Consider the following 72089-nt stretch of genomic DNA (forward strand, 5'->3'; position numbering starts at 1 on the left):
ACATTCTATTTGCTTCATTGTGACTTTTACGAGTCATACGATTATCTTTTCTATTTTTGACATAAGATAATTGACTATATATTATAACTTATAAGTCACAAGTTGGTAAATGAACAATACTATTTTACAAGATAGTAAATGAATTTGGTACTTAACTCCAAATTTACATCATCGTCTTACAAAATTGTAAATATATTTGGTACTGTACTCTAAATTTTCGATACCATTTAACAAGATAGTCAATAAATTTGGTACTAAACTTCAAATTTACAATACCATTTTACAAGATTGTAAATAAACTTGGTACAAAGCTTTAAATACCCATGCCATTGTACAAGATAGTAAATAAATTTGGTAATCAACTCCAAATTTCCAATATCATCACCCTTTTGGCTCAATCGTTCTTTAATTACAATGATCGACAATCCACCTCTCTTGCTCTTCCATCGTCTTTTTAAATTGACATACCTCTTACTTAACCATCTATACAAATCCATATGATTCTCAAACACTTCATTGGTCGGAAAATAGGAAATAGCACCAAATTTGTATATTACAAAATAACTAAAATACGAGAATAAATATCTTATAAGATCATAATTATAGGATTAACATCATTGTTTATTTGCTTATAGATAAGTAGCTTAGATGTTTAGAACATCATATTTCATTCGTTATGAATTTTTAATACCATTTCCAATAGTAAATTAAATAAATCACAAGTTATTTGGTACTCGACGGTAAATTTTCAGTACCATTTCCAATACCATTTTACAAGATAGTAAATAAATTTGGTACTGACTCTAAATTTTCAATACCATTTTACAAGATAGTAAATTAACTAAATCAAGTTATTTGGTAAAAATTAATAATATCAATAATACTCCATAAAAGTTAAGAATATTAATGTAAAAGTTAAGAAAAATCTTATAATCAGTTTACATAACTTTTACTATATGAAAGCTCACTTTTAATGTAAAAAACTAACTTTTACATTTTTAGTTTAGTAAAATTTTGGAAAAATCTTATATCAGTTTACCTAACTTTTATTACATGAATGCTAACTTTTAATGCAAAAAAAACTAACTTTTATTTTTTTTTTTAACTCAAAAAGGCTAACTTTAACTTTTGAAGTTCCATAATAAGACCAATAGCCTATGTAGGATTTGAACCTACATCTCCGCGCAAGTTGCACGGTGCTCGGCCAGTTGAGCTAATAGGCTTACAAAAATAAAAACACACAATGTAGAATATACATAGCAATCAAAAGATTATGCAATTCAGATTGGGATGCGAGTATCAGCACCCTAAACTTCAATAGCAGCTACTAAAAAAACCATTTGAAGTGCCACTATCACTTGATTTGTTTAACTGTTGCTTCTCAAGTAGATCTCTAGGTAATTTCTGTGAAATGCTAAAGGAGCTACTCTTTCCACCGGCCACAAGCTGAGTCCACGGAGATTTTTGCAGCCAAGAACTGCCTTTAGTTTCTTTATCTGAACTTGCACTTGGTCCGGCTGGCTGAGCTCCCTGAAGCTCCTCTCTAATGTCCTTCGACTGGGATGATTGGTCCACCACGTTTTCAGGCATAGAGTTGCTGAGCCTTTCAAGTTCTTTGTTAACAGACAATGTTTCAAGTCCCTCTCTAATCTCCTTTGACTGGGATGATTGGACATCCAAGATTTCAGGCACAAAGTTGTTGACCATTTCAAGTTCTTCTTTGACAGACAATGTTCTTCACACCTGAAGGAACCTGAAACATTGCAGTAACAAAACATAACATTTAGGGTCCTCACTAGTTGGACACAAAATTATAAAAAAAGAATCATACAAGATAAGCAAAACAAGTAACACAAATCATTAAATAAAATGCATCATCTGTTTAAAACTTTCATTCATTTGAAAGAGTATTTTTCAAAAGAAAAAAAAAATATGAAGACCATAGCAATCTGAAAGTCTGTTATTAAAACATGCTACTCCATATCACATAGCAAGTCTGGATAGAAACGGTAACTGTACACCGGGAAAAGACTTGCTCCTAAGAGTTACTATTTGCGAAAAGTACAAAACAGAATGTCTAATTGCGGGAACATCATTTCCTTGCGCATAAATATTTCAGGATCACTATGATCGCTACATTGGATACCTAAGGGCAGTATAGGTCTATTGTGTTAATGTCAACAATTATCTGTACAATAATACCCAATTACCATTACAAAGAAGCTAAACAAAATCTCAACGTCTCATATGTATTAATGTTGTTCAGTTTCTAAAGTCCTCTTTATATGTTCAGAAATTTCTTCTGCTGTTTTTGTTCCACAAGCTTAATGTTTGTTTAGAGTTTAGACTACAATAAACGAGCTACCTAAAATGTCTTTCTTACCTCTTGTTTTGTTGGTTGTATTTCTTGTATATTCACATCAGTATGCTCAGGTGCAATGCAGTTGACATGTATACAGAAAGGTTTTGATGCTCTGAATAGGGTTGCAGCATAAAAAACAATTTTGATTTTTGATAGCCCTTACTCCTTAGGACTCGACCAACCTATATGGAAGATACTCCAATTAATGGTAAATTATGTCATGTAACTACAACAAATGCATCCTTACTACCAGAAAAAAATATCAACCGGTGGCAAGTTACTAAATCTAGTTTTTCTTTGAGGGGGGACGTTAATAAATCTAGGTAATAGATGAATATATTAATGAACATCTTTTACCTTTTCCACAAGCTTAATGTTTGTTTAGAGTTTAGACTACAATAAACCTCAAACAGTCCAGTAACAAATTAATAGGTCTTACTGGAGTCATCATCTGTACTGAAACAGATGATTGCTGGGGAGAACTCAACAAAGATTATCACAAAACATGAAATCGAAAAGCTAATTAAAGAGAGAAAGAGGGAAACCTTGCTGGAGCGCTTGAGATGAGCAGCATAAGCTTTGACGAAAATGAGGAGACAAAGAGTAAGCAAAGTGCTCATAAAACTATGTTTTCTCCGCCTAATCAACCTTCAACCAACCTTCAATGTCACATGATATCAATGTTAACAAGAAATGTTAAAAATCCCCAATTTCTTTAACCTCTTTCTCTCTCCTCTCAAACCCAATTACGGAAATTCAACCTCCAAATTCGATCGATTCTAGCAAATTGATGATCAAATTCTACTCAAATTTCACTTCACTTAGCTATACTTAAATTAAAATTGCCATATTAACATCATTCCATCATAAACCATGAAATCGAAAATCTGAAGAGAGAAAGAGGGAAACCTTGTCGGTAAATTCTGTCAATTTTTTCTTACCCTCCATTGTTGGTGTTGAATTAAAGAAGTTTCTTCTGGTTCTGAGAGAGAAAACGATGGAGGAGAGAGAAAACGATGGAGGGTTTTGATTTTTGTTGAAATTTTTGGGTTATGGCCTATGGGGCTCAAATTCACTGATTTAGTTATGGCGCTCAAATTTTGGGAGATTTATTTGATGGCGCAAAATGAAAATTTCATTCTCTCTCTAGCTTTCAGTTTGGCGCTCAGAGAATAAGGCTTTCCCTTTTTTTTTTGGTCTACTTTTACCCCAATTTTGAGAATATTATTATTAAATTCTGGTATAGTCTTAAAGACTCTAGTAGATATAGTCCAAGACTTTCTCGTCATGTGAATAATAAAAATTATTTGTTGGTTGATTAGGTAAAGCTTACAGAGTTACGATTCTATAGAACAAATCGTGTTCAAGTAAAGTCGTTGATTATATAAAGTTTAAACGAAAATGTAAGATTTATTTGGTGGGTTTGAAGAAAAGAGAGGATGGTTTTGTATGTTTGAATGATTATCAAGGTAAAGGGAGGAGTACTTTATGCAGGATTATAGAGGGTAAGCTTGAAATTAGACGTAATTAGTATCTTAATTTAGCAAGTGAGTTCTGACTCTTTGGGTGGTGGAAAGACTTACAGTTAATTGTATAACTTTCATTGTTTACACATCACATGTGGATTGGTGGATTTCTCATAGTTGGTGCTGCGCTGTTTATGTCTTACTTGTTCTTACTGGTTTATAGCCCGGTTGGGAAATGGTGTGGGAATTAAGAAAATGAAATCTTGTAATGATTGATTGTAAGAGTAATGATTGAATGTAAGAGAAAGTAATAAAGTAGTAAATGAAAGTAATAAAGAAATGAAGGAGAGAGAAGATATTTTTAATAAAGTAATAAAAAAACATAAAAGTGGGGTTGGGTGGGTGAATAGGAAAATGTGAATGAATTAAATAAGGGATTGTAGGGAATTTTAGGGTAAAAAGTCATGTCCAAAAATAGAAATGGGAAGAACATATAGGAACGCCCGAAATAGAAACGGGAAGAACAAAAAGGAATGGAGGGAGTACATAGTATAAGGTTTAAAAATGTAGCTTGTAGCCCTCACGTCAGTCATATGGGGTAAGCATTTTTATTAACAGGTTCATCTTCAACCTAGACATTTTTTATTAGCATAGCTACTCCGCCAAGGGAAAACAAGAAGAATGAAGATTTTTTTTTTTAGAAAAGGGTCTACGTTAGGTAATGGAGACATCCCACATCCAAAAATGAGATAAGTGCGAAGAAAAAGGTATTTATTAAGTTGACAAATCGAGTTATCCCACATTGCTAACATAACTTCCGGTAGAAATTAGGGAAACTTATAAAAGCAATCAATTAAGTTCTGCTATGTTACATGGGTGTTAGATAAGGTTAGGAAATCCTCGTGCTCTAAAACTTTTGTGCCTAAATTTAATATCCTCAAAGAATATTAAGTGTTTTATTTTATTTGTCATGTTGTGAGCGTGAAAATAATTAAAACTTTATTCTAACATTACAGTTGAAAACTTGTGAAAATAATCAGTTGTGAGCACGGAAATAATGCTACATGTGTTTTTAAAATATTTCAGAACATCATATTTTAATCCAAAGTTCTACATAAAACATATTTAAGAAGCTCCTAAATTACCTTTAACACTGTTTTGACATTTCACCCTAAAAAATGGACGTGGAAGGTTCTTATTTAAAATATCTTGTACAGTAATTTACAATGCTCCCAAAAAACATAAATTAAATATTTACAAAAACAAATGTCATGATATAATTTTTTTTTTAAAGTTGTTTTTAGCAAGATAGTTTGTTATTGATATATTTTCGATAATAAACTTTATTATTAAATGGGTACACCAAATTAGTTTCAAAGTGTTTGTCCGTTTTTTGAATTAGTTCCAAATGAGGTTTTAGCCAATAAATCCTAACAAACTATGGTTATAATTTTATAATCACTATAAAAATTAGTCCAGAATTTCTTTCAATGTGGGATATGAAATACTTTTTACATCCAATTATTATTTTCCGATGTGAGACATGAACACTTTTTATATCCACTTTATTATATTACTCCCAATTTATTTTCGATGTGGGACGTGAAGCACTTTTTATATCCACTTTATGATGATATTACTCCCAATTTTTTCGATGTGAGACGTGAAGCACTTTTTTATGTACTTTATGATATCACTCCCAATTTTCTTTCGATATGGGACATAAGGCGCTATTTATAACTATTATATGACGAGGAAGTAAAACCACGTTATGTTTATATATTGTCACATACATAACATGTATCAAAAATAGTATGGAAAATGCAAGCCCAACCATTAGCCGGCTGAACAGGGCCTCATGAATTTCATGATAAAAGGGGCTCCAAAATTATGGTGAAATTATGAAAGAAAGCCCACAAAAAAAAGAAAAAAAGAACTTAGACACGTGAAGGACGGAAGGAGTTAACTTTATCTCTCTTCTTTGTTAACCAATTTCCCATGCAACCAATCTATTGTAAAAAAAATGTCTTTCGTTCATAGCTACTGTTACATGCCCATCTTCACAACAAGAACGAAGCCCTTGCTAGGCTCGTTTTCTCACTTAAAACGAACTAGATAACCGAACAACTAATGTGGATATGAAGAGTAACTGCTAAGTATGCGAAAATCATTATTTTGTATCTTTTCCACTTTCCCAATATTCATATTGTATACCATTAACATTTGTATCTTTCCCACCGTCCCATTAAAAATTAATTTAAAAGCTCTAGAATATTTTCCATTCTTTATGAATTATCACGAATAATCTTAGGGTTTGCTAGGGTAGCACCTTAAGTTGTTCAAACGACTCGTCTTAAACTTAGGCATGTCCATTTTAGCTTTAGACACCCCAAATTGTTGTGTAGGGAACCACTAATAAGGATGATATTTTTGCACTTTCAAAGTTAATATAGATAAAATTCTTGAGTAATAATAAGGGTTGTCACATTGCTTGTTCACCAACTTCCCGATAATTTTAAGAAAATGATCTCAACATCCATATTTTTACAACCTCCATCTACACTTAGTTGTCAAATTGCTGGTTCACCAACTTCCATTGTCAATGCAACAACGGAGGACCGATACTTAAAAGCAACCTTAGGAGCAAGACAAACCGCAAGCGGAATTAATACGAAAATTTGAGTTTGATTTCCATTATTTTTGTTTGAAAGCCGTAGATTTATCAGTACCTATGTGTTTGAGTTTGTGTGTTAGTATGTTTTTGGATTTTTTGAATCAGTGTTAATTAATTTTTCTTATTAATAAAATATTTTCTTTAAGTTCTCATTCCAGCCAAAAAGGTTATGGTCAATTGATCATTATTGTATACAAGTTATTTCGCAATTGGTTAATTAATTCAAAGACCTAGTTGAAGGTTTTGAACCACCTAAATGAACCTCCAACCAAAACATTGAACTTTAAAGTCGCAAAATCATCCTTACGTGTGATATTTTTTATTTTCATACTTCGTTGTACAAGAAACGTTGAATGATGCATGGGATAAGTGTTTTATCCAACGTTCTACTCGTCGTAACCATGAATTGTTGCATATAGAATCCAATCGATCCGTCTTACATTTAGGCATGTTCATTGGAACTTTAGGTGCCACAATCTGTTGCGTAGGGAACCAAGAATAAGGACAAAGTGATTCTAAAATTATCTTCATTATTTTTGGAATATAATATTTTGCCTACGAAATTGATTTTGATGTTGTTAGAATAATTAGGAATGTAATCCGTACTTCGTATAAGATCATATATAATCTTATTTCCTTATTCAATAATGGGACTGCCTGTTGTTATTTTAGAAATCACCAAATACTTAACGTAACATAGAGTTGTATTCTAAATAGAATGAGAGGTTAAAACGTACATGACAAAAATTCAAACTTTGATTATGCTTAATTAGGTTTGGGCATATGTCAAACATAATTCGGACTACCTAACAAAGTAAATGCATGTCATAAATAATTAGGTCATGATTAAATTTAGGCGTATTACGAATAATTTAGTTCTGCCTAATTTAGTTTATGATTGCATTCATGTTACAGATATCTACCTAACGAAGTATATGCATGTCATAAAAATGGAATAGTTTGGATTAATACAAAATATGCTCGTCAATCTAACTGTTGTGCTCCTCCGCATTGACTGGGCTTGGTCTCACATATTTTTTTACCCCTTACTTACATATTACCCCCTGACTTACATACTACCGGGCTTGGAGTATTTTTTTCAAAGCGAAAATCAATTCATTAGTATGTATGTTTTAACTCAAATAACAAGCACACACCTATATCTCTATTATATAAGCCAACTCCTGAGGTCGTTTTTGTAAATTAACTTTTCGTGTCCCCATTCAAAAATACCAATATACCCTTTTTTAGTCGTTTATCGTGCTGACTGCTACCCTAACCCTTTCCCCTCCCCCTCCCGTTTCTCTCTCCTCCCTCCAGTTTTCTCCTTCCTTTCTCTTCATCTTCTTCGATCTTCTTCCTCTAATCCTCTCCCACCAAATTTGAGCCGCTGAATTCCTAGCAAATTCTAATTGTCTCAAACCAGATTCTATCAATTCTTCTACAAAGCTACAACTCGATTGTTCCACTTTGGAATCGAAATTAATCTCAACAATTGGTTCAACAGGCTTTGGGGCTGTTATTTGATCATCCAGGGGAAATTTTAAGGATTTGGTGAGTGAGTGATTGTCAATTCGTTTTTTAATGTTTAATTTCGCAGATTTTGTTATTTGAATTTCTTTCAAATTCAAGATTTTGTTATTTTGGGAAATCCCCAATTCGATTCGTTAATTTTTGGGAACCCTTTAATTTTGTAATCTCAAATCTCTGTTTTTTAATCTCAAATCTCTTTTTTTTAATCTCTATCTTGCGTTATTGAATGTGTTTGATTGAAACCCTTTATTTTTGTTTGATTGAATTTTTTGATTGAAACCCTTAAATCTGTTTGATTGAAATTGTGTAGTTTGTTGATTTGGATTATTATTCTGAAAGCATAGATTTTTGAAAGAATTTCGATGTGAAGCAACTTTTGGAGAAGGATTTGAGACTAATTTCGGTCTTCTGACGTCGATGAATTCGTCAAAGGTAATTTATCTCTCCAGAAACCCCAATTTCGAAACCCTAATTTTATGTTCCGGTAAATTGATTATGGTGTTTAATTTTCAATTCGATGTTTCTGGTGATGAAGTAAGATCATGAAATTTGAATAACCAAAACAATTAGTTCTCTTAATTTTGTTAAATTGATTATATATATGAGTGCTTGAAACCCGCATTAGGATAAGGCGTATCATCATATTCACATAATCATCATGAGAAACCAGATTTAAAAAGACAAATACATGTGATTAATCCTATCACTAAAGCCAAATACAAGATTAATGAAGTATATTTAAATGGGTAGATGGACCCTGTGGTTGAGTATTTAGATAGAGTAGCAAGTGGCATGCATTCTATTATTAGCAGTTTAATTAGCACCTTCTAATAATAGTACTTTATAGTCGTTCTTTAGCGCACTAAACATTCAAAACTAACCCACTTCCGGAAAATTAAGATCAACTTGGTGTTAGTGGTCGAAACTAATTTTGTATTATTCCATCATTTGTCAGAAGCTTAGCTGCCTACATTTCTGATCTACTACTATTTCATTCGTGTTAAGTGTTAAACTATGGACTGCCCTTTTCATATTTGGATATATCAGTATGTATAAATAAAAAAAAAATAGTTAAACATGTTAATGGGTAAATATTTATTTTGATATTCCTAAATTTGACTAAAATTAACTTATATAAACTTAATTGAACTTATCTATGCTGAAAAAACTTATTTGTCTGTGTAAGATGTCTGAAATAACCTATTTTTGTTGATATTCCTGACACAAGTCAAAATATGTTAGATAAATTGAAATTGGATTTGGAGTCGAGTAATTTACTAATTTGATGGATCAGGTACTTTGGAAGAGGAATTCTGGTGTTTGTTAACATGATGAGATGATTAAATTAAGTTGTAATTAACCTAAGATCACTAATTTTGGTTTGCAGGTAAATTTTAGTTGAAAGGTGCATTGTGAAAATTCAGATAGTTTTTGGTGTGAGAAATGGCGAAAAGTAAACACATGTAATCTTGGTGGTGGGATAGCCACATTAGCCCGAAGAATTCGAAATGGCTCCAAGAAAATCTAATAGGTATAATATGCTTTTCTGACTTTGTTATGATGTTGGTTGTTTAGCTTTTCGGTTTGCAAGATAACACCATAATATATTCATTAACATAATATTACTTTTGAATTGGAGTTGGAAGTGTTGAGACTAAGAAAAAAATTTCAGTTTATTTTGATGACTAAAGATTGATAGTTGGGATAATTATTGTAGCCTTTTTTAGGTTGTTCTTCATGGTGTTGTGGGGGTGGGATATGGTTGATGAGTTTGTGTATGAAGGACGACATCGTGTGATATACCTCCTGGATCCTAGGTATTACTTGCCTGAATTCTGCCTCTAATTTTGTTGCTACTTTTTGTTTTGGTTGATATCTTTTGATCAGTTTAGTTAAAATATATTTGTTTAGCTAAGAACGATCAGCTGAGGGCTTTTTATATTTAGAGGTTGCATATATAATTTGTTCCCTAATCTAGGAAATGCGCTTCTCAAGTTTGTATCTCTATTATATAAGCCATGAGCTGAGGTTATTGAACACATATTTAATGTTTATTGGAGTTTGATACCTTAGCTTAGTTGTCATATAGAAATTAGCCTTGACTATTCTACAAAGCTTCTGGTACCGAGAAATCACAGCCTATTGGGGCTATACTACAAAGCTTGAAATTTGATACCTTAGCTTAGTTGTAATATAGAAATTCTTGGAAGTTTTATACCTTAAAGAACAAGTTTGTGTCAAAAGGATGAAGCATCTTTCTGCTATATCCAGTCATCAGCCCTTGCCCCTCAGTGGCTAATAATTGGTCCTCAATTGATTAGAAGCGCTTTCTACTGCCCTTGAGAGAAAACCCCAAAAATAAACCTGTTGGAGTGTAAAGAACGTGAAACTTGCTTAAACACGCCAATGGACATGGAAAGGTACTTTAAGTTTCTATTTGACTTGCTGATAACAGTTATTCTTTGGTTGTGAATGGTTTCCTACCTACGGGAAAGGATTTTGTTCAAAAAGGATACATGAATGACCCATCTCTTACACTTTCGCTGTTTGATAATTGCTCTAGCTTATTTTGTAATATGAACTAGACTTTTGTGCATAAACGATCATGCTACCTTGCCCAAACTTAATTACTGTTAGGATAATTGAATAATTTATTTTAGGGCTTAAAAGGAGCTGCTTGAGGAGCATTAACATCTATTCAGGCTGATATTTTTGTCCACATGAAAGGGTTTCTTTTTTATATTGTCATAAATGGTTGATTCTCTTATTGTAGGTGAATGTTCACATACTAAAGATGTTACCTCCTGATCAAGAAAACAATATTTTGTTGCATCAAGTTCATTGTCTGGCCATGATCTTTGACCTCTACTTAAATGAGGCTTCTCAACCCTCGCAAGGGAGAAAGTGTAAACTTTCTGATATGGCTCGGTCAGCGGTGGTCTCAAGGCCAGATCTTTTAGGGGAAAGGATCGGTGAAACATGATACCTTGGAAGGATATGGAATTAACTCCGGGCTATCGATTTTTATAGATACGTGAACGCTGGCGTTATGTTTTTTTTCCAAAGGCTATCTTTCAGTAGCAACACTGTTGTTTTTACTTAACTGTAGTAGCGTGTAATTATTATAGTTGAGGTGAATCATGTTCCTGTACGTTGATCTCATCTGTGTGATTGTTACCTATCAATGTTTGATTTGTGATACTTTTTGCCTCCTATACGTGGAGTTTAGATGCATAACTTATGTTTATACTAGCTTTTGGTTGCTGTTGTAGCTGCTGCTATCTCTACAGGCTGCTGCTATGGCTCATGTTACTTATGCAAGTTGCTTCTATTGCTCTTGCAGTGTGGTTTGCAGGCACCTTCTTTATGTTTCTGGTGTGTAGGCTCGCTCTGTGTGCTTGTTGTTTGCTTTGAGTTTCTGCTGTTGTTACTTCGGTTTAGGCTGGTTTGGTTGTGCAGCTGGATGCTAATCTGCTGCTTTATTTTTTGTTTTGATTATTTTCTAACTTTTGATAATAAAGTTAGCTATTTTACCAAAAAAAAATAGGGATGTATACTATTTCTTTAGATGAACTTTGTGTACAAATTTTGTGTTTTTGGTGATTAGTTGCAATGAAATAATTTAAAGTTATGATATTATCTCGCACGCATCGCGTGCATAGAAGACTAGTAAACTTATAAACAAAGGAAGATCATGACTTAACGTATACGAAGTAGTATGAAAACAACTTCATGTTATATAAAAATATAAAAGGCCATTGTTAAATAATTATGCTTAATCGAATGCAAATAATTGAATAAAGTAGATCCCCTATTGTATTTAATATGTTGTGTATAGTTTTAAATAAGTCTATTATATTAGTGAACTAGATATAAGCTCGTGTAATGCACGAGTTAATTTATGTTGGGTTGTATTATTTGATTTTTCACTTTATATATAACCATTTCTTTTGTAATCAAAACTATCAATGTTCCATTCGTCTTTTATTGGAGCCGGTGCATAATGTCTATTAGTCTGTATAGGGATCAACTTTGACATTGGATATGAAGTTTTGCTAATGTATATCTGATTTCTAATTTTATCTTTTCAATAAATGATAAAAAATATTTATCAAATTATATATTTAAATACTCAATTTAATCTTATATTTTCAAAAACTCGCTTTTCCTTATCTTAAATATATTTACTTTATTTTATAATTGCTAAATTATAATATTAATTATAATTAGTGACTGGACAATTATATTTATATAATATATATATATATATATATATATATATATATATATATATATATATATATATATATATATATATATATATATATATATATATATATATATATATATATATATATATATATATATATATATATATATATATATCTCGTGGACGGTAATTGGGAGATATTGGAGATCATAAAATGTAGACAATAAATCTTCTTAACACAATGGGCTTAATATAAGCGCAAATTCTCATTTAAAAGTAGTGTACAAAAATATAGTACATTGAAGTAAAAGAAGTCAAAATGTTTAACAAATTATCCCACTATAATGTAAACGTTATCTATTTTTGAATGATTTATATTTTCTTTATAATAAAAATTATGCCTTCAAAATCACTAATAATGTATAGAGATAACTATATAACCTTTTAAAATCATTATAGCTAGGGTGGTTAATGAGCCAAACCTACTCGTGAGTTATTCGACGTTCGACTCGTCAAAGCTCGGTCAAATTCATCTCGAGTCGGTTGGATTCGAGCTCGGATCTGGCTCGAGATCTTAACGAACCAAGCCCGGGTTATCCTTGACCCAATTCGAAAGCTTGTGAACAAGCTGGAATTTTCATCTAAAGTACTAAAAAATATTTTGTGACTTTGATTCCTACATTGGTAGAAAAATATATGTGGGAAAGTTATTGGGTATATAAAGTAACACTATTATTTGCTTCATTTAGACCTTTATTTAGACCTTTATGCAAAATATATCTTCGATTTCTACTACCTTGACTCAAGTTACCGTAACTTTTCTCTAACTCCAGCATTTGGTTTCATCATGAATTCGTGATTGTATTTAAATTTGTTTCATTTATATCATTCTTATGTGCGTGTGTTTTTTTTTTTTATTATTTATTGATAGAAATGTGAGATTTAAGTTTGGGTCAAGGTTTTGCAACAAATGATTTTTTATTATTTAAATTAATTTTAACATATATTTTAATCGTTTCTTTATTTACAACAGAAAAAGGAAGTAAATTAAAGATCAAATTGAACATAAACATCTAAAACAACCGCATCTTATCTTTACCTCTAAGAGAGGATAAATTTCAGCGGGCCTTGATTTTTGGGATATATTGATTCGTATTTCCTAGATAATATTTTGGGATCTAATTTTATTTACCACTTCACTTTTATGTTCATCCTTACCTTAACTAATCACAAAGTTGTTCTGACCTTAGAATGTATCCTTATCTTAAGAAGAAGAAAATTGCTATAACTGTTTTCTTAGGAAAAATATTATATATCAAAAAATTATGAAGAATTGAAGATGGCATTTTAAAAATAACTTGTGGTACCTAAAGTTCCAATGAAAATGCCCAAATGTATTGATGAAATATGCAAAATTTTGTGGTGCCTAAAGTTCCAATGGACATGTCCAAATGTAAGATGAATCGTTTGAACAACTTGAAATGTTACCCTAGTAAACCCTATGATTATCTTCTAGAATAGCCACTTGAATAAGGATTATATCGAATAGTGCACGTCTCATTCTCTTTAGAAAATACTACTAATTTACATCAATTATTTGGTGACACCTGAATTAATAATAGGTAGTCCTATTATTGAATGACTAGTCTTCTATGCACGCGATGCGTGCGAGATAATATCATAACTTTAAATTATTTCATTGCAACTAATCACCAAAAACACAAAATTTGTACACAAAGTTCATCTAAAGAAATAGTATACATCCCTATTTTTTTTTGGTAAAATAGCTAACTTTATTATCAAAAGTTAGAAAATAATCAAAACAAAAAATAAAGCAGCAGATTAGCATCCAGCTGCACAACCAAACCAGCCTAAACCGAAGTAACAACAGCAGAAACTCAAAGCAAACAACAAGCACACAGAGCGAGCCTACACACCAGAAACATAAAGAAGGTGCCTGCAAACCACACTGCAAGAGCAATAGAAGCAACTTGCATAAGTAACATGAGCCATAGCAGCAGCCTGTAGAGATAGCAGCAGCTACAACAGCAACCAAAAGCTAGTATAAACATAAGTTATGCATCTAAACTCCACGTATAGGAGGCAAAAAGTATCACAAATCAAACATTGATAGGTAACAATCACACAGATGAGATCAACGTACAGGAACATGATTCACCTCAACTATAATAATTACACGCTACTACAGTTAAGTAAAAACAACAGTGTTGCTACTGAAAGATAGCCTTTGGAAAAAAAACATAACGCCAGCGTTCACGTATCTACTAAGCTAAGGTATCAAACTCCAATAAACATTAAATATGTGTTCAATAACCTCAGCTCATGGCTTATATAATAGAGATACAAACTTGAGAAGCGCATTTCCTAGATTAGGGAACAAATTATATATGCAACCTCTAAATATAAAAAGCCCTCAGCTGATCGTTCTTAGCTAAACAAATATATTTTAACTAAACTGATCAAAAGATATCAACCAAAACAAAAAGTAGCAACAAAATTAGAGGCAGAATTCAGGCAAGTAATACCTAGGATCCAGGAGGTATATCACACGATGTCGTCCTTCATACACAAACTCATCAACCATATCCCACCCCCACAACACCATGAAGAACAACCTAAAAAAGGCTACAATAATTATCCCAACTATCAATCCTTAGTCATCAAAATAAACTGAAATTTTTTTCTTACTCTCAACACTTCCAACTCCAATTCAAAAGTAATATTATGTTAATGAATATATTATGGTGTTATCTTGCAAACCGAAAAGCTAAACAACCAACATCATAACAAAGTCAGAAAAGCATATTATACCTATTAGATTTTCTTGGAGCCATTTCGAATTCTTCGGGCTAATGTGGCTATCCCACCACCAAGATTACATGTGTTTACTTTTCTCCATTTCTCACACCAAAAACTATCTGAATTTTCACAATGCACCTTTCAACTAAAATTTACCTGCAAACCAAAATTAGTGATCTTAGGTTAATTACAACTTAATTTAATCATCTCATCATGTTAACAAACACCAGAATTCCTCTTCCAAAGTACCTGATCCATCAAATTAGTAAATTACTCGACTCCAAATCCAATTTCAATTTATCTAACATATTTTGACTTGTGTCAGGACTATCAACAAAAATAGGTTATTTCAGACATCTTACACAGACAAATAAGTTTTTTCAGCATAGATAAGTTCAATTAAGTTTATATAAGTTAATTTTAGTCAAATTTAGGAATATCAAAATAAATATTTACCCATTAACATGTTTAACTATTTTTTTATTTATTTATACATACTGATATATCCAAATATGAAAAGGGCAGTCCATAGTTTAACACTTAACACGAATGAAATAGTAGTAGATCAGAAATGTAGGCAGCTAAGCTTCTGACAAATGATGGAATAATACAAAATTAGTTTCGACCACTAACACCAAGTTGATCTTAATTTTCCGGAAGTGGGTTAGTTTTGAATGTTTAGTGCGCTAAAGAACGACTATAAAGTACTATTATTAGAAGGTGCTAATTAAACTGCTAATAATAGAATGCATGCCACTTGCTACTCTATCTAAATACTCAACCACAGGGTCCATCTACCCATTTAAATATACTTCATTAATCTTGTATTTGGCTTTAGTGATAGGATTAATCACATGTATTTGTCTTTTTAAATCTGGTTTCTCATGATGATTATGTGAATATGATGATACGCCTTATCCTAATGCGGGTTTCAAGCACTCATATATATAATCAATTTAACAAAATTAAGAGAACTAATTGTTTTGGTTATTCAAATTTCATGATCTTACTTCATCACCAGAAACATCGAATTGAAAATTAAACACCATAATCAATTTACCGGAACATAAAATTAGGGTTTCGAAATTGGGGTTTCTGGAGAGATAAATTACCTTTGACGAATTCATCGACGTCAGAAGACCGAAATTAGTCTCAAATCCTTCTCCAAAAGTTGCTTCACATCGAAATTCTTTCAAAAATCTATGCTTTCAGAATAATAATCCAAATCAACAAACTACACAATTTCAATCAAACAGATTTAAGGGTTTCAATCAAAAAATTCAATCAAACAAAATTAAAGGGTTTCAATCAAACACATTCAATAACGCAAGATAGAGATTAAAAAAAAGAGATTTGAGATTAAAAAACAGAGATTTGAGATTACAAAATTAAAGGGTTCCCAAAAATTAACGAATCGAATTGGGGATTTCCCAAAATAACAAAATCTTGAATTTGAAAGAAATTCAAATAACAAAATCTGCGAAATTAAACATTAAAAAACGAATTGACAATCACTCACTCACCAAATCCTTAAAATTTCCCCTGGATGATCAAATAACAGCCCCAAAGCCTGTTGAACCAATTGTTGAGATTAATTTCGATTCCAAAGTGGAACAATCGAGTTGTAGCTTTGTAGAAGAATTGATAGAATCTGGTTTGAGACAATTAGAATTTGCTAGGAATTCAGCGGCTCAAATTTGGTGGGAGAGGATTAGAGGAAGAAGATCGAAGAAGATGAAGAGAAAGGAAGGAGAAAACTGGAGGGAGGAGAGAGAAACGGGAGGGGGAGGGGAAAGGGTTAGGGTAGCAGTCAGCACGATAAACGACTAAAAAAGGGTATATTGGTATTTTTGAATGGGGACACGAAAAGTTAATTTACAAAAACGACCTCAGGAGTTGGCTTATATAATAGAGATATAGGTGTGTGCTTGTTATTTGAGTTAAAACATACATACTAATGAATTGATTTTCGCTTTGAAAAAAATACTCCAAGCCCGGTAGTATGTAAGTCAGGGGGTAATATGTAAGTAAGGGGTAAAAAAATATGTGAGACCAAGCCCAGTCAATGCGGAGGAGCACAACAGTTAGATTGACGAGCATATTTTGTATTAATCCAAACTATTCCATTTTTATGACATGCATATACTTCGTTAGGTAGATATCTGTAACATGAATGCAATCATAAACTAAATTAGGCAGAACTAAATTATTCGTAATACGCCTAAATTTAATCATGACCTAATTATTTATGACATGCATTTACTTTGTTAGGTAGTCCGAATTATGTTTGACATATGCCCAAACCTAATTAAGCATAATCAAAGTTTGAATTTTTGTCATGTACGTTTTAACCTCTCATTCTATTTAGAATACAACTCTATGTTACGTTAAGTATTTGGTGATTTCTAAAATAACAACAGGCAGTCCCATTATTGAATAAGGAAATAAGATTATATATGATCTTATACGAAGTACGGATTACATTCCTAATTATTCTAACAACATCAAAATCAATTTCGTAGGCAAAATATTATATTCCAAAAATAATGAAGATAATTTTAGAATCACTTTGTCCTTATTCTTGGTTCCCTACGCAACAGATTGTGGCACCTAAAGTTCCAATGAACATGCCTAAATGTAAGACGGATCGATTGGATTCTATATGCAACAATTCATGGTTACGACGAGTAGAACGTTGGATAAAACACTTATCCCATGCATCATTCAACGTTTCTTGTACAACGAAGTATGAAAATAAAAAATATCACACGTAAGGATGATTTTGCGACTTTAAAGTTCAATGTTTTGGTTGGAGGTTCATTTAGGTGGTTCAAAACCTTCAACTAGGTCTTTGAATTAATTAACCAATTGCGAAATAACTTGTATACAATAATGATCAATTGACCATAACCTTTTTGGCTGGAATGAGAACTTAAAGAAAATATTTTATTAATAAGAAAAATTAATTAACACTGATTCAAAAAATCCAAAAACATACTAACACACAAACTCAAACACATAGGTACTGATAAATCTACGGCTTTCAAACAAAAATAATGGAAATCAAACTCAAATTTTCGTATTAATTCCGCTTGCGGTTTGTCTTGCTCCTAAGGTTGCTTTTAAGTATCGGTCCTCCGTTGTTGCATTGACAATGGAAGTTGGTGAACCAGCAATTTGACAACTAAGTGTAGATGGAGGTTGTAAAAATATGGATGTTGAGATCATTTTCTTAAAATTATCGGGAAGTTGGTGAACAAGCAATGTGACAACCCTTATTATTACTCAAGAATTTTATCTATATTAACTTTGAAAGTGCAAAAATATCATCCTTATTAGTGGTTCCCTACACAACAATTTGGGGTGTCTAAAGCTAAAATGGACATGCCTAAGTTTAAGACGAGTCGTTTGAACAACTTAAGGTGCTACCCTAGCAAACCCTAAGATTATTCGTGATAATTCATAAAGAATGGAAAATATTCTAGAGCTTTTAAATTAATTTTTAATGGGACGGTGGGAAAGATACAAATGTTAATGGTATACAATATGAATATTGGGAAAGTGGAAAAGATACAAAATAATGATTTTCGCATACTTAGCAGTTACTCTTCATATCCACATTAGTTGTTCGGTTATCTAGTTCGTTTTAAGTGAGAAAACGAGCCTAGCAAGGGCTTCGTTCTTGTTGTGAAGATGGTCAAGTTGATCTTAGTTTCGACCACTAACACCAAGTTGATCTTAATTTTCCGGAAGTGGGTTAGTTTTGAATGTTTAGTGCGCTAAAGAACGACTATAAAGTACTATTATTAGAAGGTGCTAATTAAACTGCTAATAATAGAATGCATGCCACTTGCTACTCTATCTAAATACTCAACCACAGGGTCCATCTACCCATTTAAATATACTTCATTAATCTTGTATTTGGCTTTAGTGATAGGATTAATCACATGTATTTGTCTTTTTAAATCTGGTTTCTCATGATGATTATGTGAATATGATGATACGCCTTATCCTAATGCGGGTTTCAAGCACTCATATATATAATCAATTTAACAAAATTAAGAGAACTAATTGTTTTGGTTATTCAAATTTCATGATCTTACTTCATCACCAGAAACATCGAATTGAAAATTAAACACCATAATCAATTTACCGGAACATAAAATTAGGGTTTCGAAATTGGGGTTTCTGGAGAGATAAATTACCTTTGACGAATTCATCGACGTCAGAAGACCGAAATTAGTCTCAAATCCTTCTCCAAAAGTTGCTTCACATCGAAATTCTTTCAAAAATCTATGCTTTCAGAATAATAATCCAAATCAACAAACTACACAATTTCAATCAAACAGATTTAAGGGTTTCAATCAAAAAATTCAATCAAACAAAATTAAAGGGTTTCAATCAAACACATTCAATAACGCAAGATAGAGATTAAAAAAAAGAGATTTGAGATTAAAAAACAGAGATTTGAGATTACAAAATTAAAGGGTTCCCAAAAATTAACGAATCGAATTGGGGATTTCCCAAAATAACAAAATCTTGAATTTGAAAGAAATTCAAATAACAAAATCTGCGAAATTAAACATTAAAAAACGAATTGACAATCACTCACTCACCAAATCCTTAAAATTTCCCCTGGATGATCAAATAACAGCCCCAAAGCCTGTTGAACCAATTGTTGAGATTAATTTCGATTCCAAAGTGGAACAATCGAGTTGTAGCTTTGTAGAAGAATTGATAGAATCTGGTTTGAGACAATTAGAATTTGCTAGGAATTCAGCGGCTCAAATTTGGTGGGAGAGGATTAGAGGAAGAAGATCGAAGAAGATGAAGAGAAAGGAAGGAGAAAACTGGAGGGAGGAGAGAGAAACGGGAGGGGGAGGGGAAAGGGTTAGGGTAGCAGTCAGCACGATAAACGACTAAAAAAGGGTATATTGGTATTTTTGAATGGGGACACGAAAAGTTAATTTATAAAAACGACCTCAGGAGTTGGCTTATATAATAGAGATATACCCTTTATACAACTTAAAGCTGAACTTAATTAGTTAATGAATTTTCTGATTTATATGGCGTCAAACTAAAATGTACTGAAACTCTTCTTGACGTACGTGATCTTTGTTAATTGATATTTCAATTTTTGCGATGTGAGAAAGTATGCGAAATTAATTGGACTATAGTGTAAATTTTTTGGTGTGCCAATAGCTATGCCTAATTTAATCTAAAATAACCTTGAAAAGTTTGATAAAAGAAGACTGGCAGGAAAGATTGGGAGTGATAGTGGTTTTCTCCGGCTTTGACGATCAAAGTTCTAGTCGGCTGATGGTTTGTTAGCGTGACTTAATGCATATTGTCATGATATCAAATCTAGTTTTTTTTGTTTGTTTAACACGTTTTTAAATATTCTACAAGTAATTGTGATCTTTTCAAAATTTTCATTTTATTTTAAAATAGATTTGTTATCTTTAAACATAAAATTCTGCTTATCTTTAAATTTATCCCTATCTTAAAACAAATAAGAGTAATAACCATTTTCTTAGACAAAATATTCATCTCTACCCTTTAAAAATTGGGAGATTAGTTACTGTTCCTTATGAACATGCAGTAACTCCCCATATATTAATTATTTATTTTGCTTTTTTTTTTAACTAATTATCCTAATTTCTCTTTAACTAATTTGTCAACTACCTTTATCAAGGGCAATAGTCTTATTGAGACTTAATCTAAACACTTCACTGCATGTTCACATACCATACCCTAACACAATCAGAATTCCCATATATTATTTGGTATCAAACATATATAAAATGGGTTATGATTAACTAAATAAGAGTTTCCTTTATTCATAGGAAGAAGAAACTCATTTAAATAAATTTATAAACAAAGGAAGTTTCATGACATAACATATACGGGAATAAGCAAGTTCATGCAATATAAAAACACAAAAGACCGTTGTTAAATAATTGTGCTTAATCGAATGCAAATAATTGAATAGCCCCTAGTGTATTTAATATTTGTGTACGGTTTTATTTATGTCTAGTACATTGAATTACTCGTGTCCGAAACTATAAAATCTAGCTTGGTTCACGGCAATTGGTGTTAGTCGTATTTATCATAAGTGAATGTATCTCATTATAATTAGTATTTGTAATAAAACAACCTATCTGTAGCCATCTATTAGAAATCAAGCATCTCTATTATATAAAGGAACAGCTGAGGGTATTTTGGTAACTCAACTTTTCGTGTCCCCAAGCAAAAAGATGAAAATACCCCTCATTGGTTGTTTATCGGGGCTTGCTGAGCCTTCGTTTCTAGGGCGATGTTTCGTTTATCCCATCTCTCTCCTCTCACCTGCCTCTCTCTCCCTCTCACTTTTCTCTCTCCTCTCACCTTCGTTTCTAGGTTAGACTTCCTAGGTTACACTTCCTCGCCGTCGTCCCTCTTTAATGGCGACTCTGAGGTCAATCGGAGGGAAATGCAGAGCTCTATTGGCGGCAGCAAATTCCTTCACCACCGCATCAACGACCGCTACTGGTGCTGCAAAAAGATCGAAGCCTCCTTTCTGCAAAAATAATATAGGTATTTTGGTCTCTCCCACCCTCAGCGACTTGGAACTACATCAAGCTTCACAATCTTCAGGTATTTTGATTAGATCTTTGGTTAAACTTATTTTTAGGGTTTTAGGTCCTTTGCACTTGACGCATTTTGGTTAATTCTTCCTCTGATATGCACTTCAACATCACCAGGGAAGAAATGTACGACATTTTCGGGAATTAGGGATCAATTCTCCAAATTCGTGAAAAATACTCAGAAGATCACCACCTGAAGAATAAGATCGAGCTCCTTAGCACACCGATGATGTCCTCAAGGTACCTTTCTCTCTCCTAGGGTTTTTATTTTTGTTTGGATTTTGTTGTTGTTATTTTATGGAATTATTTGTTTATCACTCCTAGAGTTTTTAATTTTGAATTTGATTTGAGGTTAATTTGTTTGATTTCAATGTAGATATGGTGGAAATTTCAATTTTTCCCCAAAAGTCGGAATTTTGAGGTTTCAAGTTCTTTTGGATTTTTCTTTTGAAAATTATGAACTTGGGTGTTCTAAAATTTTGGGGATTTGGATTTTCAGGGTTCAATTTAAGTTCTTTTATTTGGAATTGAAGGGTACTTAATTAATTTGTAATTTGCGCTTTGTGCATAATGAATGAAGGGTTACTGGGATAGGTGATTTTTTGCCATGATTTCTATGCTCCTACTCTGTTTTCTGGCGCATCAGTGTGGGTTTGTTGATTTTTGTGTGTGTTCCCTTATTTTAGTCGAATTCCGATGGACTGAAACTCTTTTTTTTTTTTTGTAATTTTATTTTTTTGTCGATATAAGTGAACCTGCTTCTTCCTTACACGGGATAATTAAGTTGAGATTTCAATTGATAATTTGTTTTAAGTAAATTGGTAAATATTAGTGCATTGTGTTTTTGTAGTTACGACTTTTGACGATCGTTTTTCTATTTGTTTAAAATCTTTGATGTAATTTGCAACGCCAAGATTTGATGCTAAATGAGATCATGTACCTAAAACTATTAGCTTTTGTTGCTTTTTTCTGGATAAATTCAAAATTTAAGAGTAACTGTTCTCATCAATTTTGCGGTTGAGGTTTCCGGATTGCGACGAGAAACCATTTTGACGAGTGAGTTGTTATTTTTGGTATAGAGACATAGAGATCACCTACTTAGGTTTGTTGTTAACATGGGTTTTGCTCTTCTGTTTTGATTAATTTTGGGAGTGTATGATTTTGCTTAATGCTTCACATATTTCTCTCCGACTCCATAACTATATTGTTGACATAAGTATAATTGTGCTTATGATGCGGTGACTTGGGTGACAGATCCATTAATTTATTTATTTTTGTAAAAGAAATTGGTTCACAAAAGTTTTCGCTTGACTAAAGCTTTCGCTTTGGCGGTCTGAGTTCTGTTGGTGATCCTCTTCGCTATTTCATTTGGTAAAGAAAACACAATCCCTTCCCTACCAGAAGTGCATTGCTTATTCTTCTTCCCACTATTTACATAACTACAGATGTGACACTACAATTAATAATTTAGCATTTATTAAAAGTATCTAATACATCATTGTGAGTCTTACCAGGTTTAACACTTTCAAAAGAATCTGGAACTGAAGCAAAGCCAGATCGGTATAGCAGCCTCAATGACTGCAAATTAGAGGATTGTCCATGTGTGAACGGAATCTGCCAGTGTCATTAAATGAGGGTGGCAGAAGAAGCTTATTCAAAGATACCAGCTCAACTAAATGACAATGCCAGACTTCAATGTTATGGAGACTGTAAATGCAAACAAACTGAAGTTCAAGTATGATGCAGCATAAATCGCACATCAGTGGTGAGTTTCATTTGATTTAATTTTATTAATTTGTTTTTACTAATTTAATTTTACCTATTTGTGAATTTTTATTTTTATGGGATTTGACAGTTGGCTGGTTGATTTTGGTTGAAATAGTACTTGCTTTGATGAAATTCAAAAGTACTCCAATATAAGGCTAGATATTGGTATTGATTTTGGTTGAAATAGTACTCCAATATATGACTGTAAAAATTACTCAATATTGTTTGCAACAGTTATTATCTGGATCGATTGATTTCTGGGAATATTTGTTGTTTTGATGCTTTATATGATTCTATGTTCATTTTCCGTGAGTCAAATTCCGGGTTTTGTTGATTTTTGCTGGAAGAAAACAGTTATCATCGGTCCCATTTGTTTTGTGTTTGATCTGTGCATATTAACTAGAGATTGAGATAGATGTATCAATGTTTGTTTGAGTGTATGACTCCATTCTGATCGACTATTTTATGAGAATTATTGAATTTCTGAACTCTGTATGAATATAGAGCTAGAGTCATGATTTGCAGTGAAACCCTTCAAACACATATTTTATCTTCAATTAACCTTCTCCATTTGCAGCTGGCGTGACATTGTTGGAAAAATGCATGGACAACCTAGAAACCCTTCAAAGCCCGAAGATGAAGCCGCTTCTGCTGCCAAAACCGCTCAATAACGCACTCTTCAATCCCAATTTATCAACTATCATCACAATCTAAAGTATTTATATTTCTATGTGTGTTTGTCTCCCTCTCTCTCTTACACACAATTATGATATCTAATGTATATATCTTTTTTGAATATGGGTTTCAGTTACGCCAAAGAAGCTGTAGAAATCAGCGCAAAGCTTCTTGAGATTAATCCAGAATTCTCCACTGCCTGGAACTATTGGAAACTTGCTGTTGAGCATTTTCTGATCCTGTCTCTATTTTGAATGAGGAACTCCGCGTTGTAAGTGCTCCGTTTTACTTTTATAGATTAATTTGCATAGGTTTGATTTACTTTTCTGTATTTTTTTTATTGCAATTTTTTAATTATATTTCTGATTATTTTTTGACAGAAAGAAGAAAATATCGAGTGGACTGAGACGATGTCTCAGAGCTTTAAGTTGATGGACAACGAGGTAGGAGAGAGATCAAAGAACAACGCCGGCCCTACGACGTCAATGAGCTGTCGTGAGTATCAAACACCTCAGTGCGACGCCGTGGGATCTACCACCGTTGTCTCTGCTGTAACCCCGGAGAAAATCGTCGTATCTAATTGCGGCGATTCACGCAATGTCCTTTGCCGTAAAGGCGTCGCAATTCCTCTATCTTCCGATCATAAGGTATATTTACCGCTTAATTATTATTTTATTGTTTAATTATTGATAATTAAGTTGAAGGAAAACTAATTTTTGTCTGAATTGATTTATAATTTTGAGGGATGATTTTGGGGGTTTTCCGTCGCTGTCGTCCATCAATTTATTAGATTTTTCTATGATCTGTAAATAAAATCAATCTTTATTTGATTTTTGATCTGCAAATTTTCCGGGTTTGCTTAAATTTTATCTGAAGAACAAAGCGTGGGTTTTCCATCCCTGTTCATTTGGAAATCAATCTTGCGTTTTTTGTGTGATTCTATCAGCAAATTATAGAAATTGAGAATAGGTATTTTGATTTTTGTTCTGAAGTCTAATTATATACTTTCTGCCACAGTAATACCGCAATTTACTCTTCTTTCTGTCTGTCGTTGGGTACATAATTTGAACTTTTTGGTGGTTGAATTTGATTGGTGATTGAATTTTTTGGTGATTGAATATTGATTGGTGGTTTCCTCAGAATTTTCAACGATCTTTGTTTGAATTTGGTTGATTTTTTTACAGGTCAAAGTTGAAGGATGATTCTGTTATATTTTTTTGAGAGAATATCATGTGAGGAATCGGAAAAAGTTGAGGCGATTAGCTTCGACAAGAGCAGTGATACGACACCCTGTCAACTCATCGCTCGATGCTTATGGTTTTTGTTGTTGCTCAATACCGTGAGACAGCAGCAGAACACTGCAGCAATAGAGTGAATCAAATTCATAGGATTCAGTCAAGAGAAACCAAGGACAGGTTAGGAAAGTAGCAGTTGCTGTGTTCTGCTGCAGTGTTCTGCTGATGTCTTAGCATAAAGGCATATCCAATGCAGCTCCTGCTGATATTCCATTTTGTTCTTACCTATACTTACATCTCATTCTGAGATTGAAGTGGTCATGGATATCAAAGAACCCATGATTCATGATTATATTGTCAATCTTTGGTTCTCTATATCACCTACTGCATTCTTTCAGGTTTAGATCTCTTGCCGTTGTTAAGTCTTACAATATGGGTGATTTGTTTGACACTAATTATGAACTAATTTGCAGGTTAAATTTGAGCTGCAAAGAAGACATATTCTTTTGCAGGAGACTGGCTGGTCTAAATCTAGATACTTTACTTTTTGATATATGTTGTTGGACTGGCACAATATTACCATAATGTTGTTGGAATTCTTTTATATGTTGTTGGACTTCTTTTATTTTTTGGACTTCTTTTATATGTTGTTGGACTTCTTTTATTTTTTTGTTCCAATATCATAATGTTAGAATGAAAGAAATTGCTTGATAGCCAATGCTATTAGAATATGTATTTAGTTGTATTTAGTTGAGATTATGAGATACCATGGAAGCTATGAGCGAGAACAAGAAGTTGAGTCATCTAAATGCTATATTGGTGATTGATTGACTACATGGCTCATTTTAAGCCCGCCATATAGTTTTGTAGCTTCTTTAATTCCTATCAGTTTATGTTGATCTACTGATTTTGTATGATGCGAACTGCTTTTTAGCTATTTTGAATTTTTTCAGGATCTGATTGGGTTTATGAAATTGAACAATGAGAAGCAGATGAGTAACATAACATAAATGTTGCTTGGATGGAATTTGATCAATGTAATCTCTATTTAGATAGTGACTTAAGTAGATTTTGATGAGTTTGTCAATACGCAATTTTTAGTTTTTATACAATCTCGCACGCATCGCGTGCATATAAGACTAGTCTATTAGAAATCAAGCATTGTCTATAATATAACGGGCTCTATCCCTCCTTCTCAGGTGTCATCCATATTAATTAAAAACGTGCATGGTCTACAGTGATTGCATTCAAAATCAAAACAGTCAATCGGAAACTCAAAGTTTGAGAATGATGTGTTGTGTGACTCAAAGTCCCACACCTAGTTACTTAAACCTAAAAGCACTAATAAATTAAAATACTTAAAGCATGAAACACTAACGTAATAATACATTTAGTTGTTAAAGAATATTTAAACCTACATACACTAACGTAATAATAACTTTAGCTGCAATATATAAAATATTTAAAGTGGAAAACAATATAGTAGCTCCATATCTAAAGTGAAAAACACTATTGCAATACTCCGTAATAGTTTTAGTTGTAATAAAAACCTATAACGACTGTGATGGTAAATTACATAGTAAGCAAAAGAAAATATATCATGTTCCTATTTTATATCTACAACTATTCATATCTCCAGAGTTTTTCAATTCTTTATCGATTTGGACAACACAACACCACGATTATTTAAGAATCCTTAAACTCTTTTGGATGAGACATCCGGAGATCATATAAGTGCATAGTGAATAATCATAACACAATGGGTGTACGCATTCATCATAAAAATATCTATAACATTTAGTACTTTGATGTTCTTTTACGCTGTTTAATGCATATTAGTAAACATATGATACTTAAATAATATAATATGTAATCCAACAATGTTTTACCTAAAATATTTTTGGTTTATACACTAGTTAAATTTAAAGTCGAATTTAGTACTATGTAGGAATAGTGTAGCAGTAAAATTGTTGCTAGTATTTATATGGAAAGGATAAAAACAACCATACAGAAGTATATGAATTATAATTAAATCATACAACAATACAAGAGTATAGTCGTGATAAGATGGTAATACCCAACCGTTATATGGTACTAAACATAACAAGGTTCAGTTAAATTCAGATAAGTTCATATAATATAAGTTTAGGAAAAAATAATTTTTTTATACATTTTTACGCATAAAGTAGTTTCTTTCAGACAAAATAAGTTTTTTTTTCCGGATAAAATTAGTTCAGATAAGTTCAAACAAAACACTAGAATAGAACGGAGCCTAAATCACCTTAACACAACGGGTCTAATATAATATTCCTATTTAGCTGTGATGTACAATATTTATTGTACATCGAACTAAAAGTTAAGTCAAACTATTTAAAGTTCCTATAATGTAAATGTTATCTATATTTTATTAATAATTATATCTTCATAATAAAAAAAAAGTATCTCAAAAATCACCAATAATGTATAAAGTTAACTATAAAATGTTTATCCAAAAAAAATTAGAATATAAAAGTCAATCAGAACATGTTAAAGGTTATCAAAATTGGGTAAAAGTAAACCCGATTTACAAAAGTTATTATGCACCTAATGTGTGCAAGAACTTTTATAATATAACATTCCTAAAAGTCCCACATCGACGATGTAAAATAAGATGAAAACAAAAGAAACATATAAAAAAACACAAACTACATTAATATATTATTTCCATATATATATAGGTCTTAGTGAGGTTTGCCTCTGATAGGCCCTCGGCCCCACAGAGCTTTGCCTTTTATTGGGCCTTGTTGACCATTTGTCTCTTGTTGGCCTCATCGAGCTTGTGTAATATTTTTAAGTGAAATTGTTGGATGTTAGGCCCTGTGCTTGGAAGTTGTCCACAATCCAAGCCCAAAACAATAAGCAAAACAGACAAATCCAAGCTTAAAATAATGCCCAAGAATTGTATTAGATTGAGATGTTGATTTTATTACTTGCCTCCCATATCTATCCTTTATTTCTCTTTGATGTGGGAGTGAGAGCAATCAAAAACAAGACTTGCGCATAGAACCAAATAACCAATACAACAATGAGAACTTCAATAGCATGTTACTGCATCAAAAGCAAAGACAACAATTAAGCGACAAAAAAATGGGGCATGAATGTGGTAATTGGGGTTTGGTTTTGTAGAGGTCAAGAGGACAGAGAAAGTGACGAGTTTGGGTAATTGGGGTTTGGTCTTGTACAGTTTTAGATTTTGTGTGGTCGTTGTTGTGTTGGGTGGCGTGATTTCCGATTAGGCTAGAAAAAGGGACGGTGGACGGTGGTGATTGGCCATCATCGAAGAGATCCATAAATATAGAAATGAAACTGGAAGGAAATATTTCATCTCAACTTTGGATTCTTAATTCTTAAGACGGATGTTTGAGATGTGTTTTTATTCTTGGAAATCAATAGATTTTTGGTATTCTAACTTATTAATCAGAAATAGAAAAGAAAAACCAACTTGAGCATTTAACGCTTAGAAATGGAAATGATTTTGGAAACGATCCTGGCAATCTCTTTGCAAACCACGAAGAAAGAGAAAACAAAGAGGAAGAAGTGATTTACTTGGTTTGACTTTGATCACAGGTGCAAAATAGTGATTTACTTGGTTTGGCTATTTTTTTGGCATATTTCCAAGGCAAGGAAGTTTATTTTCAAAAATAAACGTAGTCCCACATCAATGGCGTTCCACAAAATGAAAGCAATTAGAAATTATATAAGCAAGAAATGTCCATGATAATAGCTTTGTATTCAAAAGGACTATTGTTAAACTCTATATATGGGCCTTAGAATATTATTTGGGTTTAAAATATTGATTTAATATTTGTAACATAGGGTGAATATTTATTAGAGCTTAGCATAATTTTGAACCTTTGAACCTAGCCTTTAAGCTCGAGCTAAGGAGAGCCTAGTTTTGGGCCTGAGCTCAAATGTTCAGATTTGTTTAGCTTTGTGTTCTAGCCGAGCAAGTGACAACAAGTACGAGGTTATCAAGCCCTAATTCGACTTAATTATAACATTGTGAACAACTCAATAAGCCTTTTATAATTTTAGTAAGAACATAATCTTGGCGTGCCCAAACTTCATATGGGAACACAAATCCAATATTTTGGAGTTTCAAACTACTCCGTTTGGGTATTTTAGAAACGAATAGTTTAATTTCATAATTTTATATTATTATTTCAATATGAGATCACACATACAATATTAATGAGGAATAATTTTCATTTAAAAAAAGAAAAATATTTTTATTATACGTTAAATCGCATGTATAATACCAGTTAAAAATCAATATTTGCGCCTATGATGTATTAACTATTAAGCATTGCTAAGACGTACTCCCTCAATATGTGCCTAAATACATTTTGGGAACCCTTTCATACCATTTGTAATCATTAAAAAATGAAAAAAAACCATTTATATATAGTCATTAAAAATAAAAATAAAACATAAAACAACATCGTATATAAATAAAAGATAATAATGAAGAAGATAAAAAAAAAAGTACCAATGATATTATACAAATTAATTGTTCGAAAGAAAATAGGAAAGCCCAGATCATTGGACCTATAAAAATAGCTAACTAAAATAATCTGCACTTTCACTTCAAGAAAAAGAAGTTTTATATTGCATTTCCATATCAATGCAGGATCACATAAATCTTTCGTTGCAATAGGACACAAAGTGTTAGATAACATCCTCTTCATTTTCCAAAATGTCAACCTTCATCTTTGACTCATTATGTCGACTGCTAAACAACTTCAAAAAGCAATCAACATACTCCTTGCGCATTTCGTCGGTCTAAAGAAATGAAAATATTTAATCAATAAAGTTGTACGCGAGGAATGTTTGAATTAAATTAGAGAATAAACTTTACCAAAATTACCGTGAACGAGATTTTAGTACAGTCTACAATTTTTCCAGCTTCAATATACTTGATTATATACATTCCACAATCAAATCCATTTGGCTGAACAAGAACATTTAGATTTTTTGTGACAAATAATTGCTTAAAATATATCTCCATATCATAATTTGTTTTAAAATAATTCTTGGATTGTTTTTTAGCTGTAAAGAAAAGAAAAAATACAATGAATTGTTAGCATATTTTCAACTTTAAAACGCATTATATACGGATTAAACGAAAGGTGAATCAAATATCATTTGATGGTTAATTAATCGTTCAAAGATTCCATTTAAAAAAAAGTCCATAAAAAATCTATGTCGTGTTTATTTCAAAGTGGTGTTCTTATCACAAAATATGACAGAAAGGGAGGTCAAGCTATTGGCATGATTTTTTTAGATAATATCTATTAGCTATTTTCTTATCTAAAAGTATATTTCTTATCACAAAATATCTAAAAGTTCTAAAAGCAAAAAAAAGTACAAACTCTAGAATTCTAGTACATACAAACTCTAGAATCCTATTACATACAAACTTAGACAATAATATTTATAGAACCAAATAATATGAGTAAAATTATATCTTGGCCAGCTATATAATTATATATTGCGTGTGACCATATGTTGAGATAGATTATTAAGAGTATTAAGTAAACTAGTACACTTAGAAGTGCATTCGACGTACGACTAATTAGTAATCCCTTATTAGAGTAGTTGTAGGAGTCTTGTAATATACGAAGTACTAGTCTTCTATGCACGCGATGCGTGCGAGATAATATCATAACTTTAAATTATTTCATTGCAACTAATCACCAAAAACACAAAATTTGTACACAAAGTTCATCTAAAGAAATAGTATACATCCCTATTTTTTTGGTAAAATAGCTAACTTTATTACCAAAAGTTAGAAAATAATCAAAACAAAAAATAAAGCAGCAGATTAGCATCCAGCTGCACAACCAAACCAGCCTAAACCGAAGTAACAACAGCAGAAACTCAAAGCAAACAACAAGCACACAGAGCGAGCCTACACACCAGAAACATAAAGAAGGTGCCTGCAAACCACACTGCAAGAGCAATAGAAGCAACTTGCATAAGTAACATGAGCCATAGCAGCAGCCTGTAGAGATAGCAGCAGCTACAACAACAACCAAAAGCTAGTATAAACATAAGTTATGCATCTAAACTCCACGTATAGGAGGCAAAAAGTATCACAAATCAAACATTGATAGGTAACAATCACACAGATGAGATCAACGTACAGGAACATGATTCACCTCAACTATAATAATTACACGCTACTACAGTTAAGTAAAAACAACAGTGTTGCTACTGAAAGATAGCCTTTGGAAAAAAAACATAACGCCAGCGTTCACGTATCTATAAAAAACGATAGCCCGGAGTTAATTCCATATCCTTCCAAGGTATCATGTTTCACCGATCCCTTCCCCTAAAAGATATGGCCTTGAGACCACCGCTGACCGAGCCATATCAGAAAGTTTACACTTTCTCCCTTGCGAGGGTTGAGAAGCCTCATTTAAATAGAGGTCAAAGATCATGGCCAGACAATGAACTTGATGCAACAAAATATTGTTTTCTTGATCAGGAGGTAACATCTTTAGTATGTGAACATTCACCTACAATAAGAGAATCAACCATTTATGACAATATAAAAAAGAAACCCTTTCATGTGGACAAAAATATCAGCCTGAATAGATGTTAATGCTCCTCAAGCAGCTCCTTTTAAGCCCTAAAATAAATTATTCAATTATCCTAACAGTAATTAAGTTTGGGCAAGGTAGCATGATCGTTTATGCACAAAAGTCTAGTTCATATTACAAAATAAGCTAGAGCAATTATCAAACAGCGAAAGTGTAAGAGATGGGTCATTCATGTATCCTTTTTGAACAAAATCCTTTCCCGTAGGTAGGAAACCATTCACAACCAAAGAATAACTGTTATCAGCAAGTCAAATAGAAACTTAAAGTACCTTTCCATGTCCATTGGCGTGTTTAAGCAAGTTTCACGTTCTTTACACTCCAACAGGTTTATTTTTGGGGTTTTTTCTCAAGGGCAGTAGAAAGCACTTCTAATCAATTGAGGACCAATTATTAGCCACTGAGGGGCAAGGGCTGATGACTGGATATAGCAGAAAGATGCTTCATCCTTTTGACACAAACTTGTTCTTTAAGGTATAAAACTTCCAAGAATTTCTATATTACAACTAAGCTAAGGTATCAAATTTCAAGCTTTGTAGTATAGCCCCAATAGGCAGTGATTTCTCGGTACCAGAAGCTTTGTAGAATAGTCAAGGCTAATTTCTATATGACAACTAAGCTAAGGTATCAAACTCCAATAAACATTAAATATATGTTCAATAACCTCAGCTCATGGCTTATATAATAGAGATACAAACTTGAGAAGCGCAATTCCTAGATTAGGGAACAAATTATATATGCAACCTCTAAATATAAAAAGCCCTCAGCTGATCGTTCTTAGCTAAACAAATATATTTTAACTAAACTGATCAAAAGATATCAACCAAAACAAAAAGTAGCAACAAAATTAGAGGCAGAATTCAGGCAAGTAATACCTAGGATCCAGGAGGTATATCACACGATGTCGTCCTTCATACACAAACTCATCAACCATATGAAGGAAATAATTCCGTTGGTCCAAGTATGCATTCAATGTTAAGTCTAATAAATGCGGTTCAGTATTAATTAACAAGTTAATAATTCAGTGAGATCAAGTGAGCTGAATGCCTGACTAGAGGCCGCTTCAGTTCAAGTGGAATTAATTATATTAATCCACAGCTTACTCTTGATTGAACCCGTAGGGTCACACAAATAGTACGTAAACGGATCAAGTATTTAATGGTATTAAATACTCCATCTATGGATATTCGGAATCGACAGATCTTGGTTTCAGTGGGAGCTGAGATCGTCACAGGCAAGAAATGAATACTCCGGAAACGATGATATTGCCGGAAACGGAAATATGGATCGTATCGGAAATATAAATATTATCCAAGTCGTAGATGTTGCCGGAAACGGAAACATGGTACGTATCGGAAAATATTATCGGAAATGGAAATATTGCCGGAATCGGAAATATTGCCGGAAACGGAAATATTGTCAGAATCGGAAATATTATCGGAATCGGAAAATAATTCCGGAAACGGAAATATTAAATATTTGTTCGAAACGGAAATTGATTCCGGAATCGGAAATATTAAATATTGTTCGTATCGGAAATGAATTCCGGAACCGGGAATTTAATCGGAAGCGTATCGTACGAATAAACATCGGACGAGCTTGCTAGACGCAAGGCCTAGCACGAAGCTAGGCCCAACGCCTAGCAAAGCCCGCGCGCGACCAAAGCAAGCAAAGCCCAAACGCGAGAGCAAGGCCAGCAGGCGCGCGCCCCTCGTGGGCTGCGAGCACTTGCTGGGCCTAGGCTCAGCGCGCGCGCGCATGGCGCCCCTCGTGGGCTGCTGCGCCTGCGTGTGTGTTTGTGCTTGGTACGAAACCTTGATCGGTTAGGATTCTTATAAGATTGATTTCCTAAGTCTACTAGATAAATTAAGTGATTGAATTTTAGATTAATTCAGATTCACTAAATCGTTTCCTAGTAGGATTCTAATATCCGATACCCATGCCCTATAAATAGGGGATCAATGCTCACAATTTATATCGAGTATTCAAGTATTCAAAGTGATTTTTGAGAGCAAAAATTCAGTCATACAATTGCCTATATGTGCCGAAAATTCTAAGTACCTTAAGGGCGATCCTAGTTGGTCAAGCTTAAGGCGGATCCGGACGTGCTGTGGACTATCTACGGAGGGACGACACTTGGAGTCCTAAAGACTTGTTCTTGTTCGGTTCGGGCGCAGCTAGGGAAGGCACGCAACAAAGAGTATGCATCTAAACTATGCTAAATGATTATGTGTAAATAATATGCTTTCCCGGCTTTATGGTTTTTCCGCATGATTTATGAATTGTCATATGTATCATAACCTAACAGTGGTATCAGAGCCTCTTATTATTTTCATAATCTAAATTGCATGAACATGGTTAAATATTACAAATTTGCAAGAATTAAAAGGGTGATTAATTTTCGTAATTGTTAATTAATTGCAAATTGCGTTTATTTAATTATACGTACGCAGTTTTTCGGTAGTTTCTTCGTTACTCATCCAAATTGAGTGATTTTTGTGTCAATTCTGCATGTAAAAGGCATTCTAAAATTTTGACAAAAAAAATGTATATTTTTCGGCCGAACCCAGAATTCTCAAATTCGAAGCCTAACTATGACTTTTCGGAGGTTTTAGTTTTTCGAATGCAAAATTTCGTAAATTTAAGATGTTAAATTAAATATTTGCGATTCTTGTTGATAAATCTTGAATTTTTGATTGACCTACTGTATATGTTTAACAAGTTTGAATGCCTAGCCTTGTTAATTATGCAATCTAATTTGTAATTATGATTAATTTGTTGAAAATTGGAATAATTTAGAATTAATTTGATTTTCATAATTAATTATAATTTAATTAGACACCTATGATTAAAAACCACCATAAAAATTGTAAATTTATGTTAAATTTTAAATTTTTATGACCTAGACTTGAATCCATGTTAATCGGAAATCAATTAAATAATAAATTTTTGATTTTTCGCCCTAAAATTATGAAATTAATATTATTTATTAATTTTTCATTAATTTTGAATATAAATTTTAAATTTTATGCGATTCGCTCATATAACTTGCACGCACAAAGCAATGGACGCTACGTGTTACCCTTAAGGGGTGTTGTATAGTGCGGGCATGTGACGACAAGCAAGGGAGCTCGTCGCCCATGCGGTACGAATGCAATGAGCAAGGCCATGGTGCACGAGCACAAGGCAGCAGCCCTGCCTTGTGTCGTGGGCTGTGTGCGATGGGCGAATGGGCGAGGGCGAGAGCAAGGCACGAGCAGTCGCGTGTGGGCAGCAAGCGAGCTGCGCCACAGCGCGCACTGCCTCGCGCAAGCGTGCGGAGCCTCGCGCGCAGCGAGCGCAAGCTCGCGTGCCACGAGTGCTACGCCCCAGCAACGATCGATCGCGCGCAGCGAGCGCTATTGTGCGTGCGACAAGCGCTGCGCCCAGCGATGGCGTGCAGCGTGCTTGTTGCGACGTGCGACGAGCGCTGCGCCCAGCGATGGCAAGCAGCTTGCTTGTTGCGACGTGCGACGAGCGCTGCGCCCAGCGATGGGCTGCGGCAGCATGCTCGTGCGTCGAGCGCTGGCGCGCGCAGCGAGCACCAGCTCGCGTGATGCCTTGCGATGGTGAGCAGCAGCGATACGACGCAGCGCATGGGCTGCGCGCACATGGCCAGCGATGGCTGTGTGCGTGTGGCCCATGGGCGTGCGATGCGTGGGATTGTTGCGTTGCGATTAGATCGTTTTGAAATTTTAATTTGAAATTTTCAGTTTACGTAATTTTAATTTATTTTAAAATTGATAATTTAAATTATTTTCTTGGATTTTAATTTTGAATATTGTAATTATAATAAATTTTATTTATTCTAATTATTTTACTTAAATTAAAATCATGAATTAATTTAAATACGACTGAAATTAAATTAAACTTTTGGATTCAATTATAAATTTATATGAGCTTTAAATTTTAATTAAATTTGTATGTTTCCGGTTAGACTAGAAATACATTTTTATGTTTAAAATTAGTAAAGCATATGAATTTATTGGTTTAAGTGGGAGCCCCTTTTAGTCATAAACTCTTGATTAGGTCTACAAATCCTTAAGGTTAAAACAACTTGATTAGAATTAATAAGGACTGGATAATTTGTAGATTATTGGTGCCCTTGATTAATTGCTGCAAATGTTTATGTGATGCATAATGTGTTTTACTAACCAGCTATGTGGGCCATTCATGATAATGAATGGGTGAATGGTATATATTGTATATGTACTGTTTTGCAGGTTATGAAGTGACTAGTATGGCCCAAATAGGATAGAAAATATGGTATGCGTACCATTAATTTGAATGTAATTGGTCTAAAGTACCAAAGTTGTTTTTCAATTCAAATATGGTATGCGTACCATCAAATAGTTGTAATTAGTTTTAATTATAGCTTATTCTATTTGAAGAAAATGGTGCCTCCCACGGAGATTTTCAAGACGGACTTTGAAGTTAAAGCTTCAAGATGAAGTCGGGCCATACTAGATCACATTTATCTTATGCATGTTTTAAGTTATTCATTGCTTTTAAATATGTCTTAAAATGCATGAGAATAAAAGCTTGATTATGTTGCATGATTAAGGATTTTAGTTCACTTAAAATCTAACCAACATAGTAAGAGCCTTAAGTTCCAAACTTAAAAATTGAGTTAAAAGGTGCCATGCCAAAATATACACTTGCTTGGATATCCTTTACATCAATCTAGTAATAGTTTTCGCTCAGCGAGGTGTTACTTATTGGTCCTAAAGGGGCAAGGTACACAAATAATTGTGAGTACATGTTAGTTTTGGTGAAACTCAACGATATAAGTAAGGAGTCCTTTTATGTCGTGGCAAAATCGATAGGTTTACCTAATAAGTTCTTAGACGTACCTATCAACCAAGAATAGTTTCTAGACTATTAGCAAAAGGCTTTTTCTTACCTAAGATGTTTTAGGACTAAGTCGACAAACTGTGCTTAGTTCTTCAATGATTTTAGGATCTTGGAATCATTTTATTCACACCTGCCGGAACACATAACTTGAATAAAATGCTTAATGAACATTGAATTATGCATGTATGCTAGAATTTAAGTTTATTAAGAGAAACTGTGAATGGTTATTTATTTGTTTATTCTTTTCAATTGTAGTTTTAAATATGGAAAACAACAATTCATTCAGCATTCGATCAATTCTCGAAAAGGAGAAGTTGAACGGGAAAAACTTCCTTGACTGGCAAAGGAACTTGCAAATAGTTCTTATGCAGGAAGAAAAGGAGTATGTCCTAGAAGAGGCGATGCCCGAAGCCGCAGGCGACGGGGTCACTCAGGCAGCCCTCAATCGTTGGATTGATGCCAACAAGGATGTGAAATGTCTAATGCTCGCCACCATGAGTGCAGATCTGCAGAAAACGTTCATCAACTCAGATGCTTTCACAATCATCAGTGAGTTGAAGAACATGTTCCAAGATCTGGCTCGAGTCGAAAGATTCGAGACTCATAGGCAAATTCTTGAGACCAAGCTTAAGAAAGGCGAGCCCGTAAGTCCACATGTTCTCAAAATGATTGGACTCATTGAGAATATGAGTCGGCTGGATCAGCAATTTTCTCAGGAAATGGCTATAGACACCATCCTCCATTCTCTTCATAGCGGGTATGATCAGTTCAAACTGAACTACAGTATGAATAGTCTGGACAAAACGCTCACTGAGCTTCACGGTATGCTGAAGACCGCTGAAAAGACGCTCAAAAGTGATAAGCAGGATGTGCTTATGGTGCGTGGGGGCAAGTTCAAGAAATCTGGAAAGAAGAGGAATGCTAAGAAAGGTGGCAACAAGGCCAGCCCAACTAAGCAAACTGGCGCCAAATCTGTAAAGAGGAAGGTCAGTCAACCCACTTCTGAATCCGAATGCTTCTACTGCAAGAAGAAGGGGCATTGGAAGAGAGATTGCTTGAAGCTAAAGGAAGATCAGAAGAACGGAACAGTCGTTCCATCTTCAGGTATTTTCGTTATAGACTGTATACTTGCTAATTCAACTTCTTGGGTATTAGATACAGGTTGTGGCTCACACTTATGTTCCAATCCACAGGGACTAAGAAGAAGTAGAAAGTTAAGCAAGGGTGAAGTCGACCTACGAGTGGGAAATGGAGCACGGATTGCTGCATTAGCTGTAGGAACTTATTATTTGTCGTTGCCCTCCGGGCTAGTTTTGGAACTGGAAGAGTGTTTCCATGTTCCAAGTCTTACTAAAAACATCATTTCAGTTTCTTGCTTAGATGCTAAGGGATTTTCCTTTTTAATAAAAGACAATAGTTGTTCGTTTTATTTTAAAGAGATGTTTTATGGATCTGCTAGATTAGTCAATGGACTTTATTTATTAGATCACGACAAACAAGTATATAACATAAATACCAAAAAGGCCAAAAAGGATGATTCAGATCTCACCTATCTGTGGCATTGTCGATTAGGCCATATAAACTTGAAACGCTTAGAAAGACTTCAAAAGGAAGGAATTCTAGAACCATTTGACTTAGAGGATTATGGTAAATGCGAATCATGTTTACTTGGCAAAATGACAAAGCGACCTTTCTCTAAAGTTGGAGAAAGAGCAAATGAACTATTGGGTTTAATCCATACAGATGTATGTGGACCAATGAGTACAAATGCTAGAGGTGGTTTCAGCTACTTTATCACTTTCACTGATGACTTCAGTAGATATGGTTATGTCTACCTAATGAAGCATAAGTCTGAATCCTTTGACAAATTCAAGGAATTTCAGAGTGAAGTAGAGAATCAATTAGGCAAGAAGATTAAGGCACTGCGGTCTGACAGAGGCGGTGAATATCTGAGCTATGAATTTGATGACCATCTTAAAGAATGTGAAATTCTATCAGAATTGACTCCTCCTGGAACACCACAATGGAACGGTGTGTCGGAACGGAGGAACAGAACCTTGCTAGACATGGTCAGGTCAATAATGGGTCAGGCCAAACTTCCATTAGAATTTTGGGGACATGCACTAAATACAGCTGCACTCACTATAAATAGAGCTCCGTCTAAAGCTGTCGAAAAGACTCCATATGAATTATGGTTTGGAAAGCCTCCAAATGTGTCTTTTCTTAAGATTTGGGGATGTGAAGTATACGTCAAACGATTAATTTCAGACAAACTTCATCCAAAATCTGACAAATGTATCCTTGTGGGCTATCCAAAGGAAACAAAGGGGTATTACTTCTACAATACATCTGAGAACAAGGTGTTTGTTGCTCGAGATGGTGTCTTTTTGGAGAAAGATCACATTTCCAAAATGACAAGTGGGAGAAAAGTAGACCTCGAAGAAATTCGAGTCGAACAACAAACTCTAGAAAATGCTCAAGATGACATTCAGGATGAAACTCAGAGATCTTTAGAAGAATCTGGTGAGAATCATGGTCAATCTAGAAATGTTACCCCGCGTAGGTCGCAAAGATATAGATCTCAACCGGAAAGGTACTTAGGTATTTTGACGAACGAGAGCTATGACGTTCTATTACTTGAAAGTGATGAACCTGCGACTTACAAACAAGCTATGACGAGCCCTAGCTCCAAGCAATGGCAAGAAGCCATGCAATCTGAATTAGACTCCATGTCTGAAAACCAAGTATGGGATTTGGTCGATTTTCCAGATGGCTACCAAGCCATTGGAAGCAAATGGGTTTTCAAACTGAAAAAAGACAAGGATGGGAAACTTGAAGTTTTCAAAGCTAGATTGGTTGCAAAAGGTTACAGGCAAGTCCACGGTGTGGATTACGATGAAACCTTTTCACCAGTTGCAATGCTAAAGTCTATTCAGATAATGTTAGCAATCGCTGCATATTACGATTACGAAATATGGCAGATGGATGTCAAAACTGCTTTCTTAAACGGTGTTTTAACAGAAACTGTGTTTATGACACAGCCTGAAGGTTTTGAGGATCCAAAGAATGCTAAAAAGGTATGCAAGCTAAAGAAGTCAATCTACGGATTGAAGCAGGCATCCAGGAGCTGGAATATACGTTTTGATGAAGCAGTCAGTGACTTTGGTTTCATCAAGAACGCAGACGAATCTTGTGTATACAAGAAGGTCAGTGGGAGCAAAATTGCTTTCCTAGTACTATATGTCGACGACATATTACTTATCGGAAATGACATTCCTATGTTGAACTCTGTCAAGATTTGGCTTGGGAGATGTTTTTCGATGAAAGATCTAGGAGAAGCACAATACATATTGGGCATCAAGATTTACAGAGATAGATCTAAAAGGATGATTGGACTTAGTCAAAGCACTTATATCAATAAGGTGCTTGATAGGTTCAAGATGGCAGACTCCAAGCGAGGCAACCTAACCATGTCTCATGGAATAACTCTAAGCAAGACTCAGTGCCCAAAAACACTTCATGAGCGTAGACGAATGAATGGGATTCCATATGCATCATTGATTGGTTCAATAATGTATGCTATGATATGTACACGCCCGGATGTTGCGTACGCACTCAGTGCTACGAGCAGATACCAGTCAGACCCAGGAGAGGCGCATTGGACTGCTGCCAAGAATATTCCGAAGTACCTGAAAAGGCACAAAGATGACTTCCTGGTCTATGGTGGAGATGATGAATTAATTGTTAAAGGCTATACGGACGCAAGTTTCCAAACCGACAAAGATGATTTCAGATCACAGTCTGGGTTTGTCTTCTGCCTCAACGGGGGTGCAGTAATCTAGAAAAGTGCTAAGCAAAGCACCATTGCGGATTCTACAACTGAAGCGGAGTACATTGCTGCACATGAAGCAGCAAAGGAAGCTATATGGCTAAGGAAGTTCATAGGTGAACTTGGTGTAGTCCCCTCCATTAAAGGACCAATAGCCCTGTATTGTGATAATAACGGAGCTATTGCACAGGCAAAGGAGCCTAGACACCACCAGAGAGTCAAGCATGTACTTCGTAGATTTCACCTTCTACGAGAGTTCGTTGAAAGAAAAGAAGTCGAGATAAACAAGATTGGAACTGATGACAACATATCAGATCCATTAACTAAACCTCTGCCGCAGGCGAAGCACAACTCGCACACTGCAGCTATGGGAATCAAGCATATTGGAGAATGGCTTTGATGTCCCTGTTTAATGTTTTAAAGTTTTAGAGTTTAAATCTTTGTAAAACATTATTGGTTAATCATTCACAACAAATGAAAGAATTCATTTTTCCATTTAATTTGTGGTTTATTAAATGATGAGTCCCTTCAATTTGACGATATATTCAAGATAGACTGTCAGGACCAGTCCTGTGACTAAGAAATGTCTATCAAGTGAACTTGAATGTCAAAGGTTGAAAATGGTCCCTAGTCGGAGTTTTCTATAAAATTGGACGCATAGAAAACGTTAGACGATTAGAATGCAAGATGACTAGTAGTTCTGTTTCTTGAACTATGTGGACATGGCAATGTCATAATCATTTGCATAGATACTTACTTTGGGAAGACTAGTATCGGACAAGACCTATGAAACTTTACTGTAAGAGATGAAAATCTGTCATAAGTAAATTTCATTAAAATTATTAGACACTAAATCCTCAATACCTGAGTGATTTGAGATTACTTGTTTGAGAACTGGTTGCTTTGACGTTGACCAACCGTCGCACCGTAAAAGGAGGCTATAAAGGCAACGCTCAGGTAATCAGCTATCAAACGAAGTCTAATCTCAAGATCACAAGATTGGGATTGTCCTCCCATAAATCGGGATGAGATGCTTAAAAGTTGTACAAGGCCACTCGGAGAGCTAGAAACTGTGAAATGCATGGCCGTGCTCGGATGAATCATACGCTATGATTATCTGTTTATTTGATCAGTTGAACTCTGAAACTGAGAAACACCTCTGGACATAATAAGGATGACAACTCTTACCTTATGTTCAAGAGCAAGCATCGAGCGACAAAGGAATTAGGAAATGCACACTTGTCCCTAAGGACAAGTGGGAGACTGAAGGAAATAATGCCCTTGGTCCAAGTATGCATTCAATGTTAAGTCTAATAAATGCGGTTCAGTATTAATTAACAAGTTAATAATTCAGTGAGATCAAGTAAGCTGAATGCCTGACTAGAGGCCGCTTCAGTTCAAGTGGAATTAATTATATTAATCCACAGTTTACTCTTGACTGAACCCGTAGGGTCACACAAATAGTACGTAAACGGATCAAGTATTTAATGGCATTAAATACTCCATCTATGGATATTCGGAATCGACGGATCTGTGTTTCAGTGGGAGCTGAGATCGTCACAGGCAAGAAATGAATACTCCGGAAACGATGATATTGCCGGAAACGGAAATATAGATCGTATTGGAAATATAAATATTATCCAAGTCGTAGATGTTGCCAGAAACGGAAACATGGTACGTATCGGAAAATATTATCGGAAATGGAAATATTGCCGGAATCGAAAATATTGCCGGAAACGGAAATATTGTCAGAATCGGAAATATTATCGGAATCGGAAAATAATTCCGGAAACGGAAATATTAAATATTTGTTCGAAACGGAAATTGATTCCGGAATCGGAAATATTAAATATTGTTCGTGTGTGTTTGTGCTTGCGTACGAAACCTTGATCGGTTAGGATTCGTATAAGATTGATTTCCTAAGTCTACTAGATAAATTAAGTGATGGAATTTTAGATTAATTCAGATTCACTAAATCGTTTCCTAGTAGGATTCTAATATCTGATACCCATGCCCTATAAATAGGTGATCAATGCTCACAATTTATATCGAGTATTCAAGTATTCAAAGTGATTTTTGAGAGCAAAAATTCAGTCATACAATTGCCTATATGTGCCGAAAATTCTAAGTACCTTAAGGGCGATCCTAGTTGGTCAAGCTTAAGGCGGATCCGGACGTGCTGTGGACTATCTACGGAGGGACGACACTTGGAGTCCTAAAGACTTGTTCTTGTTCGGTTCGGGCGCAGCTAGGGAAGGCACGCAACAAAGAGTATGCATCTAAACTATGCTAAATGATTATGTGTAAATAATATGCTTTCCTGGCTTTATGGTTTTTCCGCATGATTTATGAATTGTCATATGTATCATAACCTAACACCATATCCCACCCCCACAACACCATGAAGAACAACCTAAAAAAGGCTACAATAATTATCCCAACTATCAATCCTTAGTCATCAAAATAAACTGAAATTTTTTTCTTAGTCTCAACACTTCCAACTCCAATTCAAAAGTAATATTATGTTAATGAATATATTATGGTGTTATCTTGCAAACCGAAAAGCTAAACAACCAACATCATAACAAAGTCAGAAAAGCATATTATACCTATTAGATTTTCTTGGAGCCATTTCGAATTCTTCGGGCTAATGTGGCTATCCCACCACCAAGATTACATGTGTTTACTTTTCGCCATTTCTCACACCAAAAACTATCTGAATTTTCACAATGCACCTTTCAACTAAAATTTACCTGCAAACCAAAATTAGTGATCTTAGGTTAATTACAACTTAATTTAATCATCTCATCATGTTAACAAACACCAGAATTCCTCTTCCAAAGTACCTGATCCATCAAATTAGTAAATTACTCGACTCCAAATCCAATTTCAATTTATCTAACATATTTTGACTTGTGTCAGGACTATCAACAAAAATAGGTTATTTCAGACATCTTACACAGACAAATAAGTTTTTTCAGCATAGATAAGTTCAATTAAGTTTATATAAGTTAATTTTAGTCAAATTTAGGAATATCAAAATAAATATTTACCCATTAACATGTTTAACTATTTTTTTTTTGATTTATACATACTGATATATCCAAATATGAAAAGGGCAGTCCATAGTTTAACACTTAACACGAATGAAATAGTAGTAGATCAGAAATGTAGGCAGCTAAGCTTCTGACAAATGATGGAATAATACAAAATTAGTTTCGACCACTAACACCAAGTTGATCTTAATTTTCCGGAAGTGGGTTAGTTTTGAATGTTTAGTGCGCTAAAGAACGACTATAAAGTACTATTATTAGAAGGTGCTAATTAAACTGCTAATAATAGAATGCATGCCACTTGCTACTCTATCTAAATACTCAACCACAGGGTCCATCTACCCATTTAAATATACTTCATTAATCTTGTATTTGGCTTTAGTGATAGGATTAATCACATGTATTTGTCTTTTTAAATCTGGTTTCTCATGATGATTATGTGAATATGATGATACGCCTTATCCTAATGCGGGTTTCAAGCACTCATATATATAATCAATTTAACAAAATTAAGAGAACTAATTGTTTTGGTTATTCAAATTTCATGATCTTACTTCATCACCAGAAACATCGAATTGAAAATTAAACACCATAATCAATTTACCGGAACATAAAATTAGGGTTTCGAAATTGGGGTTTCTGGAGAGATAAATTACCTTTGACGAATTCATCGACGTCAGAAGACCGAAATTAGTCTCAAATCCTTCTCCAAAAGTTGCTTCACATCGAAATTCTTTCAAAAATCTATGCTTTCAGAATAATAATCCAAATCAACAAACTACACAATTTCAATCAAACAGATTTAAGGGTTTCAATCAAAAAATTCAATCAAACAAAATTAAAGGGTTTCAATCAAACACATTCAATAACGCAAGATAGAGATTAAAAAAAAGAGATTTGAGATTAAAAAACAGAGATTTGAGATTACAAAATTAAAGGGTTCCCAAAAATTAATGAATCGAATTGGGGATTTCCCAAAATAACAAAATCTTGAATTTGAAAGAAATTCAAATAACAAAATCTGCGAAATTAAACATTAAAAAACGAATTGACAATCACTCACTCACCAAATCCTTAAAATTTCCCCTGGATGATCAAATAACAACCCCAAAGCCTGTTGAACCAATTGTTGAGATTAATTTCGATTCCAAAGTGGAACAATCGAGTTGTAGCTTTGTAGAAGAATTGATAGAATCTGGTTTGAGACAATTAGAATTTGCTAGGAATTCAGCGGCTCAAATTTGGTGGGAGAGGATTAGAGGAAGAAGATCGAAGAAGATGAAGAGAAAGGAAGGAGAAAACTGGAGGGAGGAGAGAGAAACGGGATGGGGAGGGGAAAGGGTTAGGGTAGCAGTCAACACGATAAACGACTAAAAAAGGGTATATTGGTATTTTTGAATGGGGACACGAAAAGTTAATTTACAAAAACGACCTTAGGAGTTGGCTTATATAATAGAGATGTAAATGGTTTTTTCCCTTATGAACAAAGGTAAATACTATTTAGCTAATCCTAAACCATTATATATATATATATATATAAGTTTGATACCAAATAATGGATGGGAATTACGATCGTGTTAGGGTGTGGTGAACATGAATGTGGTTGATCATTGACTACATATTTATCCTTTGACAAAGAATATAATATTCACATCTAAATTGTTAATTACTAGTATTTTAGTTATTAGAGAAACAAGAGGGTTATAGTAATATACTCTTAGTATTTATTTATTTATGGTTTAGTTTCCTAAAACATATTGGATAAAATAGTTGCCTCTTTACTGTCTGCTATAATCAAACAAGTTGGAGAATATATATATAAGTTTGAGCATGAGCCTTAATTAGGGCCATCGCAACATAGCAAAGTATTAATTTTCATTTCTTGTACAGAGTAGTACATACTTTATTTTTAATCTTTTAACCTCAAACCAATATAGTATAGATAGAAAATCATGGTTGGGAATGCCCAAAGTATTAGGGTAATATAAATATGAGATTTCTTAAGGGATAAGAGTTACTACTACGAAATATAAAATACATGAGAAGACCATATTAATTAGGACCTTCCTATTGTTCAAAATAAAAAGTATTCCTTTAAATATTGGTAGTATTTCGTATTAAACTTCTGTACTAGGACCTTCAAAAATGAGGAAAACCATATTTCAAAAATAATTTCATACTTAAAAACATCTGTATTTTAAAAATAATTTCATATATAAAAAATTATGTTGTAATCATTCGTTTTGTATACAGGAAAAAAATGTATTTGAATTTTTTTTTTAATTTTTTTGACAAATATTTGAATTATTTAATACTTTGTAAATGTATAATGTATGTATTATACATAGTATTATTTCGAAAAAAAAAGATTATTTGAAGAAAAAAAAATAAAAAGAAAATCTTTTTATTGGGTAAACATGGACAACGCATAACTGACAAATGGTGAAGAGAGAATCCGCTAACACACGCCTACTATTGCGGTTTGATTATTAATTTGTTTGGTTAATTGAAATTGCACTAGCTTCAAACGTTTATTAATGGCTCTTCATACTAGTATAGCTTCAAACGTTCATCAATGGCGGCATTAATCTTCATTAAACAATCCTCCACAGAGCATGAAATTAATTTCTTGATAAATTAACGAGTCTTTCAACCGAAATATTAAAATCATAGTTAAATTGATCTCAAAACGTAAAAGTCCCAAATTAAGTAAATACCAACGGCATACACGCACATATAATAGAATATTGTCTTACCCTATTTGTATATATACTAGTGAATTCAAAGGTTGTAGACTTGTAGTAGGATGATATTGAAGATGAAGGTTAACAATGGTGTCAATGGAGGTTGTAGATGAAGGTTAATAATGAAGGTTTAAATACAAGGTTGAAGAATAACTTTAACAATGGAGATTGTAGATGAAGGTCAACAATGGAGGTTGTAGATGACGGTTACGTTTTTTTATGTTCATAAATAACTTCACGTATGAATGTATGATGGCTGTGAAAGATTTTTTTTAAATTTTTTTTTATTGTTGTCGAATTGCAGGTAGTAGCAAATAAAATGAATTAGTGATTTTTAAAAAATATTAATTTTACTCCCTTTTTAAACAACCAAACAACCCTTTAATTGATTTTTATCTTTTAAATTAATTCAAAGTAATTTAAGTGGATCAGATTAACCAATATAAAAATAGACGGTTAAGATCTTTTAAATTTAGCGTAGTCGACCGTAGTAGAATTATTATCCTTCACCACCTCGTTACAAAATATAGGTAATGACTAATGACTGTTGTTGTGCTCTTGTCAACTTATTTGAGATTGGCATACATTTTAAATAAAATTCAATCTTATTTGCAACACATATCAAGACATAAAAACATACAGTATAGGTATGCCAATACAGTATACTAATTTGCGACGTAAATGACTCTTATTTACGTAGCCTAAATGTGCGACACAAATTTGCGTCGCTGCCAGTTGCGTCGCACCAATGTGAGACGCAATTGAACTTAAATGACCGACGCAAATGAAGCATTTTCCACTAGTACTCGTAACAACAATTGGGAAGGGATTGGAGCCTATCCAACTAAAACTCGCCCCGAATCCGCATCATCCCTAAGGATGAACCGGGTGGTAATACCAAAAAAAATATAAATATATTGCTGACAAATTCACATGATGTATTTATTATGGTATAGGCAAGAGGGACTTAGAAGGCATTTTTAAAAAAGTCAACACTGTACAATTTAGTTTTAGGCTCTGTTTGGTAAATCATTTCAGGTGACTTAAATGATTAGTTGACTGAAATTTTTTGAACCTTATTAGTTTAGAGGTGTTTGGCAAACAAAATAAGTTACATTTCAGGTCCTAATGTGGACTGAAATTCAGACGTTACTTGGAGTAACGTCTGAAAATCAGTTCTCACATTTAAGTTCTCACATTTCAGCTCCATTTTTCATCTTTATTCTTTGGCGCTCCATTATAAAGCTCTAGCATCATTCTTCATCCATCAAATTCTTCAATTCGTTCATACCTGACATTCAACTCTGCTAATCCCTCCAAATATCTAATAAATATCCAGGAAACTCAAGGGGTTTTCCAATTAATTAGAGTAACAATTATGATTCAAAGAAAAAAGCAATTGGGATGAGCTTTACATTGATAAAAAGTATTCCGTATATGAATATTTCGGCCTCCCAACACGCACTATGCTGAAGATACAAATTGAGGTGTGATTGGGGTTCAGAGGTTAAATTTATGGCTACTGATAAAATTTTGGATTAAAATTAACAAATTTGGAAATCTTAAAGATGAAAAATTGGAGGAATGAGGAGAGAGAAGAGAGAAGAGGTAGAAGAAAGCACAAAAACAGTATAAATTAATTGAAGGAGGAGCAAGTTACCAACACTCCAACAGGGAAGAGAGTAAAAAAAATTACTTTGTTTCTTGGTTTTATAAAAAGCCCGGTTGGTTGATTTGCACAAGAAATCAAGCAAGAAAAAACAAAATTAAGTACTAGCAAAGAGTATTATTTCATGTATTATGATTTTTGGGAGCAAACTTGTTAGTTTCACAGAGTTCCTCAAGAGGGGGGTGAATTGATATTTTACGGTTTTATAAAAATTAAACTACTAGGAACAGAAACAGTAAAATATGCAAGCAAGATTTAGCGTGAAAAACTCTCTAGGCCCAATAGAGAGGAAAAAGCCACGGCCCCTTTGGGGACTTAAACACATTCGCTAATTAGGCAAAACAACTCAGTTTCTTTACAAGCCTAATCTACTCGGGCCACAATATGTTAATCACCTCTGATTACAGATGACCAGGAACAACCCCTCGTTGTTCTTTCCCTTATGGAAACAGTCCCTCAACTGCTTCTCCTCACAGATCTCTTGCTCAAGTAAGCCTGACTCAGGCTTATCATACAATAACTCAACACTTTAGTCTGAAACAAAGAGATATTAAACTAATACTAATACAAGATATAAGACCACGTAACAAATACTGCTCTATATGGGAACATGAACAGACTCTTTAAAGATTAAGACTTTAAGGGTAATACCTGAAAGCTTCCGGTTAATGTAAATAAGTCTGATAAAAACTTTCGCAAAGAACTTGAGGTGTGTATATAAGAAACTAAGAGTTTACCCTAGATTCTAATTCAACACAATTTATGACTCTTTTCAAAAGATAGATTTTCGCAAATAACTTCTTTAAAACGCGTTTAGATAAAATCAATCTTTACGGATTTGAGAGTTGTGAATTAACCCAAACTCTTAAGAGTTTAACCTCAAGTAAAATAGTAAAATCAGTTTTGTATATCGACACTTATCTTTTATAAAACAAAACCGATTTAGGACTCTATGAAATATTCTGTTCCCATACTAAGCTATATTTGAATCTACTGATCTTATACCTTTCTGTACTCTATAGGATTTGCTGGGTTTCACACTCCTTCGCCCATGATTTAATCTTTCCATACGCTTTAGACTTGTACTCTTCATAATGTTGGACTTAATTTCCTTGTTGCTTCGCAGCTTGCTTCGTTGTATACTTGTCCTAGCTTATAGTGACTTGTTCCTGTCATTCTTTATTTCAACAATCAGTAGAGTGTAAGCTTATCATCATCAAAACCCAGGAATCAACAATTTCCCCCTTTTTGATGATGAAAACCTTACAATTTAATAAAAGTAAAATATATATAAATGACTAAGGAATGGAACATGTAACCTGACAGGCAAGTACCAAGATCAATCTTAGCCAGGCACAGAAGAGTCACTGAGGTTTCGAACCTACGTATAGATACCAACAGTTTTGAACACAAGTTGCCCTCTTAATATCTTCCCCCTTTGGAATTATAAAAAAGGGTGTAGGGGAAAAACGTTTTCTCGAAGCAGAAGAAAGAACATACGTGAACTATGTTACCCTTCCAATCAGATAGACATCATGCAGCTCAAGTCGGTCAACGAGTTTGACCGCACCCCTGCAAGAAAAACAAGGAAAACGCAACAAAGAGCACAATACAAGAAAACAATCCTACAAGTCAATGTGGGTCAACTATCAGAACGTAGGAAAAGCGCACTAATGATCATTAGTCATAAACCTGGCGCATCAAAACCAACCAAAAAAAATTGTTCAGAGAGCAGGCAAAGATAAAATTGTTTATGAGACAGCAGAAATATAAGGGGTGGGGTAATCAAAGTTTGTAGCAGGGTCAGGGTTGGGGTGCAGCAACATCAGCAGGAGCCACTTCTTCTATCACCATGTCAGCTAGGCGCTCCGTCATGTCATTGAAGAACTCAGCCTGGTCCTGCTGCATCTTATGTATCAGCTTCTGTAAAGATGTGACAACAGACAGCAGAACAACATTGTCTAGCTGTAGTTGATCTACCTTGGTCATTAGGAGCTGAATTGAGCCATCTGGTGAGGGAGCAGCAGACTGGGTTTCACCTTCTTTGTCCGAGTCAGAGTCCTCAACCCGATACACCGGAGGGACGCCCTTGGAGGAACTGGCAAGACGGCTGCTACGGCGAATGAGCTGAGTAGACGCAGGCGAGAGATGAGGCTGATTGATAGGGGAGGTGGCTGGTATGGGGCTCTTCTCTTTTGGGCACTCAGTGTTAGACACATCCTCCGACCGACCCTCTTCTTCTTGACAAGGAAAGGCCGCCTTTCCCTCTTCTTCAGAAAAGTCCTCCTCGTCATCTACATCATCTTCTCCCTCATCTTCCTGTGGTGTAGCATCTCCAACACTCGACTTACCAACACAGACTACGCCATCAACCACACTCAAGCTAATCCCATTCAAGCAATATTTATTAAGAATATGGGCTGGAGTAAGAGGTTCTGCTGTGTAACGAGTAAGGTCAACCCCGACCTTTCGCATGATGAAGGTAAGAAGGGAGCCATACCCAATCATGTTGTTCTGGGAGATTGAGTGAGTGAGATGGGAAATAAAAACAGCAGGAAAGTTTATTTGGCGTTGGGATTCTAGGAGAAAGATGTAAATCAGATCTAACCTGCTTGCCAAAGCCCGTTTGTCATGACGCGGAACGAGACCCCTTCGGACCACATTAAAAAGAACTTTCTGAAAAGGAGTCAGGACAGACTGGTTGAGAGCTTTTGGGTGTTTACCTTGACCCCCAAAATAAGAGTAAACCTCCTTCATTGTCGCCCCCCCTAGCTCAATTTGACCCTTACCCTTGTGATAGACCTCCTCTCCTAATACTGGGACTTTGAACCAGGTGCCCAATTTGTCCGCATCGAAGCTAAATTGCTTCCCATTAACTTCAGAATTACAGACCCCCTTTTTATTGACAAAATTAGAGCAAAATTCCCCCATTGCTTCTGGATACATGCAAGCTTTAGAACAAACCTCAAACAGATAAGTCCAACCTTGAGTCAAAGCGGGGGAAAATAGAAAAATTTTGTGGGTTCGAGTTTTACCTTCTTAACTAATGGAAGGTGAGATTCCCCCTGAGTCAAAGCGGCGACTTCCTTCTTCAAGACCAACTTCCGTTTGGTGGTGAGTTTTGAAGTTAATTTTGTAGCTGATGGTTTGGGAGTAGGTTGTTTGGGAGGCATTGTATCTGGATGAATGGTTTGAAGAGGTATGACGGTGATTATGGGTTCAGAAGGAGAAGATGAATTTGTAGGGTTTGGGAATTGAAGTTTGTAGAGAGTCATGATTTTATAGGGGTGGCGGTTGCGGTTTACTAAGAGAGATAAGATTAATTTTTGAATTTTAAAAATTGGGGATTTGATGAGAAGGAGGGGATGTTCCGCGATTTTTATAGGCGGAATGATTGGAATGTGAAGAGTTTTGTGTTGGGAATCAGTGTTTGGGAAGCGTGTTTGAGTGAAGAAACTGGAATAGTAATGCATGCACCGGGTTTTGTAAGATTCGATGAATCAAATTAAATGCTTTCCATTCATTTTTAGTATTCCCACGTAGACCTCAAATTGAATGCAAGTATTGGAAACAAGTGCGATTACCTTAATAGTGTGCAGACGTGGCTGTGGTAATGCACAGCTGGATTTTGCAATCTGAGTCTGATTGTAAGTCCATTAAATAAGAAAGGAACAAACTGCGTAAATAAAAACAAAGACACATATATATATAATATATATATATATATATATATATATATATATATTTTTTTTTTTTTTGATTTTTTTTTTAATAATATCCTTTGAGGTTAGAAAAGAATTAAGGGCAACAGGCATCATTGTATTCGTATCATACCAAGTTCTAACCTTAGGTTGTCGTGTCTGTCCCTGTTAAGTGGTTTGGTCAAGATGTCAGCTACTTGATCTTCTGTGGGACAGAATTCGAGTTTGACCAGATCCTTTTCCACATAGCCTTTTAAGAAGTGATGACGAATGTGAATATGTTTAACTCTTGAGTGGTGGACTGGATCCTTTGATATGCAGATGGCACTAGTGTTGTCACACAGGATAGGAACACATTTTAATTTCATACCAAAGTCTCTAAGTTGTTGTTTGATCCATATCATTTGGGAACAAAATGAAGCAACAGCTACATATTCGGCTTCAATTGTGGATAATGCAACAGTGTTTTGTTTCTTGGAAGCCCAGGAGACTGCACATGCTCCTAGGAACTGCACCATCCCAGATGTGCTTTTTCTGTTAACTAGATCACCTGCATAGTCAGCATCTGTATATCCTTTGAGGTCAAAGTGATCATAGTTAGGGTACCATAAGCATAAGTCATCTGTTCCTTTTAGATATCTTAGGATTCTTTTGACTGCTGTGAGATGAGATTCCTTTGGATTAGACTGAAAGCGGGCACAGACACCTACATTGAATGCAATGTCTGGTCTGCTTGCTGTGAGATAAAGTAAAGAAACTATCATACCTCTGTATTTTGTTTGGTCAACACATTTACCTTCTTGATCCTCATCTAGTCTAGTGGTTGTTCCCATTGGTGTATGATTGCTTTTAGCAGATTCCATTCCATATTTCTTGATGAGATCCTTTATATATTTCTATTGGTGTATCATGATTCCTTGTTCCGTTTGCTTGATTTGAAGACCTAGGAAGAAGTTAAGTTCTCCCATCATGCTCATTTTAAATTCTTGCTGCATTAAGTCAGAGAATTCCTTGCAAAGTGTTAGGTTATGATACATATGACAATACATAAATCATGCGGAAAAACCATAAAGCCAGGAAAGCATATTATTTACACATAATCATTTAGCATAGTATAGATGCATACACTTTGTAGCGTGCCTTCCCTAGCTGCGCCCGAACCGAACAAGAACAAGTCTTTAGGACTCCAAGTGTCGTCCCTCCGTAGATAGTCCACAGTACGTCCGGATCCGCCTTAAGATTGACCAACTAGAATCGCCCTTAAGGTGCTTAGGAATTTTCGGCTATTAATGCAAGAGAGTGGCTGAATTTTCTTTCAAAAACTTACCCTTTGAATACTTCAATCGTACCCATAAATTGTGACCCTAGGCACTTATTTATAGGAGTATGGAAAAGGAATTGTAATCCTACTAGGATGTGGATTTGCTAATTAGAACTTTATTAGGACTCTAAATAACAAAGCATATCTAATAGGATTAGAATTTTAATCTTTGCACAAATCCTAATAGGATTAGGATTTCCCGCACACGCATCGTACAAGCCGTGCACCCGCGCAGGCCTTGCGGCCCACCACAGACGCACAGCCCATGTGCGGTGCTGCGCGCGCGCGCGCCCTTGGCTGGGCCTGGCCTTGCACTGGGCCTGGCCGAGGCGTGCGTTGCTGCGTGCGGCTCGTTGGGCGATGGCCTGGCTTCGTACTGGGCCTTCGTCTAGCGGGCCTCGTCCGATGCTAATTCGTACGATACGCTTCCGATTAAATTCCCGATTCCGGAATTCATTTCCGATACAAACAATATTTAATATTTCCGATTCCGGAATTAATTTCCGTTTCGAACAAATATTTAATATTTCCGTTTTCGGAATTATTTTCCGATTCCGATAATATTTCCGATTCTGACAATATTTCCGTTTCCGGCAATATTTCCGATTCCGGCAATATTTCCATTTCCGATAATATTTTCCGATACGTACCATGTTTCCGTTTCCGGCAACATCTACGACTTGGATAATATTTATATTTCCGATACGATCCATATTTCCGTTTCCGGCAATATCATCGTTTCCGGAGTATTCATTTCATGCTTGTGACGATCTCAGCTCCCACTGAAACCAAGATCCGTCGATTCCGAATATCCATAGATAGAGTATTTAATGCCATTAAATACTTGATCCGTTTACGTACTATTTGTGTTACCCTACGGGTTCAGTCAAGAGTAAGCTGTGGATTAATATCATTAATTCCACTTGAACTGAAGCGACCTCTAGCTAGGCATTCAACTCACTTGATCTCACTGAATTATTAACTTGTTAATTAATACTGAACCGCATTTATTAGACTTAACATAGAATGCATACTTGGACCAAGGGCATTATTTCCTTCAGTCTCCCACTTGTCCTTAGGGACAAGTGTGCATTTCCTAATTCCTTTGTCGCTCGATGCTTGCTCTTGAACATAAGGTAAGAGTTGTCATCCTTATTATGTCCAGAGGTGTTTCTCAGTTTCAGAGTTCAACTGATCAAATAAACAGATAATCATAGCCTATGATTCATCCGAGCACGGCCATGCATTTCACAGTTTCTAGCTCTCCGAGTGGCCTTGTACAACTTTTAAGCATCTCATCCCGGTTTATGGGAGGATAATCCCAATCTTGCGATCTTGAGATTAGACTTCGTTTGATAGGTGATTACCTGAGCGTTGCCTTTATAGCCTCCTTTTACGGTGCGACGGTTGGTCAACGTCAAAGCAACCAGTTCTCAAACAAGTAATCTCAAATCACTCAGGTATTGAGGATTTAGTGTCTAATAATTTTAATGAAATTTACTTATGACAGATTTTCATCTCTTACAGTAAAGTTTCATAGGTCTTGTCCGATACTAGTCTTCCCAAAGTAAGTATCTATGCAAATGATTATGACATTGCCATGTCCACATAGTTCAAGAAACAGAACTACTAGTCATCTTGCATTCTAATCGTCTAACGTTTTCTATGCGTCCAATTTTATGGAAAACTCCGACTAGGGACCATTTTCAACCTTTGACATTCAAGTTCACTTGATAGACATTTCTTAGTCACAGGACTGGTCCTGACAGTCTATCTTGAATATATCGTCAAATTGAAGGGACTCATCATTTAATACTAAACCAAGATTAAATGGAATATGAAAATACATTTCATATATGATAAATGTTCAACCCCATTGTTCTACAACCATGGGCCTCAAACCCATCTTTAAAACAGTTCATGGAATTCAAAGATATGCTTGATTTCCAGTGCTACAACGTGAGTGTTGCTTCTCACTTGTTGCATAGGTTTAGTTATCACGCTTTGCCAATCTTAACATCTTTTTCATCGAATGTTCTTCGAGATATGATGATAAGAACTTTTGAGTATGTTTATTTTGTGATCTAGTCTTTCTTGCTACATTAGTAGTTCTACGCATTTTGCAATGAAGAACCATTAAGTCAACATACATGTGATCTTCCCAAGTTCAATGAAGAACTCATATAAACAACTCTATTTTATTGCTTCTTAGGCAATAATTACTTTTACTTCAACTGTATAGGTTGCTAGTGATGCTTTGTTTGGATCTACTTATCCAAGCAGTTCACAGATATGTGGAAGACTCTCCAACTATATCTTAGAACATAGAAATTATTATTTTAATTTCCCACGCAACAACTCATGGTCTTCAATCCATGTTGCCATTTCAAAACACGATGCTCTTTAGCTCGTCCTTGTCAATGGTTAACTCCAAAGGGTCTTGCTTGATCCTTTGCCAGTGTTTATGCGTGTAGCATCAATATTTAGCATATCTTTATTTCCTTGAATCAAGAACTATTCCTATGCACCTTTTCAAGTACCATAAGTGTTCTTGATCTCAATCTAGTTGATCTTCACTTAGATCAATAGAGATTGGTATATGTTCGTCATGCCTAAAGTCATACGATATGTTTTTGGCGATCCTCATATTATATTATATACATGATAAATTCTTTTGCAGAATAATTCCCAATTGAATTCTATTCATGTAACTTTAGCTCATTCAGTTACAGTAGATACTGAATCCAATTAAATTCTTTGACATATAATATAGGTGAAGAATCTCATTAGATTCTTTGATGTTTAACTTAGTAAATGCTTATACATAGTTCAAACATTCATTACTTAGATTTATTCATATGGATCGAATATCTCCAATGGAGTCTTTCGTGTTTGATTTAGTAAATGCCATTACTAAACAATATCATAAGATCTTAATACCCAGTATGTACTAAGTTTCGCCTTGGTCCATCATTGATGAATAATTTCAAACCTAAGTCATTAGCATTTGAATGTTATTTCACAATAGAGAGATATGTGTGATACACATAGGACCAAATAAGTTTTACGTACTCCCACTAAACTTCTTATATATATATAAGAATCATGTATATTTTATGAAACTAAAATGCTTATTAGCTTCACTAAAATACAGTTCCAATTCCCAATTGCTTGCTTAAATCTGTACTTAGATTTCATAAGTTAGCATTCCTTTTCAAGCATTTATTTGGATCCACAAATCCTATGACATGCCATGTACATAGTTTTCTTCCAACATTTGATTGAGGAATACGTTTTGTCATCCAATTGTCATATGTACCAATATGCAATCATTGCTTGAGTTATAGACTTGAGCATTACGATTATGCATGAGGTTTCAACACAATCCATGCCATGAATTTGCTTGTAACCTTTAGCAACTAATCTAGCTTTGTGTGTGAACACAATTCCATGTTTGATGGTTTTTATCCTTAAAACAAACTTGCAACCAATAGGTGTGAAACTATTCTTGCAAATCAACAAAATTTCAATTTTGTCACCAAAACATTGGTTATGTTTTATGGCCTTTAACCATCTAAAACATTTGAGTCTATATATGGCCTCTAACCATTTTAGGGAATCTGGGTTTCGTCATAGCTTTCTTACAGGTCACAAACTCATTAATAGTTTGACTGCAAGTTGTAGGTTTCTTCACTATTAATAGAAGAATCTCATAGTTTCATTGACCTGAACTCTATGCCTACTTGGGTATCAAACAATAGAATATCAACAGGCACTTTGAGAGTCCTTTGAATATTCTGTTCTCCTTGAAGCACTTGTAAAGTCTTCTAAGAGATGTCTATTCTTTAAAGCCACTTCTAAAGTCCTTAAAGAATACGTGTTCGGATTTTCTAAAGAACTTCGAAAATCCTCCGGAATGTCCGTCTATGTTTGTTGTTTGCCTCGAAGAATTTCTAGGTCTATTTTCTCCCACTTGTCATTTTGGAAATGAATCTCCAAAAGGACATCATTTCGAGCAAACAAACATTATGTTCTCAAAAATTCGTGGTAGAAACAATACCCTTGTGTCTCATTTGAATAAATCACAATGAAACATATATCTATACTTGGGGCCTTAGTTTGTTGAATAACAAACACTAAGCTCCCACTGAGTTTAGGAACTCTTTAGATATATTATGAAAAGATATTTTGAAATTACTTTTCAATAGCTTTGACGAATTTGGTTTAGTTTGGTGGTAGTTGAGCATTTTGTTTTAGAAATTATAGAAAAAGTCTTTATGATCCATCATTGATCGAATCAAGTACTAATTGACTTCGATTATTCCAACTAAGATATGCCATATCTTATGGACCTAGATTGTGAAATTACAACACACAATCATTGATGATCATATTTGGTCTCAAGTAATCATCAACATGATCTAACCTAGATCTTTATGATTTCTTGCCAAGTGGATTTTATACTTCTGAATCTTTGAACTAGCCAAACAGATTCAACTTATATCACATTTGAGTAAATAAACCTATATTCACTCAAATCCATGTGAAATAATACAGTCATAAAACATTTCTTTAGCTTTGAACTCTATCGTCTAGGCGTTCTAACAATAGTTCATATTCTTTGTTACTTTCAACAAGTAAGACTAGCTTGTCTTAAGTTGATCTAAAAATCAACCAACTTTCAAAAGTCCATTAAAATAGAGCTTGTGAATGTTAACCTGTTGACATGGTCTAAGCAACAATGCCAAAGATTAGTGGAACTCAAATCAAGGGTTTGATTTGAACCTAGTAAAGTTTTTATTGTTAAAGATTTGTTTGTTTTAATCAAGCAAATTGACTCAACCCGTAAATGACCATTTCATTCAAATAAACAAACAAACAAGAATTGTTTTCGTTCTTCTGAATGTGAGTCTTTCTGTGTTTGAAGCAGAAATTTAGGTATGTTGATTATGGAACAAAATAGCCATTTAGTTCCAGCCTTGAAAGGACTTAAAACAACCTAGATGACCCTACAGCTAATGTAGCATTGCCATGCTTCATTTCCCACTTGTAGGCCATTAGTGTAGCCTAGCTTCCATTATTTGAGTTATTACCGAAGTAAGAACCTCAAGCGGTATATGATACCAAGGAAGTTTGATTCCTAGGTCACTTCTCTTTAAACATAAACTTATAGGTAGAAACGGAATTGTAAATTCCTATCATCTGTTCCTTTGTTTTCCTATTTCTTGTACCCTTTCTTATAGTCTTAAGAATTGAATTCTTTAGTGTTGACTTTTATACTTTGTTAGACATGTCCAATGTCACCAACAAGGTTCTTTACCATTTTAATTTATGTTGAATATTTTGTTTCAACTAGATGATCTTACTAGAAGCTTCTAAAGTTCTCTAAGCATCGATCTACTCGAATGTCTAGGGACTAGACTCATTCGAGAATTAAATGGAAAAAATATTTTAGTTTGTTAACCATTGGTAAAGCTGAGCGTTTAAACTCAATGCTTTATGATCTCAAAACTACATTGTATTTTGAATTCACAAGCACCAATTGGTTTGCCATTCGACTTTGATATTCGAAAACAACCATAAAAGTCGCTAAAAGAAACGTACATTTTAAATTGCTCATTTTCTCTCATTTCCGTGAATCGTTCTTGGATTCACTACCAATCGAGGAAATTTACTGTTACCTTTCTAAAAGGATTTACTGCAGTGCAAGATATTTAATTATAAACAATAATTAAAACATACATTGAAGCATGCAAAGTCTAAACATTTATCATGAGTAATAACTTGAAAATTAAAGCAATCATGCAATTTCAACAAGTTATTAGCATTTTATTCGAATTTATTGTTCCGGCAGGTGTGAATAAAATGATTCCAAGATCCTAAAATCATTGAAGAATTAAGCACAGTTTGTCGACTTAATCCTAAAACATCTTAGGTAAGCAAAAGCCTTTTGCTAATAGTCTAGAAACTATTCTTGGTTGATAGGTACGTCTAAGAACTTATTAGGTAAACCTATCGATTTTGCCACGACATAAAAGGACTCCTTACTTATATCGTTGAGTTTCACCAAAACTAACATGTACTCACAATTATTTGTGTACCTTGCCCCTTTAGGACCAATAAGTAACACCTCGCTGAGCGAAAACTATTACTAGATTGATGTAAAGGATATCCAAGCAAGGGTATATTTTGGCATGGCACCTTTTAACTCAATTTTTAAGTTTGGAACTTAAGGCTCTTACTATGTTGGTTAGATTTTAAGTGAACTAAAATACTTAATCATGCAACATAATCAAGCTTTGATCTCATGCATATTTAAGACATATTTAAAGCAATAAATAACTTAAAGCATGCATAAGATAAATGTGATCTAGTATGGCCCGACTTCATCTTGAAGTTTTAACTTCAAAGTCCGTCTTGAAAATCTCCGTGGGAGGCACCATTTTCTTCAAATAGGATAAGCTATAATTAAAACTAATTACAACTATTTGATGGTACGCAGACCATATTTGAATTGAAAAACAACTTTGGTACTTTAGACCAATTACATTCAAATTAATGGTACGCAGACCATATTTTCTATCCTATTTGGGCCATACTAGTCACTTCATAACCTGCAAAACAGTACATATACAATATATACCATTCACCCATTCATTATCATGAATGGCCCACATAGCTGGTTAGTAAAACACATTATGCATCACCTAAACATTTGCAGCAATTAATCAAGGGCACCAATAATCTACAAATTATTCAGTCCTTATTAATTCTAATCAAGTTGTTTTAACCTTAAGGATTTGTAGACCTAATCAAGAGTTTATGACTAAAAAAAGGGCTCCCACTTAAACCAATAAATTCATATGCTTTACTAATTTTAAACATAAAAATGTATTTCTAGTCTAACCGGAAACATACAAATTTAATTAAAATTTAAAGCTCATATAAATTTATAATTGAATCCATAAATTTAATTTAATTTCAGTCGTATTTAAATTAATTCATGATTTTAATTTTAGTAAAATAATTAGAATAAATAAAATTTATTATAATTACAATATTCAAAATTAAAATCCAAGAAAACAATTTAAATTATTAATTATAAAATTAATTAAAATTACGAAAACTGAAAATTTCAAATTAAAATTTTAAAACGATCTAATCGTAACGCAACAACCCCACGCAACGCACAGCCATAGGCCACACGCACGCAGCCATCGCTGGCCATGTGCGCGCAGCCCATGCGCTGCGTCGCATTGCTGCTGCATTCCATCGCAAGGCATCCGAGGCATGCTTGGCCTCTGGCTCGCTGCGCGCCTGCCCTCGTCGCACGCGAGCTTGCGCACATCGCACGAGGCAGTGGCATGCGAGCTGGCGCTCGCTGCGCGCGAGCGATCGTTGCTGGGCGTAGCACTCGTGGCACGCGAGCTTGCGCTCGCTGCGCGCGAGGCTCTGCACGCTTGCGCGAGGCAGTGCGCGCTGTGGCGCAGCTCGCTTGCTGCCCACACGCGACTGCTCGTGCCTTGCTCTCGCCCTCGCCCATTCGCCCATCGCACACAGCCCACGACACAAGGCAGGGCTGCTGCCTTGTGCTCGTGCACCATGGCCTTGCTCATTGCATTCGTACCGCATGGGCGACGAGCTCCCTTGCTCGTCGTCACATGCCCGCACTATACAACACCCCTTAAGGGTAACACGTAGCGTCCATTGCTTTGTGCGTGCAAGTTATATGAGCGAATCGCATAAAAATTTAAAATTTATATTCAAAATTAATGACAAATTAATAAATAATATTAATTTCATAATTTTAGGGCGAAAAAATCGAAAATTTATTATTTAATTGATTTCCGATTAACATGGATTCAAGTCTAGGTCATAAAAATTTAAAATTTAACATAAATTTACAATTTTTATGGTGGTTTTTAATCATAGGTATCTAATTAAATTATAACTAATTATGAAAATCAAATTAATTCTAAATTATTCCAATTTTCAACAAATTAATCATAATTACAAATTAGATTGCATAATTAACAAGGATAGGCATTCAAACTTGTTAAACATATACAGTAGGTCAATCAAAAATTCAAGATTTATCAACAAGAATCGCAAATATTTAATTTAAAATCTTAAATTTATGAAATTTTGCGTTCGAAAAACTAAAACCTCCGAAAAGTCATAGTTAGGCTTCGAATTTGGGAACACTGGGTTCGGCCGAAAAATACTCATTTTGTCAAAATTTTAGAATGCCTTTTACATGCGGAATTGACACAAAAATCACTCGATTTGGATGAGTAACGAAGAAACTGCAAAAAAACTGCGTACGTATAATTAAATAAACGCAATTTGCAATTAATTAACAATTACGAAAATTAATCACCCCTTTTTTAATTCTTGCAAATTTGTAATATTTAACCATGTTCATGCAATTTAGATTATGAAAACAATAAGAGGCTCGTGATACCACTGTTAGGTTATGATACATATGACAATACATAAATCATGCGGAAAAACCATAAAGCCAGGAAAGCATATTATTTACACATAATCATTTAGCATAGTATAGATGCATACACTTTGTAGCGTGCCTTCCCTAGCTGCGCCCGAACCGAACAAGAACAAGTCTTTAGGACTCCAAGTGTCGTCCCTCCGTAGATAGTCCACAGTACGTCCGGATCCGCCTTAAGATTGACCAACTAGAATCGCCCTTAAGGTGCTTAGGAATTTTCGGCTATTAGTGCAAGAGAGTGGCTGAATTTTCTTTCAAAAACTTACCCTTTGAATACTTCAATCGTACCCATAAATTGTGACCCTAGGCACTTATTTATAGGAGTATGGAAAAGGAATTGTAATCCTACTAGGATGTGGATTTGCTAATTAGAACTTTATTAGGACTCTAAATAACAAAGCATATCTAATAGGATTAGAATTTTAATCTTTGCACAAATCCTAATAGGATTAGGATTTCCCGCACACGCATCGTACAAGCCGTGCACCCGCGCAGGCCTTGCGGCCCACCACAGACGCACAGCCCATGTGCGGTGCTGCGCGCGCGCGCGCCCTTGGCTGGGCCTGGCCTTGCACTGGGCCTGGTCGAGGCGTGCGTTGCTGCGTGCAGCTCGTTGGGCGATGGCCTGACTTCGTGCTGGGCCTTCGTCTAGCGGGCCTCGTCCGATGCTAATTCGTACGATACGCTTCCTATTAAATTCCCGATTCCGGAATTCATTTCCGATACGAACAATATTTAATATTTCCGATTCCGGAATTAATTTCCGTTTCGAACAAATATTTAATATTTCCGTTTTCGGAATTATTTTCCGATTCCGATAATATTTCCGATTCTGACAATATTTCCGTTTCCGGCAATATTTCCGATTCCGGCAATATTTCCATTTCCGATAATATTTTCCAATACGTACCATGTTTCCGTTTCCGGCAACATCTACGACTTGGATAATATTTATATTTCCGATACGATCCATATTTCCGTTTCCGGCAATATCATCGTTTCCGGAGTATTCATTTCTTGCTTGTGACGATCTCAGCTCCCACTAAAACCAAGATCCGTCGATTCCGAATATCCATAGATAGAGTATTTAATGCCATTAAATACTTGATCCGTTTACGTACTATTTGTGTGACCCTACGGGTTCAGTCAAGAGTAAGCTGTGGATTAATATCATTAATTCCACTTGAACTGAAGCGGCCTCTAGCTAGGCATTCAACTCACTTGATCTCACTGAATTATTAACTTGTTAATTAATACTGAACCGCATTTATTAGACTTAACATAGAATGCATACTTGGACCAAGGGCATTATTTCCTTCAGTCTCCCACTTGTCCTTAGGGACAAGTGTGCATTTCCTAATTCCTTTGTCGCTCGATGCTTGCTCTTGAACATAAGGTAAGAGTTGTCATCCTTATTATGTCCAGAGGTGTTTCTCGGTTTCAGAGTTCAACTGATCAAATAAACAGATAATCATAGCCTATGATTCATCCGAGCACGGCCATGCATTTCACAGTTTCTAGCTCTCCGAGTGGCCTTGTACAACTTTTAAGCATCTCATCCCGGTTTATGGGAGGACAATCCCAATCTTGCGATCTTGAGATTAGACTTCGTTTGATAGGTGATTACCTGAGCGTTGCCTTTATAGCCTCCTTTTACGGTGCGATGGTTGGTCAACGTCAAAGCAACCAGTTCTCAAACAAGTAATCTCAAATCACTCAGGTATTGAGGATTTAGTGTCTAATAATTTTAATGAAATTTACTTATGACAGATTTTCATCTCTTATAGTAAAGTTTCATAGGTCTTGTCCGATACTAGTCTTCCCAAAGTAAGTAAAGTATGGCATCTGGATCCTCAAAGCCTGGCGGTTGTTCCACATAGACCTCTTCCTTGAGAATATCGTTTAGGAAGGCACATTTGACATCCATTTGATAGAGTTTGAATCCCATATATGATGCAAATGCTATTAGTATGCGTATTGCTTCCATTCTGGCAACTGGAGCAAAAGTCTCTTCAAAGTCTATTCCTTCTTGTTGATTGTATCCTTTGACAACCAATCTGGCTTTGTTCCTGGTAATCGTAGCATGTTCGTCTTGTTTGTTTCGGAAGACCCACTTGAGACCTATTACTCGATTGTTCAATGGTATAGGCTCAAGATGCCATACTTTATTTCTTTCGAATTCATTAAGCTCCTCCTGCATGGCAATGATCCAATCAGAGTCAGTTAGTGCCTCTTTATAATTTTTAGGTTCAATCATGGATAAATAAGCATAGAAAGCACAAAAGTTTTTGAGTTGGGATCTTGTTGTTGTTCCACGTCCGAGATCACTGATTATTTGGTCAAGTCGGTGTGAGCTTTGATGTTTCCAAGGTCTGGGTTGGAAAGGTGTAGTTGTTTCTTCAACAGGTTGTTCCACTTGTTTATTTGTTTCTGTATGATATTCGGTCTGTACTGGTTCCTCTTCACCTAAGTTATCTTCTGGTGTCTCTTCAATTTGAGCTCGTCCTTCCATTTGAGAAATCCTCCTTAACTCTTCGTCTTCTGTTACTCTAGTAAGTCCTAGTTTGAAGTTTCCATCAGAGGTTGTACCTGCAACAAGATTTTGGGAGTCAGTTTCATCAAATATAATATGTATGCTTTCTTCCATGCACATGGTTCTTTTGTTGAACACTCTATAAGATTTGTTGTTTGAGGCATATCCCAAGAATATAGCTTCATCACTTCGTGCATCAAATTTTCCCAGTTGATCCTTTCCATTGTTGTGGACGAAGCATTTGCATCCAAAGATTCTGAGATGAGTTATAGAGGGTTTTCTTCCTCTGTATAGTTCATATGGAGTTTTGTTTTTGATGGCTCTAATTAATACTCGATTGATCACATAGCATGCGGTGTTTAGAGCTTCGGCCCAGAAACTTTTTGGAAGTCCACTAGCAATCAGCATTGTCCTTGTCATGTCTTCAAGAGTTCGGTTCTTTCTTTCTACAACACCGTTTTGTTGAGGTGTTCTGGGAGCAGAGAAATTGTGATCTATTCCTGAATCTTTACATAGATCATCAAACTTTTTATTTTGAAATTCTGTACCATGATCCAATCTGATGTGGACCAGTTTGTGACTGCTTTGTCGTTGAACCCTAGTGGCGAAAGCCAAGAATTCTTCAAACGTTTCTTCCTTGCTGGCTAGGAAAATTACCCATGTGTATCTCGAGAAGTCATCTACAATTACGAGTACATACTTCTTTCCACTCCTACTTTGAGTTCTCATTGGTCCACATAAATCCATGTGGATCAGCTCCAGTGGTCTTGTTGTACTGATTACTCCCTTTGACTTGAACGACGTTCTTACTTGCTTTCCTTTGATACAGGCATCACTGTAGACACCTACTTTTGTCCCCATTCCCGAAAGGGAAGGTTCGATGATGAGAACGTAAATCTCCACTTGACAACGAATCTCCTATAAAATAACGAATCTCAATTCCCCTTTTCATTTCACCTGAAACCTGCTATTTATAGAAACCTGCTATTTATGGAAACCTGCTAAAAATAGTAACGGCGTAATGGGTAGTTTTTAAAAGTGGCAAGTCATAAAAGATAGAAACCTGTCAGAATTAGGTGTTGCACTCCAACATAAATCCTAAATGAGATAGAAATTGCGAGAGAATCCTATTCCTAATATGATTCGAAAGTAAGAGTTACGTATTAATTAAAATCCTAACGAGCCTAGAGTTCGTAACGGGCCCAGACGCATTCCGTCATAAAATTAATACGCACTAAAAGACTCTATTAAGTCTCATACGCGAGTCCGAATCCGACAAGGAAACGGCCAAAACATCAATTTCAACGCCAAGCCATGGGCGCTGAAATTGCCCAGATCCTATTTGTTAGGTTATGATACATATGACAATTCATAAATCATGCGGAAAAACCATAAAGCCAGGAAAACATATTATTTACACATAATCATTTAGCATAGTTTAAATGCATACTCTTTGTTGCGTGCCCTCCCTAGCTGCGCCCGAACCGAACAAGAACAAGTCTTTAGGACTCCAAGTGTCGTCCCTCCGTAGATAGTCCACAGCACGTCCGGATCCGCCTTAAGATTGACCAACTAGAATCGCCCTTAAGGTACTTAGAATTTTCGGCACTTTATAGGCAATTGTATGACTGAATTTTGCTCTCAAAAACTCACTTTGAATACTTGAATGCTCAATGTAAATATGTCACCCTAGGCATCTATTTATAGAGTTATGGAAAAGGATTTGGAATCCTATTAGGATACTAATTTATTTAATTATAATCCTACTAGGACTCTAATTAAATAAACTAAATCTTTTAGGATTAGATTTAATCATATGACAAATCCCGGTAGCTTTAGGATTCGAGTAGCACACAAACATACACGCACGCACAGCAGCCCACGAGGGGCGCCATGCGCGCGCGCAGCCCGCGAGCTCGCAGCCCACTGCCGCAAGCCCACACGCTGCCGTAGCCTTGGCGCGCGCTGGGCCTGCCTTGCGGTGGGCCTGGCGCAGCCTTGGCTGGTGCGTTTGTGGCGCGCTGGCTTGCTGGGCGATGGCCCGGCTTCGTGCTGGGCCTTCGTCTGGCAGGCCTCGTCCGATGCTAATTCGTACGATACGCTTCCGATTAATTTCCCGATTCCGGAATTCATTTCCGATACGAACAATATTCAATATTTCCGATTCCGGAATCAATTTCCGTTTCGAACAAATATTTAATATTTCCGTTTCCGGAATTATTTTCCGATTCCGATAATATTTCCGATTCTGACAATATTTCCGTTTCCGGCAATATTTCCGATTCCGGAAATATTTCCATTTCCGATAATATTTTCCGATACATACCATGTTTCCGTTTCCGGCAACATCTACGACTTGGATAATATTTATATTTCCGATACGATCCATATTTCCGTTTCCGGCAATATCATCGTTTCCGGAGTATTCATTTCTTGCTTGTGACGATCTCAGCTCCCACTGAAACCAAGATCCGTCGATTCCGAATATCCATAGATGGAGTATTTAATGCCATTAAATACTTGATCCGTTTACGTACTATTTGTGTGACCCTACGGGTTCAGTCAAGAGTAAGTTGTGGATTAATATCATTAATTCCACTTGAACTGAAGCGGCCTCTAGCTAGGCATTCAACTCACTTGATCTCACTGAATTATTAACTTGTTAATTAATATTGAACCGCATTTATTAGACTTAACATAGAATGCATACTTGGACCAAGGGCATTATTTCCTTCAGTCTCCCACTTGTCCTTAGGGACAAGTGTGCATTTCCTAATTCCTTTGTCGCTCGATGCTTGCTCTTGAACATAAGGTAAGAGTTGTCATCCTTATTATGTCCAGAGGTGTTCCTCGGTTTCAGAGTTCAACTGATCAAATAAACAGATAATCATAGCCTATGATTCATCCGAGCACGGCCATGCATTTCCCAGTTTCTAGCTCTCCGAGTGGCCTTGTACAACTTTTAAGCATCTCATCCCGATTTATGGGAGGACAATCCCAATCTTGCGATCTTGAGATTAGACTTCGTTTGATAGGTGATTACCTGAGCGTTGCCTTTATAGCCTCCTTTTACGGTGCGACGGTTGGTCAACGTCAAAGCAACCAGTTCTCAAACAAGTAATCTCAAATCACTCAGGTATTGAGGATTTAGTGTCTAATAATTTTAATGAAATTTACTTATGACTGATTTTCATCTCTTACAGTAAAGTTTCATAGGTCTTGTCCGATACTAGTCTTCCCAAAGTAAGTATCTATGCAAATGATTATGACATTGCCATGTCCACATAGTTCAAGAAACAGAACTACTAGTCATCTTGCATTCTAATCGTCTAACGTTTTCTATGCGTCCATTTTTATAGAAAACTCCGGCTAGGGACCATTTTCAACCTTTGACATTCAAGTTCACTTGATAGACATTTCTTAGTCACAGGACTGGTCCTGACAGTCTATCTTGAATATTTCGTCAAATTGAAGGGACTCATCATTTAATACTAAACCAAGATTAAATGGAATATGAAAAATACATTTCATATATGATAAATGTTCAACCCCAACGTTTTACAACCATGGGCCTCTAACCCATCTTTAAAACATTTCATGGAATTCAAAGCTATGCTTGATTTCCAGTGCTACAATGTGAGTGTTGCTTCTCATTTGTTGCATAGGTTTAGTTATCATGCTTTGCCAATCTTAATATCCTTTTCATCGAATGTTCTTTGAGATAGGATGATAAGATCTTCTGAGTATGTGTATTTTGTGATCTAGTCTGTCCAGCTACAAGAGTGGTTCTACGCATTTTTCAATGAAGAATCATCAAGTCAGCAGACATGTGATCTACCTAAGTTCAATGAAGAACTCATTAATACAAACAACTCTGTTTTATTGCTTCTCAGGCAATAAGTACTTCTACTTCAACTGTTTAGGTTGCTAGTGATGCTTTGTTTGGATTTACTTATCCAAGCAGTTCACAGATATGTGGAAGACTTTCCAGCTGTATCTTTGAGCATAGAAATTAATATTTTAATTTCCCACGCAACAACTCATGGTCTCCAATCCATGTTGCCATTTTAAAACACGATGCTCTTTAGCTCGTCCTTGTCAATGGTTAACTCCAAAGGGTCTTTGCCTGATCCTTTGCTAGTGTTTATGCGTGTAGCATCAATATTTAGCATATCTTTATTTCCTTGAATCAAGAACTATTCCTATGTACCTTTTCAAGTACCATAAGTATTCTTGATCTCAATCTAGTTGATCTTTACTTAGATCAATAGAGATTGGTATATGTTCGTCATGCCTAAAGTCATACGATACATTTTTGGCGATCCTCATATTATATCATACATGATAAATTCTTTTGCAGAATAATTCTCAATTGAATTGTATTCATGTAACTTTAGCTCATTCAATTTCAGTAGATACTGAATCCAGCTAAATTTTTTGACATATAATATAGGTTAAGAATCTCACTTAGATCCTTTGATGTTTTAACTTAGTAAATGCTTATACATAGTTCAAACATTCATTACTTAGATTTATTCATATGGATCGAATATCTCCAATGGAGTCTTTCGTGTTTGATTTAGTAAATGCCATTACTTAATCCAAAACAATAATATAAGATCTTTGTAAATAGATCTTAATACCTAGTATGTACTAAGTTCCGCCATGGTCCATCATTGATGAATAATCTCAAATCTAAGTCATTAGCATTTGAATGTTATTTCTCAATAGAGAGATATGTGTGTGATACACACATGACCAATTAAGTTTTACGTACTCCCACTAAACTTCTTATATATCTATAAGAATCATGTATATTTTATGAAACTAAAATGCTTATTAGCTTCACTAAAATACAGTTCCAATTCCCAATTGCTTGCTTAAATCTGTACTTAGATTTCATAAGCTAGCATTCCTTTTCAAGCATTTATTTGGATCCACAAATCCTATGACATACCGTGTACATAGTTTATTCCAACATTTGATTGAGGAATACGTTTTGTCATCCAATTGCTATATGTACCAATATGCAATCATTGCTTGAATTATAGACTTGAGCATTACGATTATGCATGAGGTTTCAACACAATCCACACCGTGAATTTGCTTGTAACCTTTTAGCAACTAATCTAGCTTTGTGTTGTGAACACAATTTCATGTTTGATGGTTTTTATCCTTAAAACAAACTTGCAACCAATAGGTGTGAAACTATTCTTGCAAATCAACAAAATTTCAATTTTGTCATCAAAACATTGAGTGTGTTTTATGGCCTCTAACCATTTAAAACATTTAAGTCTATATATGGCCTCTAACCATTTTAGGGAATCTGGGTTTCGTCATAGCTTTCTTACAGGTCACAAACTCATTAATCTACATGATAATAGTTTGACTGTAAGTTGTAGGTTTCTTCACTATCTAATAGAAGAATTGCATAGTTTCAGTGACCTGAACTCCATGTTTCTTCACTATCTAATAGAAGAATCTTATAGTTTCAGTGATTTGAATTCTATGCCTATTTGGGTATAGAACATCAAACAATAGAATATCAATAGCCACTTGAAAGTCCTTTGAATATTCTGTTCTCCTTGAAGCACTTGTAAAGTCTTCTAAGAGATGTCTATTCTTTAAAGCCACTTCTAAAGTCCTTAAAGAATACGTGTTCGGATTTTCTAAAGAACTTCGAAAAGCCTCCGGAATGTCCGTCTATGTTTGTTGTTCGCCTCGAAGACTTTCGAGGTCTATTTTCTCCCACTTGTCATTTTGGAAACGAATCTCCAAAAGGACATTATTTCGAGCAAACAAACATTATGTTCTCAAAAATTCGTGGTAGAAACAATACCCTTGTGTCTCATTTGAATAAATCACTATGAAACATATATCTATACTTGGGCCTTAGTTTGTCAAATGACAAACATTAAGCTCCCACTGAGTTTTGCAACTCTCTAGATATATTTTATGAAAAGTTATCCTGAAATTACTTTTCAATAGCTTTGACGAATTTGGTTTAGTTTGGTGGTAGTTGAGCATTTTGTTTTAGAAATTATAGGAAAAGTCTTTATGATCCATCATTGATCGAATCAAGTACTAATTTACTTCGATCATTCCAACGTAGATATGCCATATCTTATGGAGCTAGATTGTGAAATTACAACACACAATCATTGATGATCATATTTGGTCTCAAGTAATCATCAACATGATCTAACCTAGATCTTTATGATTTCTTGCCAAGTGGATTTTATACTTCTGAATCTTTGAACTAGTCAAACAGATTCATCTTTATGTCACATTTGAGTAAATAAACCTATATTCACTTAAATCCATGTGAAATAATAAAGTCATAAATTCTTTCTTTAGCTTTGAACTCTATTGTCTAGGCGTTCTAACAATAGTTCATTTCTTTTGTTACTTTCAACAAGTAAGACTAGTTGTCTTAAATTGATTTAGAAATCAATGAACTTTCAAAAGTCCATCAAAATAGAGCTTTTGAATGTTAACTTATTGATATGGTCTAAGCAACAATGCCAAAGATTATTGGAACTCAAATCAAGGGGTTGATTTGAACCTAGTAGAGTTCTTTTAAAGAGTTGTTTGTTTTAATCAAGCATATTGACTCATCCCGTAAATGACCATTTCATTCAAATAAACAAACAAACATTGTTTTTGTTTTTCTTGAATGTGAGTCTTTCTGTGTTTGAAAACAGAAATTTAGGTATGTTGATTATGGAACAAAATAGCCATTTAGTTCCAGCCTTGAAAGGACTTAAAACAAACTAGATGACCCTACAGCTAATGTAGCATTGCCATGCTTCATTTCCCACTTGTAGGTCATTAGTGTAGCCTAGCTTCCATTGTTTGAGTTATTACCGAAGTAAGAACCTCAAGCGGTATATGATACCAAGGAAGTTTGATTGCTAGGTCACTTTTCTTTAAACATAAACTTATAGGTAGAAACGGAATCGTAAACTCCTTTCATTTGTTCCTTGTTTTCCTATTTCTTGTACCCTTTCTTATAGTATTAAGAATTGAATTCTTTAGTGTTGACTTTTATACTTTGTTAGACATGTCCAATGTTACCAACAAGGTTCTTTACCATTTTAATTTATGTTGAATATTTTGTTTCAACTAGATGATCTTACCAGAAGCTTCTAAAGTTCTCTAAGTATCGATCTATTCGAATGTCTAGGGACTAGACTCATTCGAGAATTAAATGGAAAAAAGATTTTAGGTTGTTAACCATTGGTAAAGCTGAGCGTTTAAACTCAATTCTTTATGATCTCAAAACTACATTGTATTTTGAATTCACAAGCACCAATCGGTTCGCCATTCGACTTTGATACTCGAAAACAACCATAAAAGTCGCTAAAAGAAACGTACATTTAAATTGCTCATTTTCTCTCATTTCCGTGAATCGTTCTTGGATTCACTACCAATCGAGGAAATTTACTGTTACCTTTCTAAAAGGATTTATTGCAGTGCAAGATATTTAATTATAAACAATAATTAAAACATACATTGAAGCATGCAAAGTCTAAACATTTATCATGAATAATAACTTGAAATTAAAGCAATCATGCAATTCAAACAAGTTATTAGCATTTTATTCGAATTTATTGTTCCGGCAGGTGTGAATAAAATGATTCCAAGATCCTAAAATCATTGAAGAACTAAGCACAGTTTGTCGACTTAATCCTAAAACATATTAGGTAAGCAAAAGCCTTTTGCTAATAGTCTAGAAACTATTCTTGGTTGATAGGTACGTCTAAGAACTTATTAGGTAAACCTATCGATTTTGCCACGACATAAAAGGACTCCTTACTTATATCGT

General features: G+C 34.8%; 1 protein-coding gene and 1 long non-coding RNA gene across 2 annotated transcripts; one reads left to right on the forward strand and one right to left on the reverse strand.

The window, feature by feature from the left end:
* Positions 1–1222: 1222 nt before the first annotated feature.
* Positions 1223–3272, reverse strand: LOC130460129 (protein REPRESSOR OF SILENCING 3-like). Its single transcript, XM_056827809.1, has 2 exons — positions 2908–3272; positions 1223–1753 (listed from the first exon to the last, which is right to left on the reverse strand). The coding sequence occupies exon 2, from the start codon at positions 1705–1707 to the stop codon at positions 1315–1317; it is 393 nt and encodes a 130-aa protein (XP_056683787.1). The 5' UTR covers positions 1708–1753; positions 2908–3272; the 3' UTR covers positions 1223–1314.
* Positions 3273–21850: 18578 nt separating this feature from the next.
* On the forward strand, positions 21851–25622 carry LOC130460018 (uncharacterized). Its single transcript, XR_008919825.1, has 6 exons — positions 21851–21931; positions 23206–23456; positions 24036–24173; positions 24267–24404; positions 24514–24780; positions 25318–25622. It is a non-coding gene; the product is annotated as an uncharacterized lncRNA (long non-coding RNA).
* The last annotated feature ends 46467 nt before the right edge of the window (positions 25623–72089 follow it).

Source organism: Spinacia oleracea, chromosome 4 (assembly GCF_020520425.1).
Source record: "Spinacia oleracea cultivar Varoflay chromosome 4, BTI_SOV_V1, whole genome shotgun sequence".
In the NCBI taxonomy this organism is placed as follows: domain Eukaryota; kingdom Viridiplantae; phylum Streptophyta; class Magnoliopsida; order Caryophyllales; family Amaranthaceae; genus Spinacia; species Spinacia oleracea.

Excerpts from the sequence above, each read along its gene's own strand:
- LOC130460129 (XM_056827809.1), bottom strand. The coding sequence starts at position 1,707 with ATGGTCAACAACTTTGTGCCTGAAATCTTGGATGTCCAATCATCCCAG.